This window comes from Neomonachus schauinslandi, chromosome X (genome assembly GCF_002201575.2).
Source record: "Neomonachus schauinslandi chromosome X, ASM220157v2, whole genome shotgun sequence".
Lineage (NCBI taxonomy): Eukaryota > Metazoa > Chordata > Mammalia > Carnivora > Phocidae > Neomonachus > Neomonachus schauinslandi.
This window is the reverse complement of record NC_058419.1, coordinates 6088005-6160093: the sequence shown is the minus strand read 5'-3', so window position 1 is coordinate 6160093 and position 72089 is coordinate 6088005. Positions and strand designations below refer to the sequence as shown.

Sequence of the window (72089 nt, the reverse complement as noted above, 5' to 3'; positions counted from 1 at the left end):
TTAGTCTCAAACTCACATCACATTCTGGATAATTTGAATAATCTGGGTGCTTTCCTTCAAGGCAAGGTTTACAAACATTGAGCTCTCTGATTCTCGACTGGGACTTGCCCCAGCCAGGGCAGGCAGCAGAGTCGGTGCCATGGTGTCGCTGTGGAATACCTCATCCCGTGGCTTTCTGGTGTCCTGGAAAGCCCATCTCCCCTCAGCGACTCTTCCCATCACCCCAGTTGGAAACCTGGTGACCTCCTTCATCCTAGAGACCCTGGTCTTTCTTCTCTCATGTCTCTACTGTGGATACTCTCCCATCTGCTCCTTTTTCTCCTCTTAGGTCTCCTACTAATTTGCACATTAATTATGTGTCTGTCCTCCAAATGTCCTTTCTTTTCTCTCGTGATTTCCATGTCTCTCTATTTTTTGTGTATGTTCTGGGTTGATGTTCCAGGCCACAAAATTGGATCCCAACAGTGACTTTCCTTCAATTCATCTACTGTATTGTTTAGCTGGGAGATCTGGTTGTAGAGCTTTAGACTTCTTCTCTGTGCTCTTGAATATCCTCAAATGCTCTTGTTGTTTTCTGTTCAATTTGTCCTGTTTCCTCTAGCAGGCCATTCAGCTGGACGGGTCTTGATGGATCTTTCTCTCTGGCTGCTGAGCCCCTGAGCTGATGAGTATTTTGTTGTTACTCTTCCCTCTTTGGGGCTCAGTTCTGGATTTTAGAAAGCCCTAAGTTGAGGCAGTCCTCCAGCTGGAGGCAGGTGAAAAAGATTCAGCCCCACAGGTCACGAATATGGAAGCAAATAGATTGCCAGTCCCCAGCAAGCAGGCACTGAAGATGACTCCATTTTGCTCTGACCACCAAGCTTTTCCTGGGATGTAAAGCATTCTTCCCCTAAGCCCAGGACTCCTGGATGCTGGTCACCAGGTGTTTCTGTAGCCCATGTAGGAGAAAGTCCCGTAGCAGTTGTCTCCACTGGAGCTCAAGCAGAGCCCAAAGCTTTACCTGCACTCAATAGCTGGAAGTGTCAGCATCTGTCTCAAGAGAGGGAGAGAGATTGGAGTTGGGATCTATATGTTCAAATTCTCCCTCTCCATTTACAAGACTGTGTAACTCCACTAAAATTAGGGAATTTTTAATTTCAAGCTATAAATTGACTTTGAATTTTAAAACTCTGCCTGATTTTCCTCTAGATTTATTGCAAGCATTTTCAGAAATTCATTATGGTAAAGAAGTTTCTGATTTTAAAAATTATAAGATTTGTAACATTTTTTGGTGTTCTTCATATAGTCTTATCATAAGACTTAACTGTCAGTGATTAGATTGACATCAGCCCCAAACCCTAATGCTGGAGAATTAATTTCTCCTGAATAATTAAGTGGTCAGTTTCCACGAATAATAATAATGCTTAAAGTGTAGCTTATTTTCTTTCTTACAAGACAAGATCACCATTTACTTGAAGAAAGTAGCATTTTCAAATACACATCTTTCAAGCCAAACTAATTTTCATTTCCTTTTTTATCATTCTGTATTTTGGTCAGCATCCATGAGTCAGATTTCATGTACTAAAGAACCCAGCAAGTAGCAATCAGTTTTACAGTGAGGCCTTGCAAAATGCATGCTCATATAAACTGTGATTCTCAGGTCATACCAACCTCGATGTAAAAGGAAAGTTGCAATGGCAGTTGCATGTTAGTATTTCTCTGCACATGCTCCTATACAGTTCTGAGGAAATGTTGGCCTCTTCAGTATCTCAAATATACTTCTGGTGAGTCCCCTGGCTCTGCTTCATGTGTTCTCCTGCAGCCAGCCTTCTTGGTTCCCATGGCATTTTCTATGTCCCTCTTCTCCCATACTGACATATCCTATCACTAAAACTGTGCTACCACTGCCCTCCAATCAGACCACTGATGCTCAGGCCCATTGCCAACAGTCCTACAATAAAAATTAAGGACGCACACTCCCATCACTGCTAAAACGGCTGGTGTCATGTCTATTGCTTGGAGAAAATCATGGGCCCAATGCAGTTGACACCTTTGTCAGCAAGCTTTATGAGCTCTTTAATGTTTTTCTTACATCTAGAACTCTGGCATGATGCCAGGGATTCTAGAACTGGGATACAATCTGAATAACTGATATTGCACTATACTGAGAATTGGTCCTCCTGTCCCATGGTGGCCTCAGTCCTTGAACCACATTTGCTTGATCTCGCTACCTCAAACGTAAGTTCTGTCATAATAGGCTTTTCATCCTTCATGAAAAACAGACACATGGTGGGCCTTCCTCCCATCAGTTTTTTGGACATGCCTAAATTCGAGCTATGAAAATATCTTACGCTCATACTAGTATACTTGGATCCCATTCACTCTAATCACAGTTGCTATTAATTAAATAGAAACACCTCATTTGTCATGTAACAATTTTTCCTAGAACATTCCCCTAATTTTTTCATGATCTTTTTATGTTGGAATAATTTTCAATTTATAGAAAAGTTACAAAGGATAATACAGAGCTCCCATAAACACTCACCCAGTTTCCCCTAGTATTAACATACACATCACCTTGTTATATTTGTCACAACTAAGAAACCAACTTCTGTACACTACTATTAACTAAACTACAGATTTTATTTGGATTTCACTAGTTTTTCTGCTACCTTCGTTCATCTCTTCTGAGATCCAAACTAGGACACCACATTGCATTTTGTCATTAGGTCTTTTTAGTCACCTTTGGTCTATTACCATCCCTCAGTCTTTTCTTGCCCCTTTAATTTTTAAATGGTTGAAATATTTTTATGTCAGTTCTACAGGAAGAGTCTGAGCCCTGCTCTGCCTATCTAAAGGTTATACAAAATATTTTTCCCATTAATTCTGAAAAGACAGGTTTGCCAATAAAGAGAGGAGCAAGAAAGCTCTAGAATATAGCTTTAAAATATAACAATTACCTATTTCTGAAGTTAGACTTTCCTCTACTCCTTCAAAACAGGCAACCATTCCAGCAAGGTCAGGTGCAAACATGTCTACATTTCACCGACACCCTCTGCTCTATCGACTAGCTTGCAAGTGTCAGCTCCTCAGCTATTATTGTTCTGCAGTCCACACTGTGGATTAGAGTGTGGCACTCACAGCCAGCTGCATACCCAATACCATTCCCATCTTCTTCCACAAAAAAACAAAACAAACAAAAAAAACCCAGTTTTTTTAGAGCTGCAATGTGCCTGGCTAAAAGATGGCAATCCTCAGGCTTCCTTGCAGCTATGTGTGGCCATGAAACATCCTGGCCAGTGAGATGTCAGCAGAAGTCTATTGGATGGAGCATTTGAAAAGCTAGGATTTTCCTGATTTTTTGTAAAAAGGAGCAGCTGGCATGTGCCTTGTACATTCTATTCTTCTCTCTTTTTCCTGCATAAAATGTAAACTCAAGGCCTGGAGAAAGAGCAGTCAACTTGCAAGCATGGGGACATCAAGAACAGTAAGTAGAAAGCAGAAGGATTCCCCCATAATAGTTCCACATTGCCTGTCTCTAGGCTTCTCATTACATGAGAATAATAAATAATATTTTAGAAACCCTTTAATTAAGTCAATATTTGCCAGGTTTGAGTGATATGTAATCAAATGTAATCATACTGATAAACAGAGCCCCGCTTGCGATATGTACTGGCCTAGTACTACAGCAGACAGTGACAGTTGGTAACCTCTGTAAATAATCTCTGAGAAATCAAGAGGATGAGAAAAATGCCAGGAGACTCAAGACAGACAATATTGCACATTTCAAAGAGGATGGACAGACCTCCAAGCTTAGTCAATTCCTGGAAGAACTCTAAACACAATTGTTACTCAACAAATTCACGCTTCCAAAGGACTTTACTTACTGCCCTCCGGGTTAAAGTTCACTTAATTTTGGCAGCTCATCAAGCTCAAATAAATGATCAAATCAAGGTCCATTGCAACTTGGAAACATTTCTCTGCCCTGCTATTAGGAGCCCTTCTTGGGCTCCTTGATGTGTGAAGAACAAGCCAGTCATGTGTGCTGCTCCCCAGAGTGAGGCAATGTTCTGTGTGAGTTTGTGGCTGGTAATGGCAATGCAAAGCAGAGGGTTACGTTCACAATCCAGTTCTAACACTGTTGATATAACACTTCTGGTGTGCAGACACTAGTTAAACTTTTCACATAGATTATCTCATTTAAGGCTCAGACTGCCTCGGTGAGGTGCATACTATTATTATCCTCATTTTATGAATAGGGAAACTGAAGCACACAGAGATCAAATAAGCCCAAGAAGACTGGTTAAGGAAGAACCTCTTACCCCTACTTCAGACAATTTGAGAAATCTATCTTTTGGTTAATTTCATCTGTGCAGGCCTGGGACATTACGATAGGCCCATCTCCTTAAAAATTGCCCTTTTGTCATGCTACTGGTCCCTGCGACTTTGAACTTACACAGAATCAGTATTCCCTCCACATCTCACATAATGTATGTGTAGAATAAATGGCAATCAGCAAAACTCGAGTCCCTGGTATTTCAACATTAAGACTAATCTTTGCTTTAGTTCTTTGAATGGGTGGGTGTCAGCATTACTCTTTCATTGTAGTCAAACTTACTCCTGCTTTTCCTAGTGTTTATCTATTAGACTCATTTCTTGGTTTTATAGCTCAGATTCCATATGGGTTAGGTGTTCCATGAGTTAGAAGTGCATATGTCTGTAGGTTTTAGAAAAGCCAACTTAGAAAGCTTAATCAAATAGAGGTTTATTTTTCTGACTCAAGAAATCTGGTGGTGGGTGGCTTCTGGCAATGGTTCACTGATGCTACCTGGCCATTCCCTAGCTTTAGGTATCAAATCTACAATCAAGGCAGGCATTACAGAGGAAATAGCAACACCAGCCAAATTTGTCTGCTTTTCTCAAAATAGCACTTTCTCAGAAACTTGCCAACAAACTCATATTTACATCTTATTTAGAAAGAAAGAAAGAAAGAAAGAGACACCCTGTAGTCATTTTCACCTCTGGGTAGCTGGAAAAAAGCATATTTAGGTTTTCTGGCCTCTAGGGTAGAGGCAGCCAAGGGAGAATGAGGCTGGGAACGGAAGTGGAGTTAGCCAGCCCAGTGCCTGCCACAGATTGCATGTGTATTTGTTCTTAACAGATAAAAAGAAAATAATATAATTATCTCATAGTGAAGTCGACACTTAATTGACCTTGAAAGTTAATACTTCTACTTGTGCAGGCTTATTGGTGATGTTTGGGCTATGAATCGGAGTTCTGACACACAACCCCAAGGTACAAGAGAAATTCCAAATCAAATGTCTAATATGGAGCTCTGACATATGGAGAGCTTGGAAGTTGTCACTCCCGGCGTCACAGCAAGAAAGATGCTGAGCAAACAGAAAAGAAATGACTTTTCTTAGGCCCAGAGAACCGAGGTCACAGGGCAAACTGTCAGCCCAAAATGTGGAGAGACAGGTGCATACAGAGAATCACAGCAGAGATCAGATTACCAAAGGCAGAAGTTGCTGGAGCCAATTATTGGTAGGAACACTTAAATGGTGGTTTTGATGAATTGCTTGAGGCTGGGGATAGACTTGGTTGAGAGTTAAAAACTCCTGGGGAATCAATCTTGGGGGGAGGTCTACATTTTCATGGGTTTTGCCTCCAGGAATCCATTAGGTTCTCACAGTGAAGATTAGAGAAAAAGTCCCTCCTGTTTCCTGCAGAAGGTGGGGAAAAGAAACCATTCTAAAATACACCCCCTGTTCTCCACAACAAAGGCCTGCCCTCCAAGGGAAATTTACTTACCAGAGCCAGTCCTGACCTGGGAGAGGGCCTACTTGCCAATGCTAGTCCCCTTCCTGTATCACCTGAAGTGAGGGGGGAAAAGCTAAGAAGTGCTTCTGGGAACAGAGGCCAGGGACTCAGACCTACCAAAACTCTGAGAGTTAATCATAAGCTCATAGAATGCTTCCCCTCCCTGACACCTTGCCACCACATCAACAGGGCTCCAGTGTCATAAACTAAAAAAAGCTGAGCAACAGACTATGTAAGAAGGAGTTCTCAGGGAAACCCAAAGATAACAAAGGAGACAAAAAAAAAAAAGCAAGGATACTAAAGGAAACCGAAGCATCTGCCACCTACAGCTGCAATGAATAAACACAGCTCGGCTCCTACCCAAATTAACATAAAACCTCAAACTAAAAGCCTAATTAACTCACTTCCTATCACCCAATACACCATGCCTTAATTTCAAGAAAAAATTGCAAGGCACATGAGAAGGCAAGGAAAAAAACACAGTCTGAACAGTCAAAGCAAGCACAGGAATGAGACTTAAATATGACACTGGTTTTAGAATTATCAGATAGGGAATTTAAAATAACTATGACTTACATACATTAAAGTTCTAATGGGAAAAGGAGACAATATGCAAGAACTAATCAGTAGTCAAAATCAGATACCACACGCACAACTGGTGTCCAGCTTACAATTTTTGCTCTTGTCTCTAATCTTATTTTTCCTGCCCTTACAACCTTAAAATGTCCAGGTTAAATGTAGTTTTAGTGGAAATTTGAGGAAAAATATTTTCAGGAACATCAACAGTAATGGAATAAGCAGAAACAGAAGGCAATAAGAAAAACACAGCATCATTTCTCCAATATTACTACTGAGCGCTTACAAACTGAATCTAGTATCGATAAAATAGAAGATAAGATAAACTCAGTTTGAGTGACATTGTACAAAATAACTATCTTATCATCTTGAAATGTGTCAAGGGCATGAAAATCAAGGTAAAACCAAGTAACTATTGTAGATACATGGCAATTAAATGTAAGAATATTATGGTAGACTGGATCCATTTGCTATAAATGTCTTTACTGGGATAATTGGCCAAATTTGAATAGAATACCAGGATTGGATAGTAGTATTTTATTGATGTTAATTCCTGATTTTGATGGTGGTATTGTCATTATGCAAAGAATGTCCTTGTTTGTAGGAAATATGCAGTGAAGTATTTGGAAGTGATGGGTATCAGGTCAGCAACTTACTTCCTGATAATTTAGGGGAAAAAAGTCTCTGTATTATACTCACAGTTTTTCTGTAAGTTTGATATTGTTTGATAATAGAAATAATTAAAAATGTATATGTATAAAATATACAAAAGAATAAATCAGTAGTGTAAGCAAATGGATGAAATCTCTGAGAAAGAATCAAAAAATTATGAAATTAATAAAACCACACTGCAACAGAAGTGAAGAATGCCTTTGATAGGCTCATTGGTAGACTGGGCATGGCTGAGGAAAGAATCAGTGAGCTTGAAGATATGTACATGAAAATTTCCCAAACGGAAATGCAAAAAGAACAACAGTTATGGAAGAAGAAAAAAACAAAAGAGAATATTCAAGAACAGGGGAACAATTGCAAAAGGTTTAACACTAGCATAATGGGAATACCAGATGAGGAGAGAAAGGAGAAAAAATATTTGAACTAATACAGGCTGAGAATTTTCCAAAATTAATGACAAACAACAAACCACAGCTCCAGAAAGCCCAGAGGACATCAAGCTCAATAAATACCAAAACATACATACCTAGGCATATCATGTTCAAACTGAAGAAAACTAAAGACAAAGAGAAAACTTGGAAGAAGTCAGGGGATAGTGGTGGTGGGGTTTACCTACGGAGGCATAAGGAGAATTACCTCAATTACCTCAGACTTCTCATCAGAAACCATGTAAGCAAAAAGACAGTGCAGTAAAATATTTAAAGTGCTGGAAGGGAAACAAACCTAGAATTCTGTATACAGTGAAATTATCTTTCAAAAGGGAAGAAGAAATGAAAATGTTCTCAGTTAAAGACTGACAGAATTTCTAACTAGTAGATCTACCTTACAAGAAATGTTAAAACTTCTTTAGAGAAAAAGAACATGATGCAGGTTAGAAACTCAAATCTATAAAAAACAGGAAGAGAAAGAATAAATGAAGGTAAAAAAAAACAAACCTCTTGTTTTTCTTAATCTTAACTGATTTAATAGATATACATATAACTGTCTTTTCAAACCAATAACAGCAACAATGTACTCGTGATTATTGTGCATGAATAGTGAAATTAAATGACAGAGGAGACAGGAGAGAGGAATTGAGAATACTCTATAAGGTACCTATACTACCCATGAAGCCATATAGTGTCATTTAAAAGTAAACTATTTGCAGGGACGTGGATGGAACTAGAGGGTATTATGCTAAGTGAAATGAGTCAATCAGAGAAAGACAATTATCATGTGATCTCACTGATATGTGGAATTTGAGAAACAAGGCAGAGGATCATAGGGGAAGGGAGGGAAAAATGAAACAAGATGAAACCAGAGAGGGAGACAAACCATTAAGAGACTCAATCTCAGGAAACAAACTGAGGGTTGCTGGAGTGAAGAGGGGTGGGAGGGATGGGGTGGCTAGATGATGGACATTGAGGAGGGTATGTGCTATGGTGAGCGCTGTGAATTATGTAAGACTGATGAATCACAGACCTGTACCCCTGAAACAAATAGTACATTATATGTTAATTATAAAAAAGTAAACCTAAATTCGCTATAAATATATAGTGCAAATTCTAAGGAAACCACTAAAAAAATTTTAAATAAGTATAATTGATATCCTAAGAAGAGAACATAGAATCATATAAAATGCTCAATTAAAACCAGAGAAGGTAGAAAAAGAGGAAGATACAAAAGGAAACAAAGAACAAGTGCAATGGGTAGAAAACAGTTACACACATGTTATATTAATCAAATTATATCAGTAATCACTTTAAATGTGAATAGTCTACAAAAAATGAATTAAAAGATGGAGACTGTCGAAGATATGACTACATGTTGTCTACAAGATATCCACTTTAAATATAAACACAAATAGATTAAAAGTAAAGGGATGGAGAGAGATAAACCATGCTAACACCAATCAAAAGAAAGGAAGAGTAGCTATATTAATTTCAGATAAAGCAGACTTCAGAGGAAGGAACATTATCAAGGATAAAGAGGGATATTACATAATGATAAAGAGGTCAATTCTCCAAGAAGACATAAAATTTCTTAAGATCTATGCAGCCAAAAAGAGTATCAAAATACATAAGGCAAAAGCTGATAGAACTACAAGGAGAAACAGACCAATCTATTGTTATATTTGAAAACTTCAATACCATTCTGTCAGTAATTGATAGCTTGAGCAGCAGAAAATCTGTAAGGATATATAGTTGAACTAAACAGCTCTATCAATCAACTCGATCTAATTGACATCGACAGACTACTTCATCAGCAGGATAATTTCTTCTCAAGTTCACATGGAACATTCACCATGACAGTCCAACTTCTGGCCCACAAAACATACCTTAACAAATTTGAAAGAACAGAGATCATACAATGTCTGCTCTCAGATCACAACAGAATTAGACTAGAAATCAATAACAGAAAGATAACTGGAAAATCCCCAAATATTTGGAGATTTAACAACACTTCTAAACACATGGGTAAAAGGAGAAGGTTCAAAAGAAATTTAAAACTATTTTGAACTAAATGAAAAAAATACAACTTATCAAGATAGATATATGGGTTGCACAGGCACCTGGGTGGCTCAGTTGGTTGAGTGTCTGCCTTTAGCTCAGGTCATGATCCCAGGGTTCTGGGAACGAGTCCTTCTTCAGGCTCCCTGCTCAGTGGGGAGTCTGCTTCTCCCTTTGTCTCTCCCCCCTGCTCGTGCCTGCTCTCTTCTCTCAAATAAATAAATGAAAATCTTTAAAAAAAAGATTTATGGATTGCAGCAAAAGCAGTGGTTAGCAATGAACAATTAGAAATTGGAAACACAATACCATTTACATCAGCACCAAAAAATGAGATACTTAGGCATAAATCTCACAAAATATGTACCTATATGAGGAAGACTACAAAACCTTGATGAAAGAAATCAAAGAAGATCTAAATGGAGGGATATTCCATGTTCATGGATAGGAAGACTCAATATTGTTATCATTTCTTCCCAACTTGATCTAAAGATTCAATGCAATTGCAATCAAAATCCCAGCAAATTATTTTGTAGATATTGACAGACTGATTCTAGAGTTTATATGGAAAGGCGAGACTCAGAATAGCAAACACAATATTGAAGGAGAAGAACAAAGTCAGAGGTTTGACACTACCCAACTTTAAGATTTATGTTAAAGCTACAATAATCAAGTGAATATGGTATTAATGAAAGAATACACAAATCAATGAATGGAAGAGAGAGACCAGAATTAGACCCATACAAATACAGCCAACTGATCTTTTCCAAAGGAGTGAAGCAAATTCAATGGAGAAACAGTAGTTTTTAAAAAAAAAAAAAAATGGTACTAGAATGATTGGATATCCATATGCAAAAAAAAAAAAAAAGTAGACACAGATCTTACACCTTTCACAAAAATTAACTCAAAATGTATCATAGACCTAAATGGAAACTGCAAGACTATAAACTTCTAGAAGATAATGGGATGAAATCTAGGTGAACTTAGGTTTGGTGATAACATTTTGATACAATGTCAAAAGCATGATCCACGAAGAAAAAAATTGCTAAATTAGACCTTTTTAAAATTAAAAACCTCTGCTCTGTGAAAGACACTGTTAAGTGAATGAAAAGAGAAGCCACAGACTGGGAGAAAATATTTGCAAAACACAATCTGATGAAGGGCTGGTATCCAAAATATGCAAAGAAGTATTAAAACTCATCAATAAGAACACCCAATTAAAAAATGGGCAAAAGATCTGAACAGAGACCTTATCAATGAGGATATACAGATGGCAAATAAACATAAAAAGGTGCTCAACATCGTAAGTCATTAGGGAATTGCAAATTAAAACAATGAGACTCCACTACACACTTATTAGAATGGCCAAAATTCAAAACACTGACAATACCAAAAGCTTGGGAGTATGTGTAGCAATAGAAAGTCTTATTCATTGTTGGTGGGAATGCAAAATGATACAGCCACTTCAGAAGACAGGTAGCAGTTTCTTACAAAGCCAAACATAGTCACCATACAATCCAGCTACTGCACTCCTAGGTATTTACCCTAATGAGTTGAACACTTATATCCACACAAACCTGCACACGAATGTTTACAGCACCTTTTTTCATAATTGACAAAAACTGAAAGCAACCAAATGTCCTTCAATTGGTGGATAAAGAAACCATGCACATCAGATGATAGAATATTATTCCTCAATAAAAAGAAACATGCTATAAAGTCAAGAAAAGACATGGAGAAATCTTAAATGCCTATTGCTAAGTGAAAGAAGACAATCTGAAAAGACTTACTGTAGGATTCCAACCATATGACATTCTGGAAAAGGCAAATCTATGGAGACAGTAAGAAGATCAGTGGTTGCCAAAGGTTAGTGGGTTGAGCTGATGAATATACAAGTGGAGCACAAGGGACTTTTATGGTGGTGGAATTATTCTATATGATACTGTAATGGTGGCTGCATGGCATTATGCATTTGGCAAAACCCATACACCGTACAACACTGAGTGAAACTTACTGTAATTTATGGGCTTCAGTTAACAACTATGTGTCAATATTGGTTCATCAAGTACAACAAACGTAACACAGTAATACAAGATGTTCATAACAGAGGAAATTGGGAGGGGAGTATCAGGGAACTTACATGGGAACTCTCTCTTATTGTCTCACTTTTCCTATAAATCTAAAACTGTTCTAAAACATAAAGACTGTTAATTTTAATTTTTTTTAAAGATTTTATTTATTTATTTGAGAGAGAGAGAATGAGAGACAGAGAGCATGAGAGGGAGGAGGGTCAGAGGGAGAAGCAGACTCCCTGCCGAGCAGGGAGCCCGATGCGGGACTCGATCCCGGGACTCCAGGATCATGACCTGAGCCGAAGGCAGTCGCTTAACCAACTGAGCCACCCAGGCGCCCAAGACTGTTAATTTTTAAAGTTTTTTTTTAATACCTAGTTCAAAGGACAGGTCAAAGTGAGGTGAAATTGTCAGAGAAAGTGTCATGAAAGAAGTGAAGCTTTAGCTGGGTCCTAAAGGATACACAGGATTTCTAGAATTAGAAAGGAGAAAGGACATTTCAGCTGGGATTGAGGCATGAAAAAGACTCAGAGGGCTCAAATTGCGAAGGAGCAGGAAATAACACAGAATAGATCAATGCAAAGACAACAGGCAGCAATTTCGTGGAAGCTAGGGGCCAAGGCAAGGCTAGAAGTGCTGAATCATCAATTCCACTATCAGATAAACATAGGCATGGGGGCAGACGTGATCTGAGCTCGGTCCTCAACACATATTCATTCATTCATTCATTCATTCACTCAGTAAATATTTAGTAAGCACCTGCTATGTTCCAAACACTGTGCTAGGCACTGGGGACAAGCAGTGAATAAAAGAAATCTCTGTTCTCAATGAGCTTACATTCTAGTGAGAGGAGACAGACAGGGCCTGCCTGGTGTTTTCAAGAAGCAGCAAAGGGGGCGCCTGGGTGGCTCAGTCGGTTAAGCGTCTCCCTTCAGCTCAGGTCATGATCCCAGGGTCCTGGAATCAAGTCCCACATTGGGCTCCCTGCTCAGCAGGGAGTTTGCTTCTCCCTCTCCCTCTGCCCCTGCTCCTGCTCTCACTCTCACTCTTGTGTGCATGCTCTCTCTCTCTAATAAATAAATAAATAAATAAATAATCTTTAAAAAAAAAAAAAAAGCAGCAAAGAAGCCAGTATGGCTGGAATGGAGTGAAGGGGGAGGTGGAAAGTGAGACAGATAACAGAGGCCAGAGTATGTAGGGCACTGAGGCCAGAATAAATAAGCACTCTGGCTTTGACCCTGAGACAATCAGGGAACAACTGGAGGGGTTTTGAGTGGCAGAGTGGCTTGACTGACACCTGAATAGGGTCACTGTCTCTTCTGTGTCCAGAATAGACAAGAGGGTGAGAGTGGCTGCAGGGAGACCAGCGAAATTTTTGCAGTCATCCAGGTAAGAGAAGATGGGGGCTGGGAACATGGCCTTAGCATTGCAAGTGGTGAGAAAAATATCGTAGACTCAGAAAAAGATTGCTGATGGATTAGGTGTGTGATGGAAAGGGTCAAAATGACTCCGTTTTAGGGTGCCTGGGTGGCTCAGTTGTTAAGCGTCTGCCTTCGGCTCAGGTCATGATCCCAGGGTCCTGGGATCGAGCCCCGCATCGGGCTCCCTGCTCTGCAGGGAGCCTGCTTCTCCCTCTCCCACTCCCCCTGCTTGTGTTCCTGCTTTCGCTATCTCTGTCTCTTTCAAATAAATAAATAAATAAAATCTTTTAAATAAATAAATAAAAAATAAAAATGACTTCGTTTTAGGCCTGGGGAACTAACTTGAAGAAAGGGTTGCCAGTGACTGAGAGAGAGAGAATATGGGAAGAGCAGGCTCACAAACAGGGCTGAGCCCATGTTTGAATTCACTAAGCTTGTCCTGAAAGGGGGCACTGCAAGAGCTAGAGATCAGAACAAGGCTAAGACACAGTTAAGTGGGAAAGACTAAGTCAGAGCACGTACAGGAAGTGAAGCTAGGCAGGTATTCATTCATCAAACATTTCCTAAAATCAACCACTTTGTGCCAGGGATACAGAGAAAAATAAGACATCTTTCCTGCCTGGAAGGAACTCACAATTCAATGAGGGAAACAGAAATATAAATAAGTGATTGTAGTACATTAAGCATCATAGGAGAGGTATCCAACATTTACTGAATCCCTGCCATACGCCAAGCAGTGTGGTGAGGAAGTAAGAAGTATGTACAAAGTCCTGTGAGAGCTCACAAAAAACTCTTGCAAAGGTTCATAAAGACATTCACAAGGGTCTTCACCACAGTGTGACATCAGGGAGTTGGCAGTAACCTAGACACCCATCACCAGGGAAATTTATCAGTAAAATCTGTGGAATACTCAGCAGCAGTTAGAAGCCAAAAACTAGGTGTACACACAGCAACGTGGATATACTCAAGAATATCCACGTTGAGTGAAAACAGTGAGAAACACATTTCCAGTCCAATACCATCTCTGTAAATGTAAAAGCATACACAAAACACTGCATGTCTTAAATTATCGAGAATCTATATCAACACATTGCAGTTGGTATCTAGAAGAAGAATGGGAGTGGGTATTGAGTAAGACAATGAAAAATAATAATATAAAATAATGAAAATAAGAGAGGAGCCTGGCAGTGACTGATGATGATAATGTGCTGAGAATTGAGGAGCAAAGTTAACTCAACTCTCTGCACCTGAGGTAAAATAACTAGCTAATAGGAATCCATCTGAGGGGCGCCTGAGTGGCTCAGTCAGTTAAGCATCCGACTCTTAATTTCGGCTCAGGTCATGATCTCAGGGTCCTGGGATCAAGCCCCGAGTCAGGCTCCATGCTCAGCAGGGAGTCTGTTTGGGATTCTCTCTCCCTCCCCCTCTCCCCCTGCTCACTCACTCTCTCTCTCTCTAAAATAAATAAATCTTAAAAAAAAAAAAAAAAGGAATCCATCTGATAACCCTAAGGATAAGGTTAGTTCTGGGGAACCAGAAGTGTGTGTAGAGACATGGAGGCATGAAAATGAATCAGGGAACAGCACTAGGTTTAGCATGGCTTGTAGAGGTTCTGAAGAGCTGATAATGTTTGAAAGCTCTGGGTGAACTGAACAACACCCTACATGTGGATGGTATAACCATTCTAATCAATCTGTCCCCTTTAACTACATTGGGGTTAAAGAGCGGGCTCTGCTCCCATCCAGGCTGTGGTGAGATTCTTTCAGCCATCCTGCAGTCTTCACGTCTTGTGACTACCCCCCAGAAACCCTATTCCAATGGCTCATTTTTGTGTACTGTGGCCTCAAGGAATGTGGCCCTTGATCCACTGCTTTAAAACTGGAGCTCCACCCCAGTAACACTGCTGTTCTGGCTAGGAGTGGGGTGGGAAGGGAACTGGAGGCCCAACAACACCTCTAATTCTGAGACACCTGCCTGAGGCAGTTCACCCCACCTCCACCAACTCTCTCTGGTCACAGTCCAGCTGGAGTCATTTCCCAGCTCTGACTGCCCCTCATCCACCCCAGACTGGGTCCTGTCCCACTATCATAGGTGTACCTAATTCTTCATCACTCTTATCACAGTTGCAACTCCACATTTACTTTTCTGATCATTTATGTCCATCTATGCCTCTAGGTTCCAAGTTAAATGCTGGCAATCCTTCTCTTTTTATTCTTCACCAATTTCTCACTAGCACTTAGCACAGTGCCTGGCATACGGTAGAGGCTCAATAAACTTTTCAGTTGGATACAAGCTTTCCAAAAGAAACCTAGGTCAAAGTGGATACAAGCACAGTGCAGCAACAGGAATGAGAAAGAGGGGGCGCCTGGGTGGCTCAGTCGTTAAGCCTCTGCCTTCGGCTCAGGTCATGATCTCAGGGTCCTGGGATCGAGCCCCGCATCGGGCTCCCTGCTCTGCGGGAAGCCTGCTTCTCCCTCTCCCCCTCCCCCTGCTTGTGTTCCCTCTCTCGCTGTGTCTCTCTCTGTCAAAGAAATAAATAAAATCTTAAAAAAAAAAAAAAAAAGGAATGAGAAAGAGCTGGGGTTTGTTGTACTGTGGAGGGTAAAGGGGGAGAGCTGCAAGGAAAACAGGTGCTCTGGCCCCTGCAGATAAGTCACCTGACTGCTGCACACATGCCCACCCCACCCTCCGGTACAGGGTGGGCACACGGTAGGGGCAAAATAGTAGGGAAATAAACGGTAAAGAAATTAACAAGTGTTTAAGACTTTTTTTTTAATGTCAAGTATGAAACTGAATCGAGGGAAGGGAAGTACATGGGTCAGTGCTGGGTCTGAGGGAGGACTAACATTTCCAGAGGTCCTGACACAATCCACTGCCCCTCAGAGGACACAGGATGTATCCATAGGACAGCCCAAAATCTCTTGGGGAGGGGGCGGCGTTACTCTCACCTTCTGCCTCTAAGGGTCACACAAGCCTGGGTCACCGTGGTTGCCACTGTTACTAGTTCAAAGTCGTCTTCAATCTAATTCTTCACCTTTAGTCTTGTCCCCTACTTCACCTCCAGCTCAGACTCTGCCCCACTTAAAAAAAAAAACAAACCCTCCAACCCAAGCCAGCCCAGACTCGGATAAGTGAACACTTGAAGGACCTTTCCCACGCCTGTACTTGACCTTCTACAGGAATAGGCGCTCTGGCCCTCGCCAGGCGATGCGAAGCGGCGCGACCTCGGCCAGCGGTGCGACCTGTCACCGCCCTTCCCGCCTTCCCGCCCTCCACCGAGCCCGCGCACGCCAAGCCCGCGCGCCTTACGTTGGGCCCGGCCCCCAGCCGGTTTCCCAGAAGCGCGCATGCGCGCGCTCCTGGGCCCGCGGGGAGAAAGAGGGCGGGGCCGAGGGGGCCAAGCCCGCGGGGGGAGGGGCGGTGTCGGTCACGTGATGCGGTTTCACTGTTTACACGCGGAGCGGCCGGAGCGTTCGGCCTCAGTCAGGCGCTCGGCTCCGTTTCGGTTTCACTTCCGGTGAGGGGCCGCCTCCGAGCGGGCGGTGAGCCGACGGCGAGCGCGGGTGGCGGCGGTGACGGCGGCGCCGCTGCCGGGGGGCGTGCGGGAGCGCGGCGGCGGCGGCGGCGGCGGAGGCGGCGGCTGGGCCTCTTGCGCCCGCAGCCCACCTCTCGGGGGCGGGCTCCCGGCGCGAGCTGGGCTTTCGAGAAGATGGAGGAGCTGGTGGTGGAAGTGCGGGGCTCCAATGGCGCTTTCTACAAGGTACTTGGCTCCAGGGCAGGCCCCATCTTCGCCCTTCTTTCCCTCCCTTTTCTTCTCGGCCTCCACGGGAGGCAGGCCTGGGGCCCTCTTCCCGAGCGCCGCGCCCGGGGACCAGGGTGCGCTCGTTGGGATATTGTTTGGGAGAGAAGGACCGGACTTGGGGCCTGTAGGAAGCCCCTCGAGCCCCGCTGCCTCTCCTATGAGAGGCCCCGCTGCCTATCGGAATGAGAGCGGGCAAGGAGAAGGAGGTGTCCTCTCGGGAGCCGAGGGAGAGCTGGGGATGGGCAAGGGCCGGCGGCAGGTACAAGATCCCGGCGGGAAGGGCCGGTATCCGCGCGAAGTGACGGCGACGGCTTATTTCCCTTTCCTAAATATCCTCTCCCAGTGGGATCCGGGCCTGACGTGTGGGTAGTTGCTGAGTAGCGGGGGGCGCTTCCGTCGAGCAGCCTCCTGCCTTGCAAAGAGGGTTTGAGATCTCCTTTGGCTTCTCTTTTCCGGTCCAGCATTGGGACTTCGGAGAGCTCCACTGTTCTGGGCAAGGGGTGTGGAGAAAGAGTGGTAAGAAGCTGTAGTCAGTTCCGAATCACAATGGCAACTGATTTTTAGTGGCCTCTCTTTGTGAATTTCAGGAGAGATTTTTTTAGACCAAAAGTTTCAGGAAGACCCTGACATAATCGAGCAATGCATTAGAGAAGTTCGTAACCTTAAATATTCGCTGTTCCCCTCCCTTGTTATAAATGGGGCCAAATTCAGGAATACAGATGCTTCAGCATCTGAAAGCATTATAGCAACTCTGCTACTTAAGGAAAACATTTTTAACCCTCCAAAGGCCTGAATATATGCCATGAAACTTAAGGAAATTAGCTGAAAGTACATCATTACTAGAGAATTTTAAATCGTGAGTGGAAATAATTGTTTTGTGCTCCAAGTACTTGACTATCTTCTCTGAATCTGTAATGTTGCGATGGACAGTATTGAGGTTTTAGACAAACATGCGTAGTATTACGGTGGATTTTTCTTTTTTAAGTTACACCATTGCAGATCAACTAATGTCTTAGATTTTCAAGAGGAGGTTTAAAAAGATTTTAATGTATCGGTCGTGCGTCTGTTGGTATGTACTTACTGTAGATACAGTAATCTATAAACTCTCGTTTTCTCTTGAATGTTCCTCTATAACTTCTGTAAGTAATATCCCACGTTAGAACAGTATTTGGGCAATAGAAGGTACATGTGGAAGTTAGCTATTGTTGTCCAACACAATTCTTAAATTAATTATAGCCTAACTTAAACGTTTCAAACAAGACTCATTTGGCAAAGGGAAAATTAACAATTGGCTTCATGTGTGTTTTAGCAATTCTATGGAGATATTTGGAGACCAACATATTTCATAAGTGTGTAAAGTATGTAAACTGTTTCATACTTTTAGCCAAAAGAAAAAACCTGTAGCTGTAAAAGGAAAAAAACCCAGCATCTATGTTCTTAAGTCTCACCAATATAAAATTGTTTCAGTTGACTGCAGGCAAATTTTTGGTTGCATTTATTTCAGTGATCCGTAATAATTCCTGCTAGTTAGTGTAGAATCATTCTGATTCCTAGATTGATATTTTTGCTCCCTAGATTTGTGGTGCTAACTGTAATAAATATAAGCACGGGTTAATGATTGAGCAGTATTCTAATTTGTCTGTGATATTTGCCTAGATTGGACACCACTCTTAATGTCTTTCAGTGGAGTTTGCCTGCTATAAGAGGGCAAGACATCGTGGTCTTGAAGGATTTATTGTTCTCTTCTAGCAACCTGTGATTTGCTCTGGTGATTTTGCTTGCAAACTGATTGGAATATAATAAGAAATGCCCTCTATTTTTGCTATTAATCCCCCGTTTTAGTTGGGTTTTTTTTAAACGACTTTGCTTAATTTGAAGATTAATAAAAAGAATGGATTGTCCCTTAGTTCCTTGAGGAGAAATGTGAAAATTGATCAAATATGTGTGGAGAAATTGCTGTTACATTTACTTAAAGTTTATTTTTAAGAAAACCTCAAATGGTCTGTATTGGTAGAAAAATCGTTTCTATAATGAAAAGGTTTGTTTTTATAGGACTCAGTATTGTTGTGAGTTATAAAGTAAAGCAAAAAGTAAACTTCAGTTGCTTGTCCAGTGAGATGGGAAGAAAATATGGGAAATAGACTGATAAAAAATGAACTACTAGGAGAAATGTTACATTTATGAAAAAAAATGGGAACCTGGTTCATCAAATTGATAGAAAAGCCTTTTAAAAAATGAACAACTCAAATGACTTCAATATTAGTGAATTCGACTTTGATTTGCCTAACAGAACCACCATATTGCAAGGGGTGATTCTCCATCTTCTGAACACATGGTCCAAGTTTACAATATAAACTGGATGGAGTATAGCTGGGCATATTTGGATTCTTTCTCTGCAAAATATCTAAAGCTCAGGATTCAGAATTAACAGAACCCTGAAACCTAAACCTAAGATTGGACAGCTCATTTCTATTTTTCCCTCTGGTGTTTATTCTTAAAAACTTGAAAGTTAGATTTAGTAGTTGTCAGAGCCACTACTCTTATGCTTAGGTATTTCTTTGACTTAGAAAAAGTTAGTCTTGTGTACAACTTAGAGTCTTATGTTATTTAAGAAATTAAGACACTTGGATAAACTTCACAAAATCTTTACAAAACATTTCCTAAACGCATAATGTTGAAATAAGTTCTTTCTTCTAAGGGCATCTGCCTAAAATAGTGTAGTGTTTTGAGGGTTTTTTTTTTTTTTTTTTTTTTTTGGTGTTGGGGGTTTCTTCTTTTGGGGGGACTAAGTTTTGGTATATTGAGAATGAAAATGAATTTAACTCCATTTTAAGTATAGAATGTATGTCATTCTGATATGAATGTACTAATATATCCTGATCCTAGGTTTTGGGTACCAGTATGAAAATTACTAAAGATGGATAAATCATGTGTTAGAAACATAACACCTTTTTGTATTCTGAAAACATAGTGACTGATATCTGATTAATGTGATATGGTGTGAATATGCTAAATTGTATTCTTATTTTTAGATTTTCATTTAATATATCTTATGTTTTTAAGTTTGGAATCTGAGGACAGACTTTAACATGGTGAGTAATATTATGGAACTAGCAGCAACCTAGCAGCAACCTATGACAAAATGTACAATCAGGAAGAAATATTTTTTTTTTTTAAGATTTTATTTATTTATTTGACAGAGAGAGAGACAGCGAGAGCAGGAACACAAGCAGGGGGAGTGGGAGAGGGAGAAGCAGGCTTCCCGCCGAGCAGGGAGCCTCATGTGGGACTCGATCCCAGGACCCGGGGATCATGACCTGAGCCGAAGGCAGATGCTTAACGACTGAGCCACCCAGGCGCCCAGGAAGAAATATTTTTAAGGAAGACATTGGTGGCCTAGCATGTCATGTTAGCTACATAGCCTGCTAGAAATCAGTGTTTACCACAAATAAACTTGCATAAGGCGTTATTCATGTTTTCTCTGAAGTCTGTAGATCTAACTTTGCATACAGGTGTTATGTACTTCAAGGAAGTGAATTATTCAGGTCAACCACATTTTTTTTTTTTCTTCCCCGAGTCTAACTTTTTAATGTTCAGTGTCTTTGTGTAAGCATCATTTTTCCCCTTTTGAACTGTGCATTTTCCAACTTCATGTTCACACATTCTGAAAACCTCCAAATTAATTAAATACAGAATTCATTGGTATAATAATGGGTTTCTGACTTCTGTCCCTGTGGGAATGTGCTTCCTGAGATGACTACAGTTGTGATCACGATAACTGTTAAGAGGTACTGAGAGCTTTCTAGGTGCCAGGCACTATTCTAGACACTTTTACATCTGTAAATAATTCACTTAATCCTCTACTGCAATCCCAAGGTACTGTTGTTATTCCCATTTTATAGATGAGAATGAAGATGTACAAAGAGATTAGGTAAGTGGCTTACTACTAAGCATCAGAGCTAGTAAATGTCCTCAGATCTGGGATTTGAGATCAGATAGTCTGATTTCCTGAAATGATGAAAGTTAGCTTGAAGAAATGAACTGGATTTCATTTCCTGCCCATTTTTTTATTTCATTGTAACCTTCGATTTTATTTTGTTACTGTAACACCTCCTTAGCGTTCTTTAAGTACAGTTGCAAGGAGATGTTACCACTTTTTACTGTTGATACAAAGATGTCATGACCTACTCAGCTTATGTATCAACTTCCTTTTTATAAACTCTTGCAACTTGATATTATTACACTGTAATTCTTCATATGAATGCCCACTAAGGAAAGAGAAAGTTGGAAATCTCTGACCTTGCTCTGAAATTTGCTTTCGTTAGGTTGGAAGCACATAAGAACTGAAGTATTAAAAAGTTAGACTACATACACACAGGAAAGTTCATACTATTCTCTCTCTACCTTTGTGTTATCTTTGGGTCAGGATGAATCAAAGAGAATGCATTTTTCTCAGAATTTGTGGTAAGTGCCCAAGTAAAGTCAAGTATTCCTGGACCTGTGCTGTGGTTGGAAGGGTTGTTGATGAGGCTAATTGTGCTTTTTCCCTTTCCATTGTTCACTCCTTTATGTTGTTAGTGCCCACATACAAAGGTAACAAAGTGGTAACTCACTTTATATGTGAAGCCTTGGGTTTGATTTCTATACCCCTACCCCCGGTCCTATGTGTTTTCTTTAGGAGGGACATTTTGCAGTGTTCTACATTTTCTCTAAGAATTATTGCACTACATGTGTTGTCTTCAGTGTTAATGCAGTAGTTGTTTTCAGTGGTGGTCAGGGCCTTATATTGAAATTTTGTCTATACAATAAGCACTCTTGTGACCAGTGACTCATTTGTGAGTTTACTAAGCTAAGGGGTGTGATATTGAGGGTGAGGGTGAGTAAGAGTTCACCCAAATAAGGATGAACTTCTTAGTTTCATCAGTCCTCGTAATGTAATGTTTGAATTGGATAACTCTAGTCATCACACACTTTGGTAACTATGATTTTGTGACTGCTTCTTTGATCTATTTGCCAGTAAATTGGGGATCCCATAATGATTTTTTGATTTCTTGTTTATTCCCCCATGAGGAGCCTGTATCTGTCTTGAGCACTGCACTTTAGCACCTTTCTTAAACCCCAAAGACTTTCATCACATTTTTTTTCTTCTCAGAGTCTAGGTAACCTTTCAGTATTTTCTATCTTTGAGGAAATAGCCTTTTCTTTTTGTATCCCAATTTTTAAATCTTTTTTTAGTGTGCTTTTGTTAAGATGTAACTTTCTCAACTGCAAGAGTATTTATGGTTCTGCATCTTTTATAAAATACGCCCCTCTCTGTTTTACCTCTCATTTATTTAGTGCCAACTATGTGCCAGGCAGGCATTGTAGTAGGCAGTAGACGTGTGATTTCATTACAACACCCTTAGAAGGCAGGTCCAGTTCCCCTCTATCCATTTGTTACTTGCATTTGAGGAGTCTGAGGCACAGAAACCACTTGGAGAGTGAGTCTCACAGCTTATCTGGTAGAACCAAAATTTTAAGCCTGTGTCTCATTCACAGCAAAACTCTTAATTTTAAGTTTACTGACTCCTGTAAGATCCCTAGCTCTCATTCAGTATGGTGCAGCGCCCTTTGTGCTTTCTATTATTCACGGTGCCGTCTTTGGTAACCTCTCAGGAATCCCCTGAACCTATCTCCTCCCCAGATACCAACTTTGCTCGGTGTAGAGAGGTAGGGATCACAACAAAACATAGTTTTCCAGGTTGGTGGCAGGTGGGGTGATAGTGCTCTGTGGTTATCCAGGGCACAGGGTAAGAGTGTTGGGGTAAGGGAGGGGTGGCCAAAAGAATGGTTATTGGAGAAAATATGATGAGCAGCAGGAAGATGGGACCCTTGTTGGAAGTGAATGACAGTTTAGTAAAAAGGCCTTAGAAGTTAAAAGAGGTGTTTGTCCTTGGTGTGAGTGCAGGCCAGATGCAACCAATAGTTTCTTTTATTCAGTGTGTTACAGCAGCAAGGAGAAGGTATTACCTGCCTTCTGTATTTACTTAATATGCAAACAATGACTAAAAATGACTGATTTTGGAACAGTCATGCGAACATCCACATACAGATAAGCCTCATTAACTTGAAGGCCATGGGCTAGTAGGCTGTGATGATTATTCAAACCGTTTTTGACACTCTACATCCGGAATTGCCTTGGAAGCCTTTGAAAGCTTTTGTTAATAGTCACAACAGTTGCAGACTTTCCTCCTTTGAGGGAATGTTTGATTTTAGGAACTAGGCAAATGTGGCGAATGAGTATGATTAAACTGTGCAATAACTTTGTGGCAAAGAGAGAAAAATAAAAATACAGCACTATAATGAGACTCACTTCTGGAGTGCTTTTAAGGTGGGTTTGAAAGCAGTCCCCGGGTTTGAAAGCAGTCCCCAACGTTTGTAAATGTTTTATTTTTTATTTATTTTTTTAGAGAGGGAGGAGGGGTGGAGAGAGAGAGAGAGTCCTAAGCAGGCTCTATGCCCAGTGCAGAGCCCAAGGCGGGGCTAGATCTCACAACCCTGAGATCGTGATCTGACCCAAAACCAAGAGTCGGACACTTAACCGACTGAGCCACCCAGGTGCCCCTGTAAATGTTTTAAATCAGTTCCATCCAATGGCATTTTCTGCAATGTTGGAAATGGTCTCTACCCATGCTGTTCACTACGGTAGACACTAAGCCATGTGTGGCAATTGAGCACTTGATTTTTAATTTTATTTAATTGTAATTAATTTAAATATAGTCACATATGGCCAGTGGCTGCTATGGTAGACAGAATAGTTTTAGACAAGGGCAATAGTATTGGAAAGATGCCTGATTAAGTGAGAACAGTGCCTCACTCAGCTATAACAAGGTTCTCTTAACTGACTAAAGGACTTAACATTTTCAGCATAATATACAGTAAGGAACTAATGTTAATTACTGCCAAGACATACAAACATAAAACTTCAGACAAGAATGAAAACAGAAGTAGTGGCCCTTCTTGGTAAATAAGGGATCACCTCCTAATAGCAGTCTTGATTTTCATCCTTGATGGACTCCCTTCCCCCACAAGCAGATTGTTAATTTGGTATCAGGTAAAGAGAAGGGAGAAATGGGGTGGGGGATCCTGTTATTCCCATTCTTCATAATTTGGGGGCTTACTTTATAAAATTAAGAGTAACCAATTCCTGTAACTTTAACTCAAAATCAAGTCTTTCTGTTGGTGAAGTAATAGGCAGACAACCCCTTAGAGTACTCAGGGCATGCACCCTTATGAAATCTAGTGTATTCTAAAACATCATGGTTGGTATTAAACCAGTTTTTTCAAAAGCTGCTGTAGAAAGTACTCATGATTTAAATATAGCTAAGGATAAGTAATGGGAAGAAAATATGAATTCCCCCCCAAACCAGCATCTATAGAAATATATACACATACTTAACTTAGAAATAATAATTTAGCCGTGCTGGGTATAGCAGAACACTTGGATTCCATTATAGTCCACCTTGATCTTATAAGGAAACTTTTAGCATAGCTTTGCTTTTATTCTTTTAAGCATAATTGCAGAAGATTGGTGTGTCTGTTTACGTAGTTTCCATATAAATGTTTTCCAGGGCCCTGCCTCACCTAATTATTTTTCTTAAGAGCAGCTAATTAATATTTGATATGTTTTAATTTTATATTTGAAGAAGTTTAAGGTTTTATTTTTTTTATTATTTTTTTAAGATTTTATTTATTTATTTGACAGAGAGAGACACAGCAAGAGAGGGAACACAAGCAGGGGGAGTGAGAGAGGGAGAAGCAGCCTTCCCGCTGAGCAGGGAGCCCCACGCGGGGCTCCATCCCAGGACCCTGGGATCATGACCTGAGCCGAAGGCAGACTCTTAATGACTGAGCCACCCAGGCGCCCCTTGAGGTTTTTTTTAAATCCTTTCACTTCAAGCCTTTCAAGATGTTTACCAAGACATTTGCATTGGATCACTTGTTTGTTTATAGTTTTAGCTCTTACATTTTGGTCTCATGCATTTTCAGTTGATTTTTGTATAGGGTCTGAGATAAGGGTCAAAAATTTATTCTTTTGCACGCGGATATGCAGTTGTCCCGGCACCACTTGTTAAAAACACTATTCTTTTTCCCCTTTGAATTGTGTTGGCTTCTTTGTTCACAAAGGATTTATTTCTACCATACCCTAAGCTGTGTCTCCAGGTCAGAGCCTTTGTTCCTTACCCCCCTACCCCTTAGACCTGGCAGGCCTCCTCTTTCCTCCACTCCGTTTTGTGTGGCTAATTCTTCCCCAGCCTTCAAAGTTTGATAAGGAAACTCACCTTCCTCACTTCGTCTTCCCTGATAAATGTAGTACCACCCCCACCTCACCACCCCCCCCACACACACAAAGGGTCTTTCCTCTAAGGGTAGGATAGGAACCCCTTAGGCAATGATCCATTTAATAACTACTCATTGAGTTCTTAGTAAGCACTCCGAAGTCCAACAGTAAATAAAATAAGACCTTAGGAAACGTACTGTTAGTGGGGAAATGAGCAATAATAATACAGTGGGGTAAGTTTATAGTAGGGATAAGCACAGAATGTGCTATGAGAATGCAGAGGACGGAATTTAACCTAGTCTGAGTTTTCCCATAGGTGGTGCCATCTGAACTGAAACCTAAAAGACTTAATAGGAGGTAGCTAGATGAAAAGAGGGGAAGGACAATGGGAAAGAAGGAACAGCATTTAGGGAGAGAGGCCCAAGTAGTTTAGCACTGCTGGATCACAGCCTCCAGGGATGTGAAAGATGAAGCTTGGAGAGGGGAGGGGTGGGGCCAGGTCTTGAAGGGCCTTTTACAGCCAGAAAAGGATCTTGGCCGTAATCGCACAGGCAGAGAGAAACCAAGGAAGGAGAGAAACGTGTACAGAACAGATTTGAGTAAGAAGCTTAAATCTCTCAAGCCATTTTAAAATGAATTACAATATAAAGCCCCTTGGGTTTCTTTATGTCTTATCCTACTCCTCTGATTGTCAAAACAAAAACAAAACCTCCTTTCCTCCACCTATTAAAAACTTAATTTTATAGAATTACGGACAGCATGCTGCTTAAAGAATTCTTGATAATTAGTTAGCTATTACTTTAGTTATGTCATTTCATAGAATTATGGATGGCATGCTGATTAAAGAATTCTTGATAATTAGTTAGCTATTACTTTTGTTATGTCTTTCTGCAGATTACTAGCAATTGCGTCATCAGATTTAAAAGATTTAAACCTCTACTTAGTATTACTGTTTTTTCCTCCAAGTGCCTATGAGATTGAGAATTTAATTAAACTCTGGTAATTGGACATTTTAGTGGTATTAGCAGCGTATTGTTGTTAAGGAAAATTTAGTGTGCTTGTATATACTAGATTTGAGATTATATTTAGTCATTTACTGTAGTATTCTCCTAAAATTTTATTAAGGAGAAGAAGTTACAACAGATCTATACTGGCTGGCATGTGGCGCATGGAACAAATTTCTTTGTTTTCAGTAATTCTAGCCTGAAGTGCACCTCCAGTTTTGTACTCAACACCTGCATTGTAATTTACAATTACTTAGCTCTTTCACTGGACTGAACTCTGGAGCATTTTTTTTTCATGTTTTGTTTTAACTAATCCGTATCCCTAGGGCCTTGCACATAGTAGGTGGCCAAATATAGATGTGATCCATGAATGAGTCATCCTCACAAACTGACAGACTTTCATTTGAAGCTCCATTTTTTTCTTAAACAGAAAATGGTATCTCTATAAAATTTAAATAAAAACATGATCTTTAAGCTTAGAAGTTAATTTAACTTGGTGTTTTTCTTACAGGCATTTGTAAAGGATGTTCATGAAGATTCAATAACAGTTGCATTTGAAAACAAGTAAGTGTCTTGATATAATTTTAATGTTCGGGTTCTATACTATTTTATATAATTATTCTTTTTACTCCTCGTTTAAAAAAATTGAAATCCAGTTTGAGTGTTTTTCAGGAATGGATCTTCATGTTACTGACAAGGAAGTTTCTGAACAACTCAATATTAAAACCAATGGAATGACTATTCCTGCTAATGACCCTAGAGATCCTTTCGTTTAACCTTGATCCCTACATCCCAGTCCCCTTGAATGTAAAGAAAGAAACCAAATTCTTCTGTATTAGTAACAGAGAGTTTGGATAGAAATGTTTGTAATTGTTACAAGATGAAAATGAATGGATTCATGGGTATTGGTAAAAATGTGGGTTTTATAACATTAAATGTAAAATTGATGGTTTTAGTTGTCTGGTACATTTTATCAGGAATAATCATATTTACTTACTAGCTTATTTTATATGTTTCATGTATTTATAATCAGTAATAGTGGTAACCCGTCTTTTCTGCTAGAAGAGTAAATAGAAATACTTATAGGCCTAGGAACGTTAGCTATATGAAGACATCAGTGGTATAGATGTAGCATTTTATCAGGAGAGACAAATCTCTTGACTAAAGTTTTTGAATACTTATTAATAAAGGCTATTTTCAGAGTAGCCATTCAAGATTCTAAAGTACATATAAACTCCTTAGCCAGAGTGTCGATGTCATGACTTTAGGATTTTACTGAACTCTGAAGAATGGTCAACAATTATATTTTGGATTTTGTGTACCAAGAGAATTGATAGTATCCCAAAAGCAGATTGCAAATCTAGAGAGAAAAGAAATAGCTTAGTAGTTGCTAAGGCGGGGGCAGGAGGAGGGGGATGAGGAGTCATAACTAAGGGCATGGGATTTCCTTTTGAGGTGATGAAAGTGTTCTAAAATTGACTGGTAATGGTTGCACCCATCTGTTAATATACTTAAAACCATTGAATTGTACATACACAAGTGGATGGATTATATGGTATGTGAGTTAATATTAGTAAATTTGTTAAAATATAGTATCTGACCAAAACATACTGTAATTTGACTGTTAGCAGATTCTTTTAGCTACCCAGAGGACAAAGCAGTAGTACTCTTGGATGCCTGCAACACATTTAGGGGACAGAGATAAAAGGATTTAGAATATCCAACCCTATTCTCAGCTCTTAGACTAATCTCAGTCCAGAATACAAGTATGAATAATAGAATAACATTTTCTGAATGCATAGAGCCAAAAGTTCCAGAATTTGCCTCTGCCGGTTTGAGTATCCATGGGTTTGCGTGGTTATACACTAGACAGCAACATCACACTTTTAACAGAAGAATCTTTGATGACTTGAGAGTAATTTTTTTTTTTTTTTGGTAATTTTATCTGCTTGCTCCCATCACTAGATAAACACTGTTTCCCATAAAGGAAGAGTTATCTTTATTTGCCGCTCTTTCAATTTCTCCTGCAGTCTTTAATTTAAAGTGTTAAGCAAACACTCATTTCCTCCATGCATTTAAGAATGTGTCTGGTTAATACAGTGACTTACAGATCAGTTCTCTTTTGTTTTCAATTAGGTTTTTACTATAAACGTAAAATTATTCTACATTCGGACCTCCTAATTCTCTTCTGTTCTATAGCTACATAAAAGTTTCTCTTCAAGATGTCATCCTGGGAATTTGAAACAAATGAACTGTTTTCCTTGTGTTCATGGAGTATGTTTAAGATTCAACACTGGGTTTGAGCACATCACTAGTGTATGATAGGTCTCTACCAAAGTAGTCTCTGCCCTTCCTTGGGTGTTTCCTTTTTGTTTTTCTGTTAAAAAACTAATGTTTTATAGAACTTCAGACTGCATTTACCCTTTCTTTCCTTTCAGTCATAAAGCAATTCCTATTACTATAACACCAGCTTATTTTAGATGCTATGTTTTTACCTTCCATATTTCACATTTTTTATAAAGAATTTGAATTTTTATCTCTGTACATTTAAGACTTAAAATAATTCTTCCTTTGGAACCCAGAAAATTATATTATGTATTATTATATGTTTTTCCAATCACATTTAGCAATGAATTTGTAACATGTTAAAAGTCATTAATTTTCAGTAAATATAAAAAGGTTTTTCTGAAGTAAAGACAGTGTTTTCTAAAGCTTCATAGTTTTCAAATGTGTATAATTCAGAGAAAGGGTTCAGTCTAATATGGGCCTAATTGGATTTCCACAAATTCTGACTTAATTACCTACCCTGCTACCTTATATATGGCTCTTCTTTGGGAAAAAAAGAATTGTGGGCTTCCAGGTGGTTCAGTTGGTTACGCATCCGACTCTTGGTTTCAGCTCAGGGAATCTGCTTGAGATTCTCTCCCTCCCCCTCCCCCTCTGTCTATCCCTCCTCCCCCCCCACCCCCGCATGCTTGCTCTCTCTCAAATAAATAAAATCTTTTTTTAAAAAATTAGCACTTTTCTCAGGATTTTACTAAAGAAAGCTCTTTAGGAAAAAACCCAGAAATGACTGCTGCAGCAGTTGAATCCTCCAGTGTTTTTGCAAAGTTTGTCTTTTAATATTTTATATAATTTTGGATATAAAAGAATAATTTGGTGTTTTTCAAAATTGTTCCATATCATTTTAAATTTAAAAACATAGGCAACTTACCAAACTCCTGTAGGCCGTCTCCGTCGGGTTTCTGTGGTTTAGCAGACCCCACCAGGCCATGCTGATCAGCAGCCAGCTATCCATGGCAAGAATTGACCACCTCGTGGGATCTTAAATTTAAAGGGGGAAAAGTGAGTTGTGAATTCCTGATGTGCTGGCTGCCCCATTTTGCTTGGGAATTAGAGGGCATTTAGGACCAGTTTCTGTGGTCCTTAGAATGTGGTTAAAATTCCTTTGCAAGTAGAAGTATGGTGATGATGTTACTAACACTTACTGATACTAACATTTAATTTAAGCATCAGAGGAAATTGCTGTTGTGGCCTTGCTTAGAGGCTGAAATTACTGAAAGAAAGACTTGTTTGGAAAATTGTAATGTTGATCTATTGTGTTTAGAGGAATATTCCAAATAGAACTACAAGGCTGCTATGCTGCATGCAGACTTTGTTGAAATGTTTCAACATTGCCATTATGCCCCACTCAGCAAAACACTGTTTTAAAAGCATTTGCTTCTTTAAACTAGAAAAACAGAAGGTCACACTTAACCAAGAGTTGATGGCAGTGTGGTCATTGTTTCCATCAAACCGGAAAGCATGTTAATTATGTGTTTGCTCATTTGCAGCTGGCAGCCAGAGAGGCAGATTCCATTCCATGATGTGAGATTCCCACCACCTGTAGGTTATAATAAAGATATAAATGAAAGTGATGAAGTTGAGGTAAGTTGCCCCTGCCCTCAAGTTACTAAACCCTGAAGAAGTGGGAGCATTTAATTTGCCTGTGTCTTTTGTACCTCTTGTCTTGAACACTGCCTAGACTACCTTGAAAATTACAGCTGTGATGGACATGTGCTTTTGATTGAGCCATCTTAATAATGATCTAAAATACTACATGATGCTTAAATGTGGCTGCCTGAGGAGCACTGAGGGCGCATCGTTGAAAGTCACTGCTAATTTCCTTTGCCTGCTAGGAAATTCCTTTTGCCCTTTCCTTCAGTCTCTGAATCTTTATTTGAATAATGTATTGTTAGCTTACAACTTTGTCTCCATTTTAAGCAAAATGGATTAGGAAAATCAGTCTTACAAAGGAGAAGAAATCATGCCTTGTAATAGAGGAGCATTCTAGAATTTCTTTAAGTAGCAGTAAATGCTTGTGGTATATTATTAAAAACCCATCTATGAGTTTTAACATAAACACATATAAGGAAAACATCTTTTCACTGGCCATGCTGTGAACCACCTGCTCATGTGCCATTGATGTCTTTGACCAAAATGTGCTATAGAGATATAACACATTAACAAAAACTGTGTTTATAATTTCTCTAGCCACTGAAAACTGTTTTGGGACTTAAAGCACTTGGAGTCCACTTTATGTTGTAATTGGTCTGTGTAGTTTCCTCTCCTTCCTCCCCTTTCACACCATTTTGAGTTGCTTCTCTTCTTTCTCCACAATGTCTTGTTAATAGTTGCAACTTCATGAATATTTGTGATATGAAGGAAGCAGCTAAGTAGACATTTATATACAGATAAGGTAAAGTGTGCTAGGTTCTTGAATTCTTACTTCCTGTGCTAGGGTACAGATGGTGCAGTGAAACACATTCTAGTCAGGGTAGCTAATATTATGGCATATGGGAAAAAAAAAGTAAGAGGATGGAAGGTGATACAGGGGCAGGAGTACTATTCTAGAGAATACTCAGGGAAGGTCTCTGGATGTCCAGGCCTGTGTTCTTTTCTCTTTCTAAAGTGGAGTGGAATAAAGGACTATGTAATTACCAAAAATGTACTCAGTACCTACTAGGTAAAAGGGACTGGGCTTGGTGTTGTGAGGGATCCTAGTAGGAAACACAAACATTGTCTGTACTTGAGGACCTTTAGTTGTCCACTACCCCAGGAGACTACAAGCTTCCTGAAGGCAGGACAGTTTCAACTGAGTCACATGACAGGTGGCAACGAATGAGATGCTGTTGCTAGAGTGGCCTCGCTGTACTGCCTCACAGTGGTACATAACTGAGGTTATTGCTCTAGCTAGAACAGAGTTGAAAGGGCTTGATGGTGACAAGAGGAAAAGGTAGGTTAAATTAAGTTGTATTAGTTACTGTATTGTATAACCAAACTTAGGTTGTGAAAGGGACACGAGACACTGGGTCTTTTGGTCTGTCTGTATCAGGAATGCTCATAATAGTGATGGATTAAGGGAACTTTTCCCCCAACTTAGTCACATGACGGGTGGGGGACCAATGAGGTGTTGTTGCTAGGATGGCCTCACTGTATTACATAACGATTAACTGAGGTTATTTCTCTGGCTAGAGCAAAATTGAGAAGTGATGAGGGCAAGAGAGAAAGGTAGGTTAAGCTGTATTTAGTCACTGTGTTGTATGACTTTTAACTTCAGTTGTAAAAGGGAGACAAGAATTGGAGCCTTGAGTTACTACTCATCAGCCTTGGGCTCTGAGCTCTCTCTTCTCTCCTCCCTATGCCCCTTGTCCTCCCTGCTTTCTGCTTCTGAGTATTTCTCTCTCTCTCTCCATGTATACTGTGCTCTTTTCCCATTAACCTTGATTTGCTAGTGTCTTTACAAAAGGTTCCATGCTGCACATCGTAAGTGAACTTTGACGTGGTCACCAGAGAGATCGGTTAGAATAACTGATCCAGTATATGAGAGCAGGAAGGTGGTATCCATCCAGAGGATTGCCAGCATGGAGTTGTCCATTTTAGTGGAGAGAGAAAGGAGATGGGAGACCAGAGAGTAACCAAGGAGCTGTTCATTTAGGCACCAGGAAACATGAATGCCAGGGTGGTAGCCTTAGTGGGCTTGAGTGGTCAGAGGCCTCACCCATTTAGTGACCAAGCAATAGGCCAGGGTCAGTAACTTCCAATCAGTTATTTACTTATTAGAGTAAAACAAAAACAAGTTTATACATTTTTAGATCTATTTTTGTAGTTGACAAAGTATCCAAGGCAAGTATGCCCAGGTTTATGAGCAATCTGCTTTTCTTGAGCATTCATATACAGAGGACTGATTATTACTGATCTGAAACAAAGAAAATAGGAAGGTGCTTTGTACAGGGCTCTCCCAGGTAATCAAGTAGTTTCTGATTTTATGTATGTATATCTAGCTCTAGAGTTGCAGTCTGCTTTAAGGCATACAACATATGGGTTTGAAAGACACCTGGCTCATTTTAAGAATTTTCTTCGGGACACCTAGGCGGCTCAGTCGGTTAAGCGGCTGCCTTCAGCCCAGGTCATGATCCCAGGGTCCTGGGATCGAGTCCCACATCGGGCTCCTTGCTCAGCAGGGAACCTGCTTCTCCCTCTCTCTCCCTCTGCTTGTGCTCTGTCAAATAAATAAAATCTTAAAAAAAAAAAAAAAGAATTTTCTTCAATGTCTGATAATCTATAGATTTCTGAATGATGTTAATTATGAAATAATCTATGTTGTAATTTTTGTGTAGGTTTATTCCAGAGCAAATGAAAAAGAGCCTTGCTGTTGGTGGTTAGCTAAAGTGAGGATGATAAAGGGTGAGGTAGGAAACTGCATATTTAAAACTTTTTTGTACTGTTTGCCTTTTCTAAACCCAGGTATTACATTTCAGTGTGGATTTCTATTTTAAAGTAATATCTAACTTTTGAGTTATTTTATTACAATGTTTTCTCTACATGTTCAGTATGTTTTGTATGTTTTAGTTAATTGATCAAATAGAGTTTTTTCTTCCCTCTAGAGAACTTAAAAATAACTGTATAGGTATAGTTTATTGTTCTTACTTTAAAAACTATGACCAGGAATGACTTTTATCTATTTCTCTCAGTTTTATGTGATAGAATATGCAGCATGTGATGCTACATACAATGAAATTGTCACAATTGAACGTCTCCGATCGGTTAATCCCAACAAACCTGCCACGAAAGATACTTTCCATAAAATCAAACTGGACGTGCCAGAAGACTTACGACAAATGTAAGTTAGTATGCAAGAAATGCTGAGAACTTACAGGTGATATGCAATTAATTTAAAAGAATATAAATTTTAAAATAATAGATACCAGTTTTTAAATTCAATGAACTTTGGCAAAAATGGTACTACTTTTTGCAAAAGTAGTGAAGAAATGTCTAATTTAGCTTTTCCAGTTAAATAATTAGGCACTGCACTTGTCTAAACTTCATTAGCTAGATACATAGCTAGTGCACATTTGTTTTCTAAAATAAACTTTGTTCATAGAATTTTTTTTTAAAGACTTTATTTATTTGACAGAGAGAGAGACAGCGAGAGAGGGAACACAAGCAGGGGGAGTGGGAGAGGGAGAAGCAGCCTTCCCGCAGAGCAGGGAGCCCGACGCGGGGCTCGATCCCAGGACCCTGGGATCATGACCTGAGCCGAAGGCAGACGCTTAATGACTGAGCCACCCAGGTGCCCCCATAGAATTTTGAAATTTTAAAATCGATTAGTATAGATCTTCTGTCCTAAGTCACAAATCAAATTCTAGACAATGAAGATTTCTCCATGTCTTTTTCCTTTAAGTTAATATTTTCAGATAAATATGTAATAAGTAGATTTAAAGAAGCTTCCAAAGGTTGTCTCAATCTTCTCATCCTTGGTCTGGAGTAATGCTTAAAGACTTTTAGATAAGAGATTCCTTTTTAAAGGTTTCATCAAGGGGGTATAATGAGTTTGATTTGGATGTGTCACACTTGAGATAAACATTAACTTGCAATTCAAAGTACATAGAAATTCTGCTTTTTGACTGAAGAGATTGCATATGTGTGTAAGTTTTTGTGCTTTCTGATTCATATACATTTCCTTCTCTCCCTTAAATTGGTCAGTTTTTCTATAGAAAAGAAGCAGCAGAACAAAATTGGGTTCCATGTAGATATCCCCAAAAGTTTTCAACAGTTGTTAAGAAAATTATTAATCATATGTAACTGAAATAAGGAAGCTTCAGAGGAGAGTGACTCTCCTAAATAATGTCTCCTTTAGTAATCTAGGACCACAAGCAATCCCTTAAGAGCATAACTAGTTTTTTCCTTTCTCTGTAATCTCAGATGTTTGATTGGGCTGAGTATTACAGAGGTGGACAGCAAAGGAACCTTTCTCTGTAATCTCAAATACTTGAGTGGGCTAAAAGTATTTTCAGGGATGTACAGCAAAGGAACTAAACCAGTATGAATTCACAATTCTACTAAGTGCAAGTCTCTGCATATACTTATGCCAGTAGTTGGCAATCATTCATCTTAACTTCACAGTGGATATTCTTTTTATTTCTAGGTGTGCCAAAGAATCGGCACATAAGGACTTTAAAAAGGCAGTTGGTGCCTTTTCTGTAACTTATGATCCAGAGAATTATCAGCTTGTCATTTTGGTGAGTGTTTTTGACTTGTCTATTTTGGTGTACTTCATTTGGAGTATTTGCTTTGATAATAATGGTGTTAATTTAAATATCCTTTAGTCTATCAATGAAGTCACCTCGAAACGAGCGCACATGCTAATTGACATGCACTTTCGGAGTCTGCGCACTAAGCTGTCTCTGATACTGAGAAATGAAGAAGCCAGTAAGCAGCTAGAGGTATGTGGCTTTCCCTAGTGCTGCTTATAAGGCTTTCTAGAAATGATAACTGTGGAGTTACAAACTTGAATATGGGCAGGTTGTCCTTTATTTACTGTTTCTTAACAATTCCTTATATTTTATATTTTGAAAAATTAAATTATACAAAGCCTAATCGTACTAAAGTTTTTCATGCCTAAGGTTTCAGAATTAAGCAGCAGTTGATATATATTAAGGAACTTCTGGTCAACTCACTTTTTCTAGAAGTTCATCAAAGCTATTAATAAAATGAGGCAATGCTTCTTCCATATAACATGTTATCATTTAAGTACTAGAGAGTATTTAAATATCTAATCATATTCCTTTCATTGTGTATGTTTATCTCTGTTTAAAAGGGTATAGAACTTCATTCTAATTGGTTGTCACTCTTTAAAACTCCTGTCTTCAGATTCCTGCCAGAGGCTATTTCCCTAACTTACTATTTCGTCTCTTCAGGTGCATTTTATCTACTTTTATTAATCTTCCAATAATTTCCATCACCATACATTTATTTTCATTGATAACTATCTAGTACTTCCATCCATAACCATAGAAACTAAATGGATTTTAATGTCCCAACTCAAGTGTATTACTGTCAGATTCCAGAGTTCCTTGTCATTATTCATTTCATTAGAGGGAAAACACTATGCAGTTGAAATAATAAAGAAAAAAAAAAAAAGAGTTCCAAATTGCGTATTAAGAGAGAAGGTAGTCAAGGTTTATAGTCTCGTAAAACCCTGTGAAACTTGCCACCTTCCCACTTGATGTGTGATTGCTGAACTCTTAGTAGGAGAGGAAACACTCATATCTCCTTTTGCTAGTTTGTTTTCCTTATGGCCATGGAGGTCTGTTTAATTGGTTTTTACTCTCATTCTTTCTTGATGTCCCTATGTTCACACATTTGTGGTTTCTTTAGCAATTCTCTCATAACTTTCAGGCCAGAACAGCCTCCTTATTTTCATTGTGAGTAGTATGGAAAAAATACTCATGCCTCTTCTTAAACATCTAATTTTTCTTAAATGATCTGTTATACCTTTGACTTACCATTTATCAGTGAATTATCAGTGAAAAGAATAGACCAGGTGAATGAACCAGGATTCAAAAAACAAGACTTCTTGAAAAGTCCTAGGAATATTTGATACATTTTGTTACTCTAATCTACAAAATGGATATTAGACTTTTTTAAATTGTTTACAGTAGTTACACTCATTCCAGTTAGCAGGTATGTTGAATACTAGTTTGCATGCCTATCTTTCCTCACTACTAATATTAAAGATATCCACATATTCAGATAAGAAATTTCCATTTTTCAACATGAGCCACTAATATGTTTGGTTTTCATTAATGGCATGCTAGAACTAAACATTAAATTTTGATAATGCTGTTTAAAGAGAGCAATTATCCACAAGTTTGGGGTGTCAAGTGTAACGTAGTTCAGGCATTACTGAATATTTGAAAGAATTCATCATACTTGTGGATCCAGATCACAAGGTCTTGCAGACTCTCATACTAGGTTGCAGGTGCATATGCAAGATAAGTTGTAAATCTTTGGCATTCTATAATCATTTGATTTCATGACTGCACTAACTATTTATGATTTCATTCCTCAGGTTGGGGAGGTGGGGGAAGGAGAGTATTTTAATATCACCACTTCATCAGAGAGATGGGTATCTAGACCACAGTATCTAATGATAAGTTATATAAATGGTGCAGTTTTCAGGGGAAAAAAACTGAAAAAATATGTATATGTACTGATATCCTTTAATAAAAATGAAGTGAATACAATTTTCTGTAAAGATGGTATTTAAAAATTTTTTTTACTTAAATAACATTGAGTCTGTCAGATCCGGTGAGCTGGTTTTTATTTGGGAACCTTTGATCTGCTTCTTAATTATTACATTACTGATGTCCTTGGTTACCTAAAGCAGCCTTGCAAATAGGTTTTCAAAAGTTACCTTGGAAACTTGACAAGAATCCCTTTCTATTAACAAAAATATATCAAATGGTATAGACCTTCAGTAACCTAAAAAGTACTTAGGTTAGGCTGTGGGAGGTATTTTCTAAAACCTTTTAGTTTACAATTGAAACTAATTTATAGGCCCCTGATATATAGGGTCAAGATAATTTATATGGCTGACCTAAGTACAGTTGTCTTAATAGTTGATAAAGCATATTAATCAGATGTGCGTTTCTCTTCAGAGTTCAAGGCAACTTGCCTCAAGGTTTCATGAACAATTTATCGTACGAGAAGATCTGATGGGTCTAGCAATTGGTACTCATGGTGCTAATATTCAGCAAGCTAGAAAAGTACCTGGGGTCACTGCTATTGATCTAGATGAAGATACCTGCACATTTCATATTTATGGAGAGGTAAATATTTTACTATGTAGTTTTTTTTCTAAAATAACAAACAGTATTTCATATGGCTCATCTTTTGTCTTAAATCTTTTCCCCTTTGTTGTTAGGATCAGGATGCAGTGAAAAAGGCTAGAAGCTTTCTTGAATTTGCTGAAGATGTCATACAGGTTCCAAGGAACTTAGTTGGTGAGTCAGAAATTACTGTTGACATACACTACAAAAACACCAGTTAGGGAAATAGTTTAGTTATACCGATAGAATTCCGTGTCCACTCACTTGGGGAGTCATTTAATTGAAGCTTAATCTTTGAAATACAGTCTGTTGTTACAGTATACAGAAAATATTTGATAAATATGATACTCAAAAATTAGAAGGTATACAAAAGATATTATTTTGCTAGTTCAAACCTACTAGTGCCTGGAAGGATGAATTTTGTACAGCCTCTTCAGTGTATATTTTCTATATCTTAAATATTTTTTTCAAGGGACGCCTGAGTGGCTCAGTGAGTTAAGCATCCAACTCTTGATTTCAGCTCAGGTTATGATCTCAGGGCTGTGAGATCGAGGCCCCACTTCGGGCTCTGTGCTCAGCGGGGAGTCTGCTTCTATCCCCCTCCCTTTGCCCTTTCCCCCACTCACACTTCTGCACTCGCTCACTCTCTCTAATAAATAAATCTTTAGGGGCGCCTGAGTGGTGCAGTCAGTTAAGCATCCAACTCTTGGTTTCAGCTCAGGTGATGACCTCAGAGTTGTGGGATTGAGCGGGCTCTGCACTCTGCAGAGTCTGCTTGGGATTCTCTCCCTCTGCCCTTACCCCTTGTGTATTCTCTCTCTCTCAATAAATAAATAACTCTTTTAAAAAATCAGTCTTAAACCATTTTTTCAAAATGAATGACATTTGAAGGCTTTATAATTTGGAGGATATTGGTATTTATTTGATCTTTCTGATGGGGCTATAAAATGATAGCATTCTGAATTATCTCTGAGTTGAAGATCTGAATGTAGGTTACTTAAATCTAATAAGTTGTAAGGCTAAAAGTAACTCTGAATGTCTCTGGGGCGTTGTGCAACATCAATGGTAATTCTTCATTTTGACTTTGAGTACTATTGTTTCATTACTATCATCATCACAAGTACCAGCAAATACCAGAAACTCTCTACCAGTATTCTCAAATGCTGCAGATATTGTTACCAGAACATATCAAAACAAGTTGCAGTTTGGGGGGTTTTTTTTTTTTATCAAGAACACTACCTATGTCTTTAATTTATACATAAAATTGGGACCTGCTGCCTATACATTTTTTATTTTCTGAACCTGATATCACAACTGATTATAAACAGTAATGCATGCCCTTTGGAAAGTTTAAAGGACAAGAAAATGAGGACTTCTGTGCATTTTGTTCCCATAGTTTCAGTCCTGCTTAGCCTGCTTTTATTTTTTGTCGGCATAGAATTAATAAACATCTTCCTATGCCATTAAAAACACTTAGAATACTATTTTTTTCTTGAATAAAATTAGTTTAAGGATAAATACCAGTGAAATTAATGCAGAATTATTCATTCAGCTGTGTTCTACAGATAGCTAAAGAATGTGATGTTATTGAGGTAACTAGGACACAGTAGTGTGTGTAGCACTGTCATTACCTCAGGATAAGTGGGGTTTTGAATGATACTTATTTTCCTTTTATTTACAGTTTGTCAAGCAATTGCATACATTTTATAGTTAGAAAAGTTATTTTAAATTTAGAAATTCTTATATAGCCAGTAGACCGTTTTTTCAATATTATGTGTCGGATTCACTAAAGTTCATTTGGGAGATGGCATGATGCCTCTAGGGGAAAGTTCTTGGGTGTTGGAATTGGAGCTGGATTTAGATTTCAGTCCCTACCTCACTTTTTGGTAGCTGTTTGAACTTGTAACTGACTCTGCCCCCTTGAATCTTATTTTCCTTACCTCTAAAAAATGTGAGTAATAGTGTCCACCTCATAGAGTTGCCGTGATAACTAAACAGGGAGATGTAGATAGAAAGGTTTAGATAGATGTACATTACCTAAGCTCTGGACATACTAGGGGACTCTGTAAATGTTACTTCTCTTTTCTCCTCCTTAGTTCAGTAGAGCAGAATTGTAGTAAGCTGTCGTTGGGATTTGGAAATAACCATGTAGTGTAGAATTGCATTATCTGCTGTTAAAAATAGGTTCTACCTCTGGTCATACCTAAAGAGAAGAGGGCTCCAGCAGTGACCTTTCACCAGAAGGCCTGCTGAAGTACAGTCAGTCTGGGTTTTGTTTTGTTCCTAGTGAGTAAAATAAAACAAGTCTGTTACAAAGATTGTCTACTACAACACTGGGAATGTTCAGAGTTTTCAGAAAGCATTTTTGTATAATAAGAGATTTGGCAAGGCAGATCTTTAGGGAGATGTCTAATTAGTATTGCATGAGTTTTCTTTGAGTCCCACGGTATGATTTATGATCTCTATATTTTTTTTTTATTCTCATGTTAATCCTCATACATTACATCATTAGTTTTAGATGAAGTGTTCCATGATTCATTGTTTGTGCATAACACCCAGTGCTCCATGAAGAATGTGCCCTCCTCAATACCCACCACCAGGCTAACCCATCCTCCCACCCCCCTCCCCTCTAGAACCCTGTTTGTTTTTCAGAGTCCATCGTCTCTCATGGTTCCTCTACCCGTCCGATTTCCCCTGCTTCATTCTTCCCGTCCCGCTACCTTCTTCTTTTTTTTTTTCTTAACATATATTGCATTATTTGTTTCAGAGGTACAGATCTGAGATTCAGCAGTCTTGCATAATTCACAGCGCTTACCAGAGCACATACCCTCCCCAGTGTCTATCACCCAGTCACCCCATCCCTCCCACCCCACCCCCACTCCAGCAACCCTCAGTTTGTTTCCTACAATTAAGAATTCCTCATATCAGTGAGATCATATGATACATGTCTTTCTCTGTTTGACTTATTTCGCTCAACATAATACCCTCCAGTTCCATCCACGTCGTTGCAAATGGCAAGATCTCATTCCTTTTGATGGCTGCATAATATTCCATTGTATATATATATATACCACTTCTTCTTTATCCATTCATCTGTCGATGGACAGCTTGGCTCTTTCCACAGTTTGGCTATTGTGGACATTGCTGCTATAAACATCGGGGTGCACATACCCCTTCGGATCCCTACTTTTGTATCTTTGGGGTAAATACCCAGTAGTGCAATTGCTGGATCATATGGTAGCTCTATTTTCAACTTTTTGAGGAACCTCCATACAGTTTTCCAGAGTGGCTGCACCAGCTTGCATTCCCACCAACAGTGTAGGAGGGTTCCCTTTTCTCCGCATCCCCGCGAACATCTGTCGTTTCCTGACTTGTTAATTTTAGCCATTCTGACTGGTGTGAGGTGGTATCTCATTGAGGTTTTGATTTGGATTTCCCTGATGCCGAGCGATATTGAGCACTTTTTCATGTGTCTGTTGGCCATTTGGATGTCTTCTTTGGAAAAATGTCTGTTCATGTCTTCTGCCCATTTCTTGACTGGATTCTTTGTTCTTTGGGTGTTGAGTTTGATGAGTTCTTTATAGATTTTGGATACTACCCTTTATCTGATATGTCATTTGCAAATATCTTCTCCCATTCTGTCGGTTGTCTTTTGGTTTTGTTGACTGTTCCTTTGCTTTGCAAAAGCTTTTTATCTTGATGAAGTCCCAATAGTTCATTTTTGCTCTTGCTTCCCTTGCCTTTGGCGATGTTTCTAGGAAGAAGTTGCTTCAGCTGAGGTCAAAGAGGTTGCCGCCTGTGTTCTCCTTTAGGATTTGGATGGACTCCTGTCTCACATTGAGGTCTTTCAACCATTTGGAGTCTATTTTTGTGTGTGGTGTAGGGAATGGTCCACTTTCATTCTTCTGCATGTGGCTATCCAGTTTTCCCAACACCATTTGTTGAAGAGACTGTCTTTGTTCCATTGGACATTCTTTCCTGCTTTGTCAAAGATGAGTTGACCATAGAGTTGAGGGTCCATTTCTGGGTTCTCTATTCTGTTCCATTGATCTATGTGTCTGTTTTTGTGCCAGTACCATGCTGTCTTGATGATGACAGCTTTGTCATAGAGCTGGAAGTCTGGAATTGTGATGCCGCCGGCTTTGCTTTTCTTTTTCAACATTCCTCTGGCTATGCGGGGTCTTTTCTGGTTCCATACAAATTTTAGGATTATTTGTTCCATTTCTTTGAAAAAAGTGGGTGGTATTTTGATGGGGATTGCATTGAATGTGTAGATTGCTCTAGGTAGCATTGACATCTTCACAATATTTGTTCTTCCAATCCATGAGCATGGAACGTTTTTCCATTTCTTTGTGTCTTCCTCAATTTCTTTCATGAGTATTTTATAGTTTTCTGAGTACAGATACTTTGTCTCTTTGGTTAGATTTATTCCTAGGTATCTTATGGTTTTGGGTGCAATTGTAAATGGGATCGACTCCTTAATTTCTCTTTCTTCTGTCTTGTTGTTGGTGTATAGGAATGCCACTGACTTCTGTGCATTGATTTTATATCCTGCCACTTGACTGAATTCCTGTATGAGTTCTAGCAGTTTTGGGGTGGAGTCTTTTGGGTTTTCCACATAAAGTATCATATCATCTGCAAAGAGTGAGAGTTTAACTTCTTCTTTGCCAATTTGGATGCCTTTGATTTCTTTTTGTTGTCTGATTGCTGTGGCTAGGACTTCCAATACTATGTTGAATAGCAGTGGTGATAGGGGACATCCCTGCCGCGTTCCTGACCTTAGGGGGAAAGCTCTCAGTTTTTCCCCATTGAGAATGATATTCGCTGTAGGTTTTTCATAGATGGCTTTTATGATATTGAGGTATGTACCCTCGATCCCTATACTCTGAAGAGTTTTGATCAAGAAAGGATGCTGTACTTTGTCAAAAGCTTTTTCTGCATCTATTGAGAGGATCATATGATTCTTGTTCTTTCTTTTGTTAATGTATTGTATCACATTGATTGATTTGCGGATGTTGAACCAACCTTGCAGCCCAGGGATAAATCCCACTTGGTCATGCTGAATAATCCTTTTAATGTACTGTTGGATCCTATTGGCTAGTATTTTGGTGAGAATTTTTGCGTCCATGTTCATCAGGGATATTGGTCTGTAATTCTCCTTTTTGATGGGGTCTTTGTCTGGTTTGGGGATCAAGGTAATGCTGGCCTCATAAAATGAGTTTGGAAGTTTTCCTTCCATTTCTATTTTTTGGAACAGTTTCAGAAGAATAGGTATTAATTCTTCTTGAAATGTTTGGTAGAATTCCCCTGGGAAGCCATCTGGCCCTGGGCTTTTGTTTTTTGGGAGATTTTTGATGCCTGCTTCAATTACCTTAGTGGTTATAGCTCTGTTCAGGTTTTCTATTTCATCCTGGTTCAGTTTTCGTAGTTGATACGTCTCTAGGAATGCCTACATTTCTTCCAGGTTATCTAATTTGCTGGCATAGAGTTGCTCATAATATGTTCTTATAATTGTTTGTATTTCTTTGGTGTTGGTTGTGATCTCTCCTCTTTCATTCATGATTTTGTTGATTTGGGTCATTTCTCTTCTCTTTTTGATAAGTCTGGCCAGGGGTTTATCAATCTTGTTAATTCTTTCAAAGAACCAGCTCCTAGTTTCGTTGATCTGTTCTACTGTTCTTTTAGTTTCTATTTCATTGATTTCTGCTCTGATCTTTATTATTTCTCTTCTCGTGCTGTGTTTAGGCTTTATTTGCTGTTCTTTCTCCAGCTCCTTTAGGTGTAGGGTTAGGTTGTGTACTTGAGACCTTTCTTGTTTCTTGAGAAAGGCTTGTATTGCTATATACTTTCCTCTTAGGACTGCCTTTGCTGCATCCCAAAGATTTTGAATAGTTGTGTTTTCATTTTCATTGGTTTCCATGTATTTTTTTAATTCTTCTTTAATTTCCTGGTTGACCCATTCATTCTTCAGTAGGATGCTCTTTAGCCTCCATGTATTTGAGTTCTTTCCGACTTTCCTCTTGTGATTGAGTTCTAGTTTCAAAGCATTGTGGTCTGAAAATAGGCAGGGAATGATCCCAGTCTTTTGGTCCCGGTTGAGACCTGATTTATGACCTAGGATGTGATCGATTCTGGAGAATGTTCCATGGGCACTAGAGAAGAATGTGTATTCTGTTGCTTTGGGGTGGAATGTTCTGAATATGTCTGTGAAGTCCATTTGGTCCAGTGTGTCATTTAAAGTCTTTATTTCCTTGTTGATCTTTTGCTTAGACGATCTGTCCATTTCAGTGAGGGGGTGTTAAAGTCCCCCACTATTATTGTATTGTTGTCAATGTGTTTCTTTGCTTTTGTTATTAATTGCCTTATATAATTGGCTGCTCCCATGTTAGGGGCATAGATATTTACAATTGTTAGATCTTCTTGTTGGATAGATCTTTTAAGTATGATATAGTGTCCTTCCTCATCTCTTATTACAGTCTTTGGTTTAAAATCTAATTTGTCTGATATAAGGATTGCCACCCCAGCTTTCTTTTGGTGTCCATTAGCATGGTAAATGGTTTTCCACCCCCTCACTTTCAATCTGGGGGTGTCTTTAGTTCTAAAATGAGTCTCTTGCAGACAGCATATCGATGGGTCTTGTTTTTTAATCCAGTCTGATAGCCTGTGTCTTTTGATTGGGGCATTTAGCCCATTTACATTCAGGGTAACTATTGAAAGATAGGAATTTAGTGCCATTGTATTGCCTGTAAGGTGACTGTTACTGTATATTGTCTGTGTTCCTTTCTGGTCTATGTTGCTTTTAGGCTCTCTCTTTGCTTAGAGGACCCCTTTCAAGATTTCCTGTAGGGCTGGTTTTGTGTTTGCAAATTCCTTTAGTTTGCGTTTGTCCTGGAAGCTTTTTATCTCTCCTTCAATTTTCAATGACAGCCTAGCTGGATAGAGTATTCTTGGCTGCATATTTTTCTCATTTAGTGCTCTGAATATATCCTGCCAGTCCTTTCTGGCCTGCCAGGTCTCTGTGGATAGGTCTGTGGCCAATCTAATGTTTCTACCCTTGTAGGTTACATATCTCTTCTCCCGAGCTGCTCTCAGGATTTTCTCTTTGTCTATGAGACTCGTAAGTTTTACTATTAGATGTCGGGGTGTTGACCTCTTGTTATTGATTTTGAGAGGGGTTCTCTGTGCTTCCTGGATTTTGATGCCTGTTTCCTTCCCCAAATTCGGGAAGTTCTCTGCTATAATTTGCTCCATTATACCTTCTGCCCCTCTCTCTCTTTCTTCTTCTTCTGGGATCCCAATTATTCTAATGTTGTTTCGTCTTATGGTATCGCTTATCTCTCGAATTCTGCCCTCGTGATCCAGTAGTTGTTTATCTCTCTTTTTCTCAGCTTTATTTTCCATCATTTCATCTTCTATATTACTGATTCTCTCTTCTGCCTCATTTATCCTAGGAGTTAGCACCCCCATTTTTGATTGCACCTCATTAATAGCCCTTTTGATTTCTACTTGGTTGGAATTTAGTTCTTTTACTTCTCCAGAAAGGGTTTCTCTAATAACTTCCATATTTTTTTCAAGCCCAGCTAGTATCTTTAAAGTGATGATTCTGAACTCTAGATCTGACATCGTACTAATATCCATATTGGGTAGGTCCCTGGCAGTCGGTACTACCTCTTGTTCTTTTTGTTGAGGTGATTTTTTCCGTCTTGTCATTTTGTGCAGAGGAGAATAGATTAATGAGAGAACAAAATGCTAGCAGAGTAACAACGTCCCCAGAAAATATACTCTAAACAAATCAGAAAAGACCTGAAGCAGTGGGAAAAGAAAGGGAAAGAGAGAAAAAAGAGAAAGAAAAAAAAGAAAAAGAGAAAGATAAAGATAAAAACAAAAACAAACAAAACAAAACAACAACAACAACAAAAAAAAAAACAGAATGTGATCAAATATGATCAGGCTGATATATAGATCAGTGCCACACACTAGATTTGGGGTGTATTTTGGTCTTTTAGAAGAAAGTGCCTCCCAAAATTTTAAAGAAAGAAAAACTGATATATGTACAAAAATAAGGGTTGATATGATGAAGGGATGGAATATGACTGTAAAGATGGAAATTATAAAAAATTTTGTAAAAGGAATTGATAAGAAGTTGTTTGAAAAAAGAAAGAAGAGGATTTAAAAAAAGAAAAAAAAGAGGGAGAGGATGTGATCAGGCAGGAGAATAGAAAACACCATATACTAGAGATTTAGGGTATATTTTAATCTGTTAGAAGAAACTATCTCAAAATTTTAAAGTGAGAACAACTTATGTATATAAGCCAAAAATATGGGTAACTACTATGAAGGGATAGAATATGACTCTAAAAATGAAAAATAAAAAAAATTTTTTTTAAAGGGATTGATAAGATGTTGGTTGAAAAAGGGAAAAAGAAAAATTCAAGAAAAAAAAAAGAAAAAAAGTTAAAAAAAAAATTAACTTTGAAAGACTAAAGAGTCATGGTAAAAAAGCCACGGATTCTATGTGCATTATTCCCCTAGCGCTGGAGTTCTGCTGTTCTCATTGATCGGTAAACTTGGCCTTGGCTGGCTGTTCTCGCTGATCTTCTGGGGAGGGGCCTGTTGCCGTGGTTTCCAAATGTCTCTGCCGGAGGCGGAATTGCCCCGCCCTTGCCCCCTCCCGGCTAAGTAATCTGCTCGGGTTTGCTCTTGGGAGCTTTTGTTCCCTGCGAGCTTTCTGTACAGCTTTGGAGGTGGAGAGTGAAAATGGCGGCCTCCCAATCTCCGCCCCGGATGAGCCGAGAACTCGGGGCTCCGCTCCTCAGTGAGCCCCCAGAGAAAAGCCGTCAGTCACTCCCGTCTCCCCGGTCTCCAGCCGCACTCCGTGCTCACCCGGCCTGTGACCGCGCGTTTCTATCTCTGGCACCCGACCCCGGGTGGAGTCTCCAAACCCAGCAGATCCCTGCGGCGCACTCACGCGCGGCTCCTCCCGGGGGAGGAAGGTGAGTCTCCCCGGATCTGCCGCTTGTTGGGTCCCTGCTGGAGGAGCAGTGGCCCGACTGTGCCACGGATCACGGTTTATGGCCACCCCGAGCTGAGAGCCCGCGCCTGGGCTCCGCCTCTGCAGCCGGCTTCCCCGCTCCGATACCTGGGAGCTCTGCCGCACTCAGGCACCCCCGGTCTTTCTGTGACCCCGAGGGTCCTGAGACCACACTGTCCCGGAGGGTTCCACCCCCCGCTTAGCCACCAGAGTGACGTCCCTCAGTGGAGCAGACTTTTAAAAGTTCCGATTTTGTGCTCCGTGGTTCTATCACTTGCCAGAAGCGGCTGCCGGAGGCCCCTCCCCCGCCGTCTATCCTCCCGAATATCGCCTCAGATTCACTTCTCCGCACGTCCTACCTTCCAGAAAGTGGTCGCTTTTCTGATGAGAGAGTTGTTGCTCTTCTTTTCTTCGATCTCCTGTTGAGTTTGTAGGTGTTCAGAATGGTTTGATCCCTACCCAGCTGAATTCCTGAGAGGAGACGAAATCCAGGTCTCCTACTCCTCCGCCATCTTGCTCCGCCCCCCCAGAGGGATTTCTGTATTTTTCACAAACTCTCTTTAGCATGTACACGGATGTGTACATGTACATGTAACTTCTCTCTTCCCCACACCTCTTTTTATTTGAAGACAAGAGGAGCAGAAATAATTGACAAAAGGACCTACCTATATCAGGAGTCCTGATTTCATGTCAGTTCTGTTCCCTGACAACTGACAGTCAAAAGAGGTTATAGGGGTGAGTGAGGCTGCCAGACATGGCAAGAGTGCCAGGGTTATGCTGAAAGAAGAACCACAAGTTCTTGTTGTGAGGCTTTCCCTGGGTTCTTCGGTAGGATTGACTCAAAGCAAATTTTGATTTCCAGTTTTTTCCCCATCCCTGCCTTAGATGAGACGGTGGGACAAGCACATGATGGTTGGCTGGTGTAAGGGTGCTTTAGGTACCTTGGGAAGGCACTTAGAAGCCAATGTAATTCACATGTAGACTTCCAGAACCAATAGTTCGTTTATTTGCAGAGTCTTGCTTTACACTAATGCATGATGATGGCTATGAAAGCAGTCATTTCCCAGTTAAAGGATATGATTGAGTTTTATAAAATGAGGGAAAGCATGACTGTTTATTATCGGTATTCGAAGTCTTTGGAGTTTTAACAGATGGTATTGAATAGTAGTTAATCTTGAACTGGTTTTAAGTTTTTTCATTGTGGTTTTGAGATATCTTAAAGTGTGATTTCTTAATCTTTTATTCTGTGACTAATAAAGATTAAGAAGTCATACTTCACGTTTTAATATACTGATACAATCTGTGAGTGATACACAGGAGTAATATTATGTTAACACATTGGCCTGAAAAATGTGCACTTCTTTTAGATGTATGTACAGCTGCTTAAATCCCTTTTAAACTTAGAATCTATCTTTTATAAATGTGACATATAAAATTCTAAAAATATTTACCATGGGCAAAGAAGCAGGTTTAAATCAGGTACAGACCGAACTAAAATTGTCAAATGAATAAGCGAATTTATTTTCTGTTATCTGTCCTTTTCCTTAATTCCTTTCACAGAACTTTGCAGAAAGAGTGATACATACCACTGTACCAGCAAGTTTCAAGTAGACCCTTTTATGCAAAATAAGAGCCTATCTTTGAGCTTCCTTAAAAATTCAAAATTATCCCATCAGTTATTGAGATTTAAATACCTCTGATACTTGACCAAAGTAGTTTAAACAGTGACAACCTAATAAAACAGAAAGCCAGGTTAATTCTGTCTTTTTGAAAAGTTTCTGTTTGGGTTTTGAAATCTTAGTTTTATGTGATAGTTTACAGTGGGGTGTGCTTACTGGTTTGAGATATATGTTTTTAAAACCAAACATGAATTATTTATTTCTTGACTTAGGCAAAGTAATAGGAAAAAATGGAAAACTGATTCAGGAAATTGTGGACAAGTCAGGAGTTGTGAGGGTGAGAATTGAAGCCGAAAATGAGAAAAGTGTTCCACAAGAAGAGGTATGTTATAGTGCATGTGTTTCTGGTTTGTCTGATAAAAGTTTCTTATTGTTTTATTCAACATGTTAATATAGAGGCCTCTGAACTCTGCACATGCTGGGAATGTAAAAATTCTGACCATGAGTCATGCCAGTCATTCTCGTAGCTGGAGAGTGACTTGGGACTAGTCATTTGAATGCCTTCAAATCTTACTTCTCAGTCTTTAAAATGGATGGTCATAAATTTTAAAAAGAGTATAAGGCACTTTTCAAATACTACTTAATGTTGCCGACAGAGACCAAGTTGGGACACTAGTTAGGTTTTCTGGCTTTCATCCTTTGTCTTTTTTAGTTTGTGTGTATGTATGTTTATTTTGTGTGCTTAAATTTTTATCTGGGCATAATATCTCTTCCCAGTCATTAAATTTGATAACCCTCACTTTTATCTTCATGAATATATGCTTTTTGGTAGCAACTTTTAAAGTATTTGTGTGGGTTGGGGGGAGGTAAGGGTGTACTCTTCTGTACAACGATACTGTTTAAAATAAAATTCCCCCAAATTGCCATATTTTCACACATTGTCTAGTCCTCTTTTCTTTTAGCTGATGTTAGATCTTTTGGGGGTTTTATTGCATAATATTTGCATTCTCTAATTCTGTCTGCCAAAAATGTTTATAATAATTTATATTCTTAAAATATGATCATTGATACAAAATCGGGGCTAAATACAGTCTTTTAAATTGGTCCTTTTTTCTCTTTTGTGTTTTGTGTTTTTTACAAGGAAATCATGCCACCAAATTCCCTACCTTCCAGTAACTCGAGGGTTGGACCTACTCCCTCTGAAGAAAAAAAACATATAGATATAAAGGAAAACAACACTCATTTTTCTCAACCTAACAGTACAAAAGTCCAGAGGGTAAGAAATATTTGTCACTTTGAATTATACTAAAAGGAATTTCTTTGACCCAGATGTCACAGTTGGTGTTTTGGGTGTTTTCTCTGGTTAGGCTTATAGTCTACTCATGTTTTTTTTTGTTTGTTTTTTGGTTTTTTTTTGAAATCTGATTGCCATCTTATGAGAGATTACAAACCAAAGTGATACCTACTTCTCAGTTTACTCACAGTGACAAATATGATGGTATAAACCTAAAATATGGGGTTATAATTAATGATCACATTTTTTCTTTTGAGGGTGGTCTTTCATTTTTTCATGCTGTATCTTGAAATTTTGCAGGTTGTGGTAGCTCAAAAATGTACCTTCTGTTAGATACATTTAGTTTCTACTTAGAACCATATTTTAGAAACTGGTTTTCACTATTTGAACTAACCTAACTGTTTAGATGGGTTTAGAAGTCCTACAGTGAAAGTCCTGCGTTCAGGCTTCTGTGTATCATTTGTTATAGTTAATGACATCACTTGCATTCCTTATACTGCTTTAGGTGTTAGTGGTTTCATCAATTGTAGCAGGGGAATCCCAGAAACCTGAACTCAAGGCTTGGCAGGTAGGAAAACATTCCTTGAAAAATACATTTTAATTTTATATTTTAATGTTTATTCCCCTTGTTAAGAAAGACTACAAGTGATCATCAGGGTTGGGGGATGGTGGAGGAGTGTTTTGGGGTATGTTCATCTATTGCCCTGGGGCGAAAGCTCAAGTTCCTTCCTGTTGCTTATCAGGCCTTTCTTTGATGCTCACCTGTCCATTGTCACATCTTACCATTCCCCCCCTCCCCTTTGCCTTCCAGAGTGGCTTGAACCATACTGAAGTACTTAGAGATCTCTGAACGCTATTATCTCTGTATGCATATGTTTCCTCCACCAGAGTGCTCTTTACCTTCCAACTTCCCACCTTCCTTTGACCTTACTCCTTGTGCAGCTTGCCTTGTGTACTTGCCACGGGTCTCCTCCCATTTCCCCCTTCTGTGTTCCAGTGTGCTCATCCCTCTCAGTAGCACTTTCTACACAGACATTCACTTGTTAATCTCTTTGGCCACATCATGAGTTCCTTGAAGGCTCAGGGCCCCCTACCTGGCCCACGAGAACTATTTATGGGAAAAATGTTATGGCTTACCAGAGATTAAAAGCAAAAACTGCCATTTTATAAAGAGAAATATAACCACAAGTGGATTGGATATTCCTCTCTGCTGGGCAGCTCAGTTCTTACCCAGTCAAGGAATCCCTTTCTCCTAGCATTCATATTGAAGGCCACCATTGTGCTCTTGGCCCTTCTTCATTTTACTATTCTGGTCCCTTAGTGATGTGCTCAAATTAGAGTGGCACTTGGGTACAACAAAAGTTTGGATGTGGGGAAAGAGAAAATGTTTTAAAATTGTTTGGTCCAAAGTGATCAGACTAAATCTATGACATAGGGTTTTAAAGTCTATTTTGGACATACATGATCTAGGGGGAAGAGTGTAGCATTTCATCATACGACATTTTGGGAAATAATAAGGTTTAACTGCTTTGTAACAATGTCAGTTGGGGAAAAAACAGTCAAAAATGTTTTTGAGAAAAGGAGCTCTGATTCACAGGCCTGATTATTTCCATAGTTCATATATTAGTCAATGCAAAAAAATCCATATGAAGCCCATGGGTTTTCACTGGCACCTGACTCTTCAGGTGGTCATTGCTACTAGGAAGCAGTGCCTTGCCTACCAGATAAAGGACATTTTACAAGCATTATTTCCTAATTGTTCAGTTTTGTTCCCCATCAACAGCCATGTTCATGTAGAAGGGAAAAGAAAAACCCTGTTCCAGCCCCACATTTAAGATGCTGTCTCCTGAATGCAGGCAAGCAAAAGCAGCCCATCAGTGGCCACACCTATCAAATGAATGCTCTTTTTATTTAAAAGAGTGATACTTGCTAAAAGACAGCTTCTTGATTTTTCACACCTAGAAAATTATATCCTCATCAAAGCCACCATATGGTTTTCTGTAGTCATATGTGAATATCAGTAACCATGTGTATTTCTCTATTAGCAAAATACTGATGTATTCTTGACTTCGAATGTCCTAATTGCCAGCTATTAGTTTGCACGACACCTAGGCTTCCTTAGAACTTGTGACAAGAAATTTTTTTTTTCCTCATTTGTACTGATGGGCTAGAAGTATAAATCTTTTAGTATACACCTTTTTAAAAATCTATCTTTATATTAAAGTAGTACCATAGGGAAAAGATCAAACTTTCCTTCTGATTCAACCTTTTATAATTTTTAGAGTGCATTATTGAAATTTATTGAAATGCTAAATTTTGTGCTCATGGACCTGCCTCTAACCCCCAAACCCCCGCACAGAATAATTAGTGCATTTTAATTTATCCTAATTCTTCTTGTGTTTTGTTTGTACTCTCTTGGTTAGCAAAACGGATTTAGTTTTTACTTCTGTGCCCTAGTATTTAACTTTGAATTTCTCTTTAAAGAATTTGATCTAGATAAAACTTGTAGTGTATGAATAAGAGTACTTTAAAGTATTCGTTTTGTGTATGCATCTCATGTCAGAGCTTGTATAATTTTGAATTACATAATTTGTGATTTTGCCAACATTTAATAGTAGCATTTAAAACATAATCTGGTACACTCAAGGGGTTGCTGTATTGATCTGTCGTTATTCACAGTAGATGTGTAAAATATGCCAACTACTTTTGTTTCCATGTATTGATTTATATTTTCAACAAACATTTGTGTACCTACTGTTTGTCAGGCCCTATGCTAGGGATTTAGTTAATTATTTGCATTTTTGTCAGATTAATCCATTGTTTTATAGGATTATTGTTGCCATTTATTTTTCAGGGTATGGTACCATTTGTTTTTGTGGGAACAAAGGACAGCATTGCTAATGCCACTGTTCTTCTGGATTATCACCTGAACTATTTAAAGGTGAGAACAAGAAGAACTTTAACTTCTAATCCTTTTGTACTAAAATATAAAAACTCCACAGTCAGTCTTTCAGCAGTGAAGGTTCATTCTAGCCTGTACATTACAATGAATGACAAAAGAGCAAATATTCACTTTGTTTTGCTTATTATATTCCTTCTGAAAACACAAGTCCATTTTCTATCATTATAAATTTAAGGACCAATATCCCAGTTCTCAATAAATCCCCCTATTTCCCATTATTTTTCTGTTAAACCCTTACACTCAATGTAGGTATGCCTATACATAGCTTTTTCATCCAGTTGATCCTCTCTAGCCTCTGAGTTTTTTCCAGGCCAAATTTTGTGTCTGTTAACACTTGCCTTTGGTTGTCCTTTTTTGTCATTTGAAATCCCAGTGTTTCCTGAAGTCCTCTGTTTAAATGTTTACCCTTTGTATTTTTCTCTATACTTTCTTATACAAAATATAACCAACTTGTATCTTGTAGATGCTCGTTTTAGTTAGAATTTGTACAGTTATGCCTCCTCTAGATTGCAAACTGGAAATCAGGAACTAGGAGGCTACAAGGTATGGTGGAAAGAGCACTGGATTGGCAGTCCAGCAATTTGCTTCTTGTCTCTCTTCTACCATGAACTAGCTTATGTGACTTTAGGCAAGTCACTTCTCCCTATACTGGATGCTTTTTAAAATTTCTTTTAGCCAAAATATTCTATAATTCAATTAAATAAAATCTTACCCATGTCACTTTTAAAATTTCTTTTTTATATCCATATGCATCAAAATTGCAAGTGACTAGTATTAAATAGGAATTTAAAAATAATCCAGCTTTCTATTTTATTTATGATCCTATCTTAATAAGAATATTTTTGCTGATTTCTTGAAAGACATAAACAATTTTGACTTGGATGCAAATAAGGGGGAAAAAAGTGCAATAGTTAGGCATTTCATTCTTACAGTGGTCAGTTAATAATTGAAAACGGGAAGGTTTCATCCAGCAAGGTTTGCATGGGTAGGATACCCTGTTGGTTTGCTTACTTATTTTTGTTCTAAAATGTGTTTTATTTGTAATCTGTTGTATGTGTTTTTCTTCATATTCTTAGCTTAAATAATTATGACCTGGAGAGTTAGGGTTGCATTGTAATCAATCCCTTGTTCTTTTGACTAATGTTCTTTTTTTAGATCTTTTTATTTATTCTTCACAATTGAATATCTTTTTTTGGTTATCAGCTGTCCTGTTGCCATTCTTTCCATCACCAGATCTTCCCTTGATTGGGCCTGGCATCTCTCACCAAAAGGTGACTGCTTTGCCCCAGTGGGATAACCTGGACTACCATTCTGTTTTGCAAGATAACACCCATTCCATGAGCTATAACTATACTCTTGGAGTAAGCTACTCAGTCTCTCCTTTGCTCAAGTCCTTTGTACAACAGAAATTCTGGTTCAGAGCACAGATTAAACGTATCTGCCCTTTCTTTTCCAGAAGCTTCCACAACCAAGATTTTAAGAACTTAGCTTAACAGGGGCTTATCCAGTGACTGTCCATGTAGACAGTCCCTATGATGGCCGCTGCTTTACTCAAGACACCCAGTACTATTAGAGTTATGGATCCAGTTCCCTCTTAGCCAGTAAAGGAGATGTTTTATGGGTAGATGGAAGGACAGGGGTTAGAATTGAGGCTTTATCTGGATTTGACAGAACCCAACATATCAGAAGCACTGTGTGTAAGGGTCTGTCAGTGGACCCCAGGTGTATATTTTTGATCAACATTAATACTGTTCGTTGTACTTGTTCTAGCACAGTTGTAGTCTTTAAGAGGTTTCAAGGCATGATGTTAAGATCTAACTTTTTTGGTTAGCTCTTAAATAGTTCCCCTCCCCCTTCCCCGCCATATAAGGAACAGGAGCATTTTCGGTTCCCTGAAAATAATTTTTCCTTAATGGTATAATCACATCCAAAGACCTACCATAATATATGTTCTTTGAAAGCAAAAGATGACCCAAACTCAGTGCTTCATAAATTAAGATATTAACTGGCAAATATATTTCAATTAAGATTATTTACAGTGTGTGATTTTTTTTAAGGTTAGCTCGTTAAACCTTAAATGTCATTTACCTGCATTTTAAAGTTGCTTTATTGAATATCCTATCATCAAGAAGTCCCCCAACTAGCATATCTGTGCCTTAACAGATTCTATTGGATAATAGTGCCAAATCAAACAACTTTAAATTCTATTCAGTAGAATTTTAATGCTGAGTATTTTTGTTACATCTCTAATTATGGACATCAGTAATCTGTTATCTGTAGTAATTTTTCTTTTTAAGGAGACCATTCAATTTCCTGATAATTCTGTGTAACAGTGTTTACTATAAATTTAGAACTGAAATTGAAATATTTCCAGTATAATTTTTTATCTGATGAAAAGGAGAAAGGTATTATTAAGTAAAATGTCAAATTATTTTTACTGTTATCTTGTATATTTTAAATAGGAAGTAGACCAGTTGCGTTTGGAGAGATTACAAATTGATGAGCAGTTGCGACAGATTGGAGCTAGTTCTAGACCACCACCAAATCGTACAGATAAGGAAAAAGGCTATGTGACTGATGATGGTCAAGGAATGGGTCGAGGTAGTAGACCTTACAGAAATAGGGGGCACGGCAGACGCGGTCCTGGATATACTTCAGGTACAAACTAAGCATTTTACTCAGTAACTTTATCTGTTCCTAGACTTAATAGCTGCTAATCTCTAATATTCATTAGAACCCCATTATAACGGTTTCTCACTACATGGTTTCCGATTCACAGTGGGTCAAATTGTGTTGCAAGAGACATGTAGAGTTAAAACCTGATGATAACACTTAGAGTTTACAGGGCAGGTGTGAGTTCTGTCCACGTTCTGACTGGGGATAAATCTGCTTAAGCCCTTGTGTGTTGATGACTTTCTTAAGGCCTTTCCTGATTTTATTGCTGTATAGCCAAAATTTTTTTCATTTGTGTACTGTGGCTCATTTTTTGTCAGGCATGTGCTGATCATACTTGCTGGATGGACTGTGTAAATCAGGGCTCTGCATCCTATGGCTCATAAGGTGATTTTGAGTGTAATGGCCAAAGTCAGCCCTAGGCACAGTCAAGAAGTAGGCAAAGTTTCTCTTTGCCTTCCCAGCTCTTCTGTCAGTGCTTCTTTCTTCTCTCCCAGTACCTTCCACTGAACACTGTCCCCACCTGCCAGTGCCTACTGTCTTTCTTGCTCAACTGTGTATCTACTATGTAACTTGCTAATGATGGTATAAGGTATAATCCATCTCACAAATATTTGCATTTCAAAAAGGAACTCTTTAAGATGGAAAAGCCTTCAAGATCCACAGGAAAGAAGCTATAATGGTGAAGCTATAATTGGTCATTAGCTCCAACAGAGGAAGAGAGAGAGGTAGTAGAGTTGATATTCTGGAGTGGGGGAGAGAGACACCTACTCCTAAGGCCAACCTTGAACCTAACCCCTAACCCCTCTCCCAACAGTCTGTTCTTTTTGCTGTTGAAGTCCCACCTCACCATGGAGCTCTTTTCCCCACTCCCATCCCCCCTACATCATTAACCCACCCCCTCATGCATAATGAGTTTATCTTAATAATTCCTTTATTAATGATAAATTATTTCAGTGGGAGTGGGAGGGAAGGTTGTGGACCAAGCATCAGGCAAGCGTATCCCCTTTCAGCTAAGTTCAATCCCTGATCCCACAAAAGACCCTTCCCTGAGACAGTTGCCATGGTGGCCTTTGCCACCCTCTCAGAGGTGACCAAAATATATATATGCATTCCCCGCTGTCCCTGGGCCAAACCTTGTTAAAAGGAACTCTCTTTATAGAGGTTTGTTTATCAAGGTATTGCATTTAACTGTTGTAGACAACTTTTCCTCCAGAGAGCGCAGATGTTTAAAGGAGCACAGCTGTTTAATGATGTGGCATACTCAGGTTTGAACTTAGATGGCTGATAAAATACCTTTTATTTTTTTTTAATGAGAACCAAAAACATTTAAAACCAAAATAACCTCAAATATTGTGAAACCCTTCATTTTGAATTTAAGATAATTTGTTTTACAAAATGGAAGGTGATAATACTCTTTGGGCTTATAAATTGGGAAGAGTATTGGATTACCCCTGAAACGTCTCTGGAAGCTTCTGTTAACCTAACTTTTTTTTTAAGTCGGACAACGGTATATAACTTTTAACTCTCGATAGGAACTAATTCTGAAGCATCAAATGCTTCTGAAACAGAATCTGACCACAGAGACGAACTCAGTGATTGGTCATTAGCTCCAACAGAGGAAGAGAGGGAGAACTTTCTACGCAGAGGAGACGGACGACGACGTGGCGGTGGAGGAAGAGGACAGGGAGGAAGAGGACGTGGAGGTGGCTTCAAAGGTACAGAGATGTTCATTTCTTAATAATTAAAGGTGAATTTTAACAATGGAAGTTCTGTGAAACATCTTGGTGATTCAAGGATGTGTTACTAAAACCCCATTTTTCCTGTTTTATACTGGTCGGCAGAGGAAAGGCTCAGCAGTAATCAACAGAACATTAGCTTTCCCATGGTTTGTGTAGAATATAGGAATAAACACTGATAACTAATTCAACTGCTTTGGGGAATCTACACATAATGTGATCATTAGCTCAGGTTGACCTGTAACATAGTTGATGCAGAATTATAATGCTTTTGAAATATTTTCTGCTTCTTAGTAGCATGCTATATTTATAAGTATTAGGTAACTGGAATCACTAGATTGTTGACTATATTTTAGAATCTGTGGTCTAAATAAATTGAGAATGTGGGAATAAAGAACTTCCAATAAGCATGTCAGAATCAGTTAACTGTTGAACCTTTTAAAAATGACCCTATAGGAAACGACGATCACTCCCGAACAGATAATCGACCACGTAATCCAAGAGAGGCTAAAGGAAGAACAGCAGATGGATCCCTCCAGGTAAACTGTGTGCCTCTTTACATCTAAATTATTTGAATTACTATAGTTTGAGACTTACGAGTTTATTTTACTTGATTTTTAAACATGTTCAAAAGTTGCAAAATTGGTACATGTAAAGAAATGTTTTTCTTTCAACATTATAATTGTGTGCAATCTTAGTTTCTCATGACAAATATACAAAGAAAATTTCTCTAGAGATTATGCAGTCTTAAGCATTTGTGAAGACTTTGACAGTCCATTAGGATTTCAATACCACATTGGTGGTCCCCCCCAAATCCCCCAAGAAAAGGGACATCCTGGACTGTATTGAGAGAGAGACCTGAGTAAACCCTGTGGACCCCTCCTCCCCTGAGTTGCAGGGATAGGGTGATCTCTTTGAGTGGAATATAAGGAAAAGAAGATGTCTACTTCATAGGTAACAATCATGATAGACTGGGCCAATGGTGCTCTCAGCTAGTATGTGCTGAATTAGCCAGCTGTTTGTTTAGAACCAGCCTCTATTCTGAGATCCCATTTCAGTTGGTCATCACCTATGCTGAACCCATTGTTAAATAATTTTAAAATTACTCCTGAGCATGTGAGACACCATTGCTAAGTGCTTTGTGTGTGTGTTATCTTATTGAATCTTACAGCAGCCCCCTGAGGTAAGTAGTTTTATTTTTCTATTCTTTAGGTGAGTAAACTGAAGCTTTTAGAAAGATTCAGTCCTTTGTCTGCAGTCACATAGTATACGGTGGAGTGATATTTGAACCCTGGTGTATGATTCCCAGAACCCATATTCTCCTCTGCTTCTTTAACTCTTAATCCTTAATCCAAGTAGTTAGGGTACCTTATTGACCATGGATTGGTTTAGGACCAACACCCAAGATTAGTGAGATGCTTTTTAAGGCAGAAACTTCATGACAGAATATTTCATAGGATTCATAGTAGTTGCAAGTAGGTGTTAACTATTGGCAGGTTCTTAAGGAATAGAAAAGACCTTAGATCTAGGTAAAGAGATGAAGAAATGATGTACGTATATGTGCTTTACAGAGATGTAAGGCATTTATCTGCCGGCCTTTTAATTCCCTGCTTAAGGTGACATATTCCAGGAGTTTGGCAATCTGATCGTTATCGGTTAAAAGGATGCATAGTCATATTTATAATTAAAATGGGACATCAAATAAAAAGGTTGTGCTTTCTGTAGGAGAACAGATCCAATTCAAAGCACTAAACCCTTGACAGCCAAACATTTAGAACACACACTGAGACCCAGCACTTGAACACTTTGAAATTAGAGCAAACCATTTTGAGATCTATATAGCTTTTGTACTTCAAGCACATCAGTATATGTAGTTGTTTTAAGCCCGTTGGTCAATATTATCTTCCTTTTATACAGCATCTGGAATTATTAGCAGTGTTTTAAGTGTTCCGTGTTGACACTTAAACTATTGTATGAATCTTAGGATATTATTTTCTGAATTGCATTCATCTTTACACGTCTTGGGATTCCAGTCCTTCCACACATTAGTGTTGTTGAATTTCCCTATATCAGTATTATTCTTCAGACAGAGTTCAAGTTGTATGATCATCTGACTTGCCTTACTGAAAATACAAGCTTTAAGAAAGCAACGCTCAAATTTTTCTGCTCTAAGACAGTGGGAGCCTCGGTATAGAGATACTGTGATAGATAATTCAGGTGTAAACTAAAGGCTAGTTATGTAACAAGTGAGTTGAGTTCTTACCCTGTTAAAGGTGGAATAGGAAGGCATCAATTTGGGTCCCTCGTGGGTTTCACAATCTTTAAGAACAACCCATTCTTTTGAACTCTAGTATTATGGGTATATGTTATCTTGTAATTAGTAATAGTAATTCATTTTAACTATTTGTTTCTCGCTATTTTATTCTGCTTAGAAGAAGACACGGTAGGATTGTGAGTTTTTATCTAACTTTGGATGCAATGAGATGACCAGTGTGTTCCAGTTAAAGAAGAAGAGTGTTTTAAAATCATAAACTAAATAAAAAATCCTACCTGACCTTAATTTCTTGCACTTCCTCTATTCTCACTCCCATTTCCCCTTTTAACATGTGGAACTTACACTTCAGGCTTAAAATTTCTTGTCAGGCCAGTTACAGATTACAATAGGATATGGTCTGTGTATATAACAACTATAACTTGTTTTAGATCAGAGTTGACTGCAATAATGAAAGGAGTGTCCACACTAAAACATTACAGAATACCTCCAGTGAAGGTAATCGGCTGCGCACGGGTAAAGATCGTAACCAGAAGAAGGAAAAGCCAGACAGCATGGATGGTCAGCAACCACTTGTGAACGGAGTACCCTAAACTGCATAATTCTGAAGTTATATTTCCTAAACCATTTCCATAACTCTTATTCCATATTAGAAAACTTTGTTAGGCCAAAGACAAATAGTAGGCAAGATGGCACAGGGCATGAAATGAATACAAATTGTTAAGAATTTTATTTTTTTGGTATTGGCCATAAGCAACAATTTTCAAATTTGCACAAAAAGATACATTGAAATTTTGAAACATTGCGTTTAAGTACACTTTAGCACTTCAGGGCAGGATTTTAGTTTGGTTTATTTTTTAAAGTACTGAGCAGTGATATTTTTTGTTAATTTGGACCATTTTCCTGCATCGGGTGATAACTCGCTGGTACATTTCAGTTTTTCTGAATAAATAGCATTTTTGGTAATTATATTACAATTCCGTTTTCAATCTCCTATAGAAGTCCATGAAATACTATGTCATTTCATGTCCTGTGTCAGTTTATGTTTGGTCCACTTTTCCAGTATTTTAGTGGACCCTGAGATGTGTGTGATGTGACGTTTGTCATTTTCATTAGCAAAAAAAAAAAAAAGTTGTATGATCTGTGCCTTTTTTATATCTTGGCAGGTAGGAATATTATATTTGGATGCAGAGTTCAGGGAAGATAAGTTGGAAACACTAAATGTTAAAGATGTAGCAAACCCTGTCAAACATTAGTACTTTATAGAAGAATGCATGCTTTCCATATTTTTTTCCTTACAGAAACATCAGGTTAGGCAGTATAAAGAATAGAACTTGTTTTTGTTTTTGTTTTGTTGCACTGAAGTTTGACAAATAGTGTTATCGAGAGGGATGTGTAATTTTTCTGTATAGACAGGAGAAGAAATAACTATCTTTTCATTTGAGAGAGGCTAAAATGTTTTCAGCTAGGAACAAATCTTCCTGGTCGAAAGTTAGTAGGATATGCCTGCTCTTTGGCCTGATGACCAATTTTAACTTAGAGCCTTTTTTATTTTGTCCTCCCCAAGTTTTGTGAAGTTTTTCATATTTTAATTTCAAGGGTATTTGGGGGAGATAGAAAGGTCATTTTCATGTGTGCATAATAATCCTGTGAAGTACAGGTACTTTGTCTAAGAAACATTGGAAGCAGGTTAAATGTTTTGTAAGCTTTGAAGTATTAGGTCTAATGTATAAGCGGAATTGGAAAGCAGACTAGAATTGGTTAACAAATACTTCTTTTCTTTAGTTTTTTTTTTTCTTTTGTTTTTTGATGTGTTGGGTTTTGGTTCTGTTTTTGAGTCTTTTTTATGAATGAAATTTACTGAGGAAAAATATGTGAAGGACCTTCACTCTTAAGATGTTATATTTTTCTTAAAAAATAACTCCAAGTAGGGGTACCACTGAGTCTGTACAGAGCCGTGCAAACCGAAGTTCTGCCTCTGATGTATTTTGTGAGTTTGTTTCTTTGAATTTTCATTTTACAGTTACTTTTCCTTGCATACAAATAAGCATATAAAAATGGCAACAAACTGCACATGATTTCAAGAATATTAAAAAGTCTTTTAAAAGTATTGCCAAACATTAATGTTGATTTTTAGTTATTTATTCTGGGAATGTATAGTATTTGAAAACAGAAATTGGTACCTTGCACACATCATCTGTAAGCTGTTTGGTTTAAAATACTGTAGATAATTAACCAAGGTAGAATGACCTTGTAATGTAACTGCTCTTGGGCAATATTCTCTGTACATATTAGCGACAACAGATTGGATTTTATGTTGACATTTGTTTGGTTATAGTGCAATATATTTTGTATGCAAGCAGTTTCAATAAAGTTTGATCTTCCTCTGCTAAATTGATGTTGATGCAATCCTTACAAATGATTGCTTTTAAAATTTTAAGATAGGAAAAGAAATCTATAGAAAGTGTTCTGTTACAAAATGTAACTGTTACCACTGGAAGTTTCACATGTCATAGGAAGTTAGCTGTTATCTACCAACTTTCAAGAACTTGATCTTGTTTAATAAGGTGGAAGAAAATCAACAAAATGGTACAAAAGCACATTGTGCCATTACAATATGCACTAAGTATCTTTTTTTACAAAGGCTGAATTCAGCAAGGCGCTAACTTGCTTAAATGTGAATTACTAACTTCTAAAACTGTAATTTGATTCACATGTTTTCAAATGGAGTTGGAGTTGATTCGTATTACAATATTTGTGTGCTAAACGTGTATGTTTTTCAGTTCTAAGTCATGATGTTTTTAAAATCTTATTAAAGTTTCAAAAATCTAAAGATTGTTTATCTAGATGTAAATTTTTATTAAAAAGTTGCACTTATGAAAAAGCAAAAAATTAGTCTGACAGATGTTTGCTCCTGTTCTTAAATTTCTAAATATAACAAATATTAGCAGTATCTGGGGAGGGGGGAGTTATTTATCATGCAAAGCGTATATGCCTTGCAAAATAATGTTTTCTGTGCCCTTAAAGGGCAAAAACATACCTACTGGAAAATGATTCTCCGTATTCCCAGTTAGAAGATTTCAACACATTAATTACACAGGGTGCCACCAAAATATATTAAACATATACTCCTGTCTGTGCACACACAAATATACCCTGCCATTTGGAAAATACTAAATGTGTCTATGTAGTTTAAAAAAAACAAGGTCTCCTGGGTGGCTCAGTCAGTTAAGCGTCTGCCTTCGGCTCAGGTCATGATCCCGGGGTCCTGGGATCGAGCCCTGTGTCGGGCTCCCTGCTCGGCGGGAAGCCTGCTTCTCCCTTTCCTTCTGCCTGCTCCTTCCCCTGCTTGTGCTCTCTCTCTCTCTCTCAAATAAATAAAATCTTTAAAAAAAAAAAAAAAAACTTTTGATGTCAGTATCTCCATAATAAAATAAATGATGGGTTTGTAGGAGGAAGGTGCCTGAAATGGCTGTTGTGGTCACTTGAAGAAACTCGGGCACAGCCGAGAAAAAAGGGTAGAAGTAGAGGGGTGATCGAGTCAAAGTTCTCCATGTTAGCATCCAAATGATTTACGGGTGCAGGACAGTCTCCTCCACATTGATGGCCTGCCTCTCCCCTCCCCCGCTCCCCCTCTGGATACTCCATCTTCATTTTCTGCCTTTCTGAGTTTTCATCCTCGTGCTTACCTGGTTCTCTGCTATCTGTTCTGCCTGGTTCTGGACTCTTCCAGGGCTAAAAGAGCAGAGCACGGTCCGTTAGATGTGGTAGGTAAAACCAATCTACGAGTAATTTGGTTGGGCTTTCCTGGTTTCACAGTGGTCTTCAATGCTACAAATAAATAGCCTTTTGGCAATATCAACCTTGAGACTCAACTTGGCTTACTCAGAGGCCTTTCTCCCATCTGAGCATGATCTTAGAGCTCCTGGTGCTTAGGACTATAATTCCTTTTAGAGTCAATATATTACTGATTTGATCCCTGTTGAGGCCATTTGTCTCATGGCCATAAATAGCATCTTTCCTTCATGACCTGATGCCTCTGATAACCAGTTATTCTGAAATAGCCATTAGCAGATGCTAGTCTTGATTGCTCAGAAGGCTTAACAGGTACCAGTATTTATTTATTTAAAGATTTTATTTGAGAGAGACAGAGATACCACAATCATGGGGAGGAGAGGGAGAAGCAGGCTTCCCATTGAGCAGGGAGCCCGACACGGGGCTCGATCCCAGGACCCTGGGATCATGACCTGAGCCGAAGGCAGACGCTTAACTGACTGAGCCACCCAGGTGCCCCACGGGTACCAGTATTTAAATCTTGAGCATCTTTTCCACTGTATATTTATTTAGGGCTGTTTAAAAATTTTATTTGGGGCTATTTAGAAGTTTTCTTTCTGGAGCGCCTGGGCACAGTCGGTTAAGCATCTGACTCTTGGTTTTGGCTCAGGTGGTGATCTCAGGGTTGTGAGATTGAGCCCTGTGTCGGGCTCCATGCTCAGCGCGAGGGTCTGCTTGAGATTCTCTTTCTCCACCCCTCCCGCTCATTCTCTTTCTCACATTCTCTCTCTCTCTCAATAAATCTGTTTTGAAGAAAAAATTTTCTTTTTCTTTTTTTTTTAATATTATGTTAGTCACCATACAATACATCATTAGTTTTTGTTGAAGTGATCCATGATTCATTGTTTTTCTATGACACCCAGTGCTCCATGTAGTACGTGCCCTCCTTAATACCCATTACCAGGCTAATCCATCCCCCCACCCCCTGCCCCTCTAAAACCCTCAGATTGTTTGTCAGAGTCCATAGTCTCTCATGGTTCATCTCTCCCTCTGATTCCCCCCTTCATTTTTCCCTTCCTTTTCCTAATGTCCTCCATGCTATTCCTTATGTTCCACAAATAAGTGAAACCATATGATAATTGACTTTCTCTGCTTGACTTATTTCACGTAGCATAATCTCCTCCAGTCCCATCCATGTTGATGTAAAAGTTCGGTATTCATCCTTTCTGATGGCTGAGTAATATTCCATTGTATATATGGGCCACATCTTCTTTATCCATTCATCTGTTGAAGGGCATCTCGGCTCTTTCCAGTTTGGCTGTTGCGGACATTGCTGCTATGAACATTGGGGTGCATGTGGCCCTTCTTTTCACTACATCTGTGTCTTCGGGGTAAATACCCAGTAGTGCAATTGCTGGGTCATAGGGTAGCTCTATTTTTAATTTTTTGGGGCACCTCCACATGTTTTCCAAAGTGGCTGTACCAACTTGCATCCCCACCAACAGTGTAAGAGGGTTCCCCTTTCTCCACAACCTCTCCAACATTTGTTTCTTGCCTTGTCAATTTTTGCCATTCTGACTGGTGTAAGGTGGTATCTCAATGTGGTTTTGATTTGAATTTCCCTGATGGCTAATGATGATGAACATTTTTTTCATGTGTCTGTTAGCCATTTGTATGTCTTCTTTGGAGAAGTGTCTATTACGTCTTTGCCCATTTTTTGACTTGATTATTTGTTTTTTTGGTGTTGAGTTTGAGAAGTTCTTTGTAGATCTTGGATACCAGCCCTTTATCTGTAGTGTCATTTGCAAATATCTTCTCCCATTCTGTGGGTTGCCTCTTTGTTTTGTTGACTGTTTCCTTTGCTGTGCAGAAGTTTTATCTTGATGAAGTACCGGAAGTTCATTTTTGCTTTTGTTTCACTAGCCTTTGGAGATGTATCTTGAAAGAAGTTGCTGTGGCCGATGTCCAAGAGGTTACTGCCTATGTTCTCCTCTAGGATTTTGATGGATTCCTGTCTCACATTGAGGTCTTTCAACCATTTTGAGTTTATCTTTGTGTATGGTGTTAGAGAATGGTTGAGTTTCATTCTTCTGCATGTGGCTGTCCAATTTTCCCAACACCATTTATTGAAGAGACTTTTTTCCATTGTGTATTTTTTCCTGCCTTGTCTAAGATTATTTGACCATAGAGTTGAGGGTCCATATCTGGGCTCTCTATTCTGTTCCATTGGTCTATATGTCTGTTTTTGTGCCAGTACCATGCTGTCTTGGTGATCACTGCTTTGTAATATAGCTTGAAATTGGGCAATGTGAAGCCCCCAGCTTTATTTTTCTTTTTCAACATTTCCTTGACGATTCGGGGTCTTTTCTGATTCCATACAAATTTTAGGATTGTTTGTTCAATGACATTGAAAAATGTCATTGGAATTTTGATCAGGATGGCATTGAAAGTATAGATTGCTCTGGGTAGCATAGACATTTTAACAATTGATGCAGAAAAAACATTTGACAAAATACAGCATCCCTTCCTGATTAAAACTCTTCAGAGTATAGGGATAGAGGGAACATTCCTCAAGTTCATAAAATCCACCTATGAAAAACCCACAGCGAATATCATCCTCAATGGGGAAAAGCTGAGAGCCTTTCCCTTAAGATCAGGAACACGTCAAGGATGCCCATTCTCGCCACTATTGTTCAACATAGTACTAGAAGTCCTAGCAACAGCAGTCAGACAAGAAAAATAAATAAAGGTATTCAAATTGGCAAAGAAGCAGTCAAACTCCCTTTTCGCAGACGACATGATACTTTATGTGGAAAATCCAAAAGACTCCACCCCCAAATTACTAGAACTCATACAGCAATTCAGTAATGTGGCAGGATACAAAATCAATGCACAGAAATCAGTTGCTTTCTTATACACTAACAGTGCAACTGTAGAAGGAGAAATTAGAGAAACGATTTCATTTACAATAGCACCAAAAACCATAAGATACCTCAGAATAAACCTAACCAAAGAGGTAAAGGATCTATACTCTAGGAACTACAGAACACTCATGAAAGAAATTGAAGAAGACACAAAAAGATGGAAAAACATTCCATGCTCATGGATCGGAAAAATAAACATTGTTAAAAAAATTTTCTTTCCATTTCTTTCTGAGAACTTGTCATGAAGAAATGGGGCATTCTTCTTTTTTTTTTTTTAAATGCTAAGGAGTATTATGTTAGTGGGAGAGGCATTAAAACTCTGCAAGTTGCACTTGTTAAATGATTAAAGACTAAACTTCAAAATTGAGTGCTTAAAGGTTTTCCCACCAATTTGTGTATACCATAGATTTGATTACAGGGGTAGGTTGAAAATTAGAAGGAAGACTGAGTGTCAACAAGAGACGGTTGCACAGAATCCTGGGAATTGGGGTATATGATGATGATTCGGCATCATTCAAAATTTGGATAGCTTATGCGGGGAGGAAAAAAATTGTGTTATTTATTCAGGTACAAAGTTCCTTTGGTAAATACTAAGGCATCTTTGTCAGATTTCCCTAGAAATCAAACCCTGTAAGATACTGCATCAAAAAACAGTACTGGTGCTTAGGGAATATATATCATTAAAAGTTGAAAATGCAGTGTAGCTACTACGTGACAGGAAGGGACATAGGGAGTTACGCTATGGAAAAAGGAATTATGGGGTAGATTCCACACTTGTCCAGGGCATAGACTAGCTCTGTGGTAACTGAGTAAGTCATTTCATCTCCATGTTTTGGTTTTTTTCTTGTGTTAAAGAAATGGTTGCTGGTGCCTGGGTGGCTCAGTTGGTTAAGCGACTGCCTTCGGCTCAGGTCATGATCCTGGAGTCCCGGGATCGAGTCCCACGTCGGGCTCCCTGTACATCAGGGAGTCTGCCTCTCTCTCTGACCCCCCCCCCATGCTCTCTCTCTCTATCTCATTCTCTCTTTCAAATAAATAAATAAATAAAATCTTAAAAAAAAAAAAAGAAATGGTTGCTAAGGTATCCCAACTCCAAAGTTGTATATGCATTAATAAGGATTCATGTTTTATATGGAGAAAGCTAGAGAGAGTCCGTGGTAATGAACCACCCCCCTGACTTCTCTGACTCTCATTAGTTAATATTTACTATATAGCAGGCACTTCACAAGCTTCTTGGGGATACAGGGATATCTCAGACCTTCAAGAAGTTCACTGTCAAGTGGGAGAGCTTGAGTCAATGGGCAGTTGCAGCATCCGGTACGGTTAAGTGCTAGAATGCACAGGGCGAGGTGGTGTGGAGCCAGTACAGGGCTGCTCAGGTGAAGTGAATCTTCAAAAGATCGGAGGAGTTAGCCAGGTGTAAGGGTGCTGCGGGCAATAATCTAGGCATGAGGAAATCTGTATTTGGGAAGCTTCCAAGAGTTCTGTGTGGCTAGAGCACAGAATTTGAGGGAGAGGTGAGACGAGGTACTGTCAGGGAGGCCTATGGTGCCACGTTAGAGGTTGGACCTCAGGGAGCCTCAGAAGGGTCTGAAATGATCAGGTTTCCACTTGAAGTGTGGTGGGACAGACAGGATGGTCCCATGACTCTGGGAGCCCCTGTCAAGTTACCTTGTAACCAGCTAGCAGGAGGGACTGGGCCCAAATCCAACTCTCAGGAGGCTCTTCTGCCCCACAGTCCAAATCCAGCTTCCCACAAGGTCACAGGTGCCTGCCGTCTGGGTTCCCAGGCAGCTCCCCCTGACAGCTGGGAGTTGTAAGCCCTGATGTGATCATCTGTGTACAAGGCTGCCGTCAGGCTTGCCCTGTGGAAGGGTAGACCCCCAGAGAAGGAATAACCTTCCCCCGGAGTACAGCCCCAGGGTGCAGCCCGCAGTGCCGTGACCTTTGCATCTCTGCAAGAGAAGATGGGTCTCCATGTGCCTCTTCTTGCTGGTACTTTTCCCTTCTTAAAACCTCTTCCTCTTGTATGGTGGTGTGCTGTTTGCCTTCACCCACTATTTCACAGATGGTGACCAGCGTGAGGCAAATGCCACTTATTCCAGCCCTGGCCCTTTGGAAACTGCAAAAGGGATCAACTAAGCCATATCAGGATGGACAGCAACCCTCCGAGGGTAGTGGGAAACGTGGCTGAGCTGAAATCACTGGTGAACATGTTAGTTCGGTGCTTATGGCCAGTCCAGGTGCCACAAAGGCCCTGGAAAGTCCTCCATGGAAGGCCAATTGAAACAATTTGATCCTTCAGCACTCTCAAGTCAGCCAGCCCTATGAGCCCTAAGAAGGAAGAAATCGGGAGAGGAGAGAGCCCTTGGTTCCAAGTGCCATTAGAATAGTAGATTCAGTCTAACTTCCTGGATTTGAACCCTGTTCATTGGGCAGTGTACCACCCAGGGGCTTGTCAGGGGTGGGGTTGAGGTACACGAACAGTCACAGGAATCCCCTGAGGCTTGAACCGCTTGCATGATGAAGAAGCTGCACCCATGAGGTGGGTGACACTGAGTGACCAGCATTTGGGGTTTACCGCAGGATTCCCTTTTGCCCAATGAATTGCCTCGTCTGACCAATGGGGAGAGAGCAAATGTGCCTGCCCTGGGCTTGAACTGGATGCTCATGGAAGTCAGATTCACACAACCACGAAGAGGAGACTTTCCTGAGACACTGAATGCAGAGTGAGACATCCCTGCTGAGGTCCCAGCAGCCTTGAGGCACTCTGACTTTATTAGCATGCTTGTGGGAAAACCCTGGGCGTCAGGGATAACTTGTGAACAAATGACTTGAATTCCGAGAGTGCTGGCAAAGCTGATGGCGTCTTACACGAGGAAGACAGCCCTAATTTTACTCCTGTCAGGGAGTAAGGGATGGGATAATCCTCTGGGGGCTCACTTAGGCCCCATCCAAAGGGGGGAAGATGAGATACGGGGCCCTGTAAGGTGCCCCAGGTCTCAGCAAAAGTGGAAAGGCATCAAAGCACCACTCGAGACCTCTTCTGAGGCTCCGTCAGGCAGCATGTTATGGCTCTGGGTCTTGAATGAAGGGATGCCTGAGTAAGGAGATAGACGGGAAAAGTAGAGAGGCCCATGGGCTAAGTAACCTAAATCACTCTAAGGAGATTGCAGAGAAAACATAGGGAGGTGTGCAGGAAACAAGAACTTGTTCTTTTAAGATTATTTATTTTAGAGAGAGAGAAGGTGAACGAGCCAGCAGAGGGTGGGAGGCAGAGGGGGAGGGAGAGAGAATCCCAAGCAGACTCCCAACTGAGCACAGACCCCCAACATAGAGCTCGATCCCACGACCCTGAGATCATGACCTGAGCCAAAATCAAGAGTCGGACGCTCGACCGACTGCGCCACCCAAGCACCCCATCAATAACTGATTTTACATCAAGAAGACCCCTATAAAGAGCTGATGCCAGGAGGTCCTGGGTGGGGGGATTCCCTTTGGAGATGGAGGCCATTCATTTTCCCTACTGCCTGGCTAGCAAATCTGCAAGGCCTCCCGTGTCCTTGGAGAAGGCTCTAGAGGAGGAAGCCAAGTGGTTAGCCATATCCTAATGCTGCTGAAAGAGACTCTCAGAGACTCCCCATCTCCAACAGGCCTCTATGCCACCCTGGAGACTGATTTTCTAGCCCAACGGCTAGAGGGCCCTTCAATTCAGATTTGAGTTCATTCAGAAGCAAACTTGGCCCAGGGCCCAGTCCTCTGCCCTCGTCAAGGGGATTGCTCACTTTCTGTCCTGGTCCATGTAGCCTAGAACAGGTGTGGGGAGGATTCAGCAGACCTGGACCTCCCAGACCCTAGAGCCCAAGACATTGTTGTTCTTGGACCAGTAAGTGCATGGTAAATGAATTTCCCTGGCAGGGTTTGAGACTGGTTTCACTTAACAGCCAAGAGACTCAGCCCAATTACTGCAGATGCCATTGGTCCCTTTGTCAAACTTCATGATAGGTATGGACATGCTGGGCTCCCTCAACCCTGTGAATGCAGAACCTCTTGTATTTCCAAAGCCTGCCAGGATTATGCAGTTGAAACAATCACATATCAGTAGGTGAGAAATAATACATACAAGGCTTATCCCATTGCCGGGAAGGAGTGGTAGGCCACAGTATCTTCCAATTCCCAGCCCTCTTTAGCCAGTGAGTAAATCCAGTGTCTGTGGCCCCTGATTGCAGATCATTGTGGTTTTAATAGTGGCCACCATGACACTCAAAGCATCTGATACACCAACAGGTGACTGAACTGATTGCAGCCATTCCTGGCACCTGGTATGTGGCCTTAGAGTGGCACCGTCCAGTTCTTCCGCCCCTAGCCACATGTGGCAGCTGTTGAGTGCTTGAAACGTGGCTGGTCAGAGCGGAGATATTCTGTTAAGTGCAGAATATACAATGGATTTGGAAGACTTATTTTGAAGATTATTTTAATAATTATTTTTTATATTTAAATACTGAATTTTTAATATTTTGGATCTATTGGGTTAACTAAACTATGTCATTACCATTAGTTATACCTGCCTCTTTTTTACTGTTTTTTAAATTTCTTTTTAGATTTTATTTATTTATTTGACAGAGAGAGACACAGTGAGAGAGGGAACACAAACAGGGGGAGTGGGGGAGGGAGAAGCAGGCTTCCCGCGGAGCAGGGAGCCCGATGCAGGGCTTGATCCCAGGACCTGGAGATCATGACCCGAGCCGAAGGCAGATGCTTAACCAACTGAACCACCCAGGCGCCCCAAGATATCTATGTTCTAATCACTGGAACCTGGAATATGGCAAAGGGAAATTAAGGATACATATGGAATTAAAGTTGTTACTCAGCTGACCTTGAGATGGAAGGATTATCCAGATTGCCCCAGTGTAACCACAGCGTCCTTATATAAGTGGAAGAAGAAGGTGGAGGAGGCATAGTTAGAGTAAAACATCCTAGGATTTTCACCAATTCTTTTTTTTAAAGATTTTATTTATTTGTTTTTGAGAGAAAGAGAGAGCACATGAGTTGGAGGAAGGAGCAGAGGGAGAAGCCTGACGTGGGGCCCGATCCCAGGACCCTGGGATCATGACCCAAGCCGAAGGCAGACGCTTAACGACTGAGCCACCCAAGGCGCCTCTACTGTTTTGTTTTGTTTTTTTTAAATAGGTCTACTAGAAAATTTTAAATTACATATGTGATTCACGTTATATTATTCTTGGATAGAATTGCCCTAGACATTGCTAATGTCTTCTCCAGATTTCTCTAGGAAGAAAAAAAATTATTTTGTTTTCACCTGACAAAGCATGAAGTTTACCTTTATTGTCCCGCCTCGGGTGTTTTGAACTTCCCCAGCAATACTTAATAACTGCAACATATCAGTAATGAGTTGGGCAAGTCCATTACATTATATTGATGATATTTTGTTTTAAGTAGGCTCCATGCCCAGCGTGGAGCCCAATGCAGAGCTTGAACTCACGACCCTGAGATCCAGACCCGAGCCGAAATCAAGAGTTGACGCTTAACCGACTGAGCCGCCCAGGTGCCCCTCTCTTGATGATATTTTTCTGGTGGCCCTCACAGCTCTCTAAGCACAGCTGTGCACAGGTGCCAAGACCTTGAATCAGGATAGAGACCAGGACCAGGCCACTTGAGTGCCTGGCTTGGGGGCTATGTGAGCAGCTGCCCAAAGAGCTATTCCACAGCCTAATGAGGAAAAACTGTTGGCCTTGCAAACATTAGCTACACAGAAGGAGCCCTTCTGACCTGTTTGGCCTCTTTGGGTATCAGAGGCAGCACATCCTGCACCTAGGAATGTTATTTAAGAACCTGTCCTAAGTCATCAGCCTGGTGGCCAAATGTGATCGGAGCCCCCTGTGGTAAAGCCACGGAAGGAATACAGGCAGCAGAGTAATACCTGCCCCGTCCCCGTAACTCCTGGAGTTTTAAGTATCTGGGACCTGTCTTCTCACATCTGATGCCTCTGGCAATAAGACTCTGCTGGCGTATGGATGGGTCATCTCTTCACCACTGAATGGTACATGCCTTTTGAATGACAATTATTGGTTCTGGTGGGGAAACATTGTCTCACTGCAGGAAAAAATGTGATTCTCAGTTCCAACTTTCCTGCGATGGGTTGTTGTCACTAAACTAAATTCCATCACATCAGGGCATCAGCGATGGTGCTGTCGGGAAACCAGAAATCACACCAGTGCTTTTAACAGAGAATTTAACATAGAGATTGGCTGGACAGACATTCAAGGATTGAAAATTCAGAACAGGAACATTAAGGTAACACAGAGGTGGGGTCTGCAGGAAGCATCTGCCATCCTGAGGCCTGGGGGAACAAAGGGGGATGAGGCTCAAAGGAGAGGCCCACAGAATTCAAACCCATACCTCTAGGAAAGGGATGCTGTTGGTTGGTACTGGTACCTTGGTAACCCATGGGAAGACCCCCCCCATGGGGCTGGGACTT

At 39.5% G+C, this 72089-nt stretch overlaps 1 protein-coding gene across 7 annotated transcripts; it reads left to right on the top strand.

Annotated features, from left to right (window-relative positions):
• Positions 1–16557: 16557 nt before the first annotated feature.
• On the top strand, positions 16558–61759 carry FMR1 (FMRP translational regulator 1). 7 transcript variants are annotated; one of them, XM_021682579.1, is made up of 17 exons: positions 16558–16786; positions 26664–26716; positions 29986–30079; positions 32812–32883; positions 33166–33314; positions 34620–34713; positions 34801–34917; positions 37135–37305; positions 37401–37479; positions 48228–48337; positions 49097–49231; positions 49755–49817; positions 52104–52190; positions 54674–54869; positions 56420–56602; positions 57080–57162; positions 59332–59405. In XM_021682579.1, exons 1-17 carry the CDS (start codon positions 16736–16738, stop codon positions 59335–59337), a joined length of 1743 nt encoding a protein of 580 aa, XP_021538254.1. In that variant the 5' UTR covers positions 16558–16735; the 3' UTR covers positions 59338–59405. The 7 variants fall into 7 exon arrangements, with proteins under 7 accessions (XP_021538254.1, XP_021538246.1, XP_021538213.1 ...); XM_021682571.1 differs by lacking the exon at positions 59332–59405 and adding an exon at positions 59056–59281; XM_021682538.1 differs by having other exon boundaries at positions 16559–16786; positions 59378–61759.
• The last annotated feature ends 10330 nt before the right edge of the window (positions 61760–72089 follow it).

Bases quoted from the DNA above. Each gene is read 5' to 3' on its own strand.
- FMR1 (XM_021682534.2), top strand. From the start codon at position 16,736: ATGGAGGAGCTGGTGGTGGAAGTGCGGGGCTCCAATGGCGCTTTCTAC. The intron at 37,306-37,400 runs GTAAATATTTTA...CTTTGTTGTTAG, and splicing joins CATTTCATATTTATGGAGAG to GATCAGGATGCAGTGAAAAA. The intron at 49,232-49,754 runs GTAAGAAATATT...ATACTGCTTTAG, and splicing joins ACAGTACAAAAGTCCAGAGG to GTGTTAGTGGTTTCATCAAT.